We start from the raw sequence: 71169 nt of genomic DNA, 5'->3' as shown, positions 1-71169 counted from the left end.
TTTTTGAAATTTTTATTGTAGCATCTCCCAATATGTCGTTCCCACCGGTAGGTTCACAAGAGTTGTACCTCTATCCTTGCAAGTGGAATTCGAGCAAGGATAAATTGCTCCTCGCTTGTCTTATCGACAAAATTGAAGAATGTCGTCCATCTCCACCGCATCTATCGTCACACGCTCTAATTCATGCGATGTTGACGCTAAACTCTCAACTACAAGCGGATGTGTCGTTGAATGAAGTAGAGGGGCGAGTTGCATTTCTTCACGATCGATACGTGTCCTTCAAGTATTTGTGTAATGCCAAAGGTACTCAGTACGATGAACGAAACAACGTCGTTCACGCCATCGATGAAGTGTGAAAAAGTTTGTTTAAGGTAAATTAGTTGTGGATTTATTTATTTAACAACTCACCAAATTTAGTTTGTCATTAATTCGTTTCATGTATATTTTCGTAGGAAAATGCTTTCTTTCGAGCTTATTATCATCAAGGCGAGCCGGAATTTTTAATGATGTGCAATTTGTTTGGCATCCACGACGTGAAAAATGAGTTTTCCCACACCGTCATCGTAATAGAAGACTCGTCGATCATTAAGATAGAAGACGACTCAAGTGACGACGAGGTAACCTCGCCGATACCCAAACCCGTGTCTAGAAAGCTATTCGCCGACGATGCAAGTTCTACCGTTGCACCGTCCCTTCCAAACCCATTCAAGAGTAAAGTGGCTCCGGCATGGAAGTCTCTCAAAAATAAATTTAGACGACCACCGCATCTTCCCGTGAGGCCGAAAGATGATCGGGAGCCGACTACAGGCTATGGCGGAAGTTCGTGTGCGTCTTCTTCGCCATTCAAGTAGAACATGTCTGCGACATGCTGATTTTAAATGATTTGGCTACGAGGTTTTTTTTTATGTTTAAGTTTGTTGTTGTTTTGATTAAGAGCCCTCTATGTTTGTGGTTGTTTTGAAGTTATTTTCGAATTTATGTTTTCAACGAGTTCCATCAATCCATGCATCTTGGTTTTTTCATTCCTATTGCGAAAAGTCTACTGCTATAATCTGATGGAAATCGAATTTTTCTATGGAAATTTCAATTAACAGTACAAGGCTTAGGAAAAAAAAATCAATGCTTTGTTTCGGCCAAATTCTTGGACATACCATAATAATAAAAATGGAAACGAAATCATCAACCACGACCCAAGAAATAAAAAACTATCCACGAGAAAGAAGTTTCTTCGAAACTTGGGCAGCTAGCAACGACGAGCAGCAATAGCAACTAATTATTAAATTAAAAACCAGAAGATTAAAGCATAACCATGTGCCTACTCCATTACACCAAAATCAAAGTTTGGGCAAATACCAACGAAGAACAGCAGAATCATCAAAATTCAAAAAACAACAAACTGCAAACCATCCAAATAACCATAAAACAATGTCAAGCTATTAACGAGAACATCAACAGTACAGCAAAATAATACCCTCCAACAATGTCAAGAAAGCCATTGCCCAAAATACCAAAAGAAGTCTATTTGTTTCAAGCACGTCGGTAACAATTCAATCAATAAAGGACGTCGTTAACTTACTTATGCTTCGAAGCAAGCAAGTACAACACGTAGTCCTCCTTCGAGGCTTCCGGGAGACTTGAAAATACGTCCAAAAGCTCCGCCTCCTTAGCAAGCATGTTACAGACGTCGAACTTCTCGGTCTGCGATAGCCCGGGTATAGCACTCAACTGAGCATACACTTCCTTTCGTGCCTTTGACATATCAAAATCGTAACCCATCCGGATTGAGATAGTTTCAAGTCTAGTCTCCGTTCCCCGGCCAATTTCATGAAGCGCCTCGAAGAATCTGTCATCAAAGCATGCACTACGGTGCCGCTTCTTGCCTGACATTGCAGCCTCCTTTTCAGCCGGTATGCTCTCCTCTCTATTTCGTGTTTGGCTTACATTGTCACCCGATATGTCGTTCTCAAATATATCCTCGAGTGAGACGTGGTAGTCGCTTGTTTCGTTCAGTTGGCTGAATCCGACCTTGCGGTACATATCATGTGCCGCCTCCATGAGATCCTCCGCCTCATCGCCCGTAGCTCTATCTTTGCCGAATATAAGCTTCCAGGCCTCAAGGTAAGGCCAACTTTTGTAGCGAAAGTTAGCCACTTTGTCGTCGACCTAATTGACAATGGCAAAAAATTCAATAAACAGTTGTACAAAAAAATGAGCGAAGCAAGCAATGTTTTAGAAACATGATTACCCTCACGAAGTTCTCCCATTGCTCGTCATCGCAGTCGATCATGTGCTTCCCGTTAACATTGAAACCAACTCCACTAGTCTTTAGGATGTTCCAGAGTAAGTAGTACGTTTTTTTCCAAGTTGTCACCTTCGAGTTTATGTGAGGCATTCCTCTAATGTCAGTCAACGGAAATTCCTTTCTCATAGCCTCCTCTAGCTTGCTTAAATAGCCGGCTCGAAAATCGTTATCAGATTTCCATCCTTGTGCAACGAGCTCTTTCAATGAAGCAATCAAAACTTCCTCTTCACGAGCGGACCAAGCACGGCGCTTTTGATCCGTCTTGTTAGTTCGCCCAGAACGGACAGTACCGGTGCTACCTAAAACACCAATAAATAACATATTTGTTTACATAAATGACGCACCTTTGTTTTAAGTGGTACTGGTATAAAGAAAGAAATATGTAAACATCATATGAGATTGATAAATGGAACGGACATGTTCAGATGGTAAAGACAAAAAGATACGCTAACAAGACGATATAACAAGGCTGTAAAAAACAGATTAAACAAAACTTAATCGAACAGGATCGAAGAACACGATATTTTTACTACAATATCTAGTGAAATCATCGATGAAAATGGGAGCAAAACAAGAATATAAAAATCATCAATAAAAAAATCATGACAATTTTGGGTGACAACGTAATATCTATATCACCATCCATGAGACGAAAATGAACAAATTTTCGAAAGGACTGAGAAGATTGTAACGAAACCAACGTAGGATGATGAAAAGAGAATGGAGTAGTGTGGAGAATGGAATACCTTGGGTTGCTTGACTCATTGTTGCAATTTTCCTCCCTTGTTGATGCTTCAACGGACGATGGTGATTCACAGATCTTGCAACGACAGGGGAGAGCAACTGTTCTGCTTCTATTCTCCCTTGCTCTTGGCGGGCTGTTGGTATTTCCGAAAATAAGGTATTGGGTGGGATAATGGCGTGGGGCAAGTGGTGAGGATACGGTGGGAATTATAAAAAACTTAAGAGGACATTTTTGTAATTATTTTTGGTAATCCAACCTATTGATATGAATACCAAACACAAATCAAGATTAACTAGCCATAATATCAAACAACCACCAAGATTAGTAATACGTAGTTATCCACGCTAATAATCTAGTTAAATATTATACTGACTAATCCCTTACTGAAAACCAAACACGCCCTAAAAGCGTACCCTTATTTCTATTTTAAGATGTTCCACAATAATGTTCATTTGTCATTTTTGGACACTACCTCATCACTAACTACTTATTTTTTACTCTTATTTTGTAATAAAAGTGAATCATTTTTTCAACTTCCAATACACTAATATAACATTTTATTAAAACTCGTGCCATAAAAAATGATACACATTCTTGTGGGACGGAGGGAGTAGTATAAAGTAAAGGTGTCGAGATTTAATAAGAAAATAAGTAAAAGGAAAAAAAAAATACAAAATTATAAATATATGTAAGACTTTTGTCTTACAAGTACACATTATAATTTTAACATCAAAGGTAGTTTAGCTAGAATTTAAATATAAACACAATGTTTTCTATAAAAGTGTGCATTTTTATTGATGAAGACCACAATTAACTCTATTATGCAGATTTTTTTTTTTTTGCTTCAAAAGGGAAATATTAAGAATAGGATCACGATTAATAAAGTTTTGTGCAATCAAACGTGATTGAAAAGTGTTATTACATGTTGAGGTATTAATTCTAGTTGTCTGCATCATATTTTTGTATATCATTGCATTTAGAGTTTGAAATACTATAACTGACTTTTGAGGATCGAACTTTTGAGCATTATTTTGTTGTAGGTAAACCTAAACACTAAAAATGAGATGACTCAAGGTGGTGAGATGGAACTCAAGATGAGATGTGGAGGCAAATGTTGATGGTGAATCTCATGTTACCAAGACAGATGTTGCAACAACACATCATCTAGTTGTTTTGATCCACTTTTGTGCTTACTTTAGCATTTTTTGCTTGATGATTTTTATCTGGCCACTTATGTTTAATGACATGTAATATGTTTTCTATATTGATGAGGAGTAAATTATGCAGTCACCCTGATTGTGACACGTGTCACAGTATCAGGGTTGTATTTTTCCACGACTCGCATACAGGGCTGGAGATCAGGGGAATATCCTATGAGGAATATACTTCTCGGACGACATTCAGTTTACAACGCTGTCATGAAACATCCGTCTTTGTATCCACCGTTGGAGGGAAAAGACAAAACCCGACAATTGCTGACACTCTTCGCAACCTACATGTCTATAGTCATTAGCCGGTATATGGGGAGCGCGTTTATACACAGGAAAAGACCAAAATTCCTCCATTGTAATTCTATAAATAGCACTTTCCATCGTATTTGCCAGGGAGGCTCAATAATCAATACAACAGCTACCATTCTCTCGCTTTACATTCTCTACTCTAATTCTCGACAACGTGTGATTAAATCCATCATCCACCGTAGCATTTAGGCCCACATTTTCTGAGTTCATCATATATGTAGGATGTTTTTTTGTTGTTGTTGTATGTGATTAGATGGTTTCTGTGTATGGGAACAATCATGCTTATGTATGTTTAGTTTTCGGTTGTGGATTTGAATTCAGAAACTAAGGAGGAGATTTTATTTAGTTTTGTTAAAAAAAAAAGGCAAAAATGGGGAGTTTATTAGAGTATGTGTTACGCTCACATTTCCTGCAAGATTATCTTTATGTTTTGCGCTTTCTTCACAGTTGTTTTGCAGACATGACTATACAAGGAGTCCAAACTGAATTCCATGGAAATAAGGATGAACCTGGACCATAAAGAGCTGCTGATTGTTTGAAGGAACCAACACTAGGATTTGGTGAAAGTTGCAAATAGTTTGAAAGACCAGTTCCTATTTTCAAGGAACTCACTTATCTCGACTTCCATCTCAACTTCCACTAAATTAGATCTAGACATGGCTAAGAGTACTTGCAGCCCAAGACTTCATCTCCCTATAAATAGGGAGTCGAACCAGTTCAAAATACGTGCATCGAGATTGAGAGTTATTTGTTGAAGTGTCCTATGTTGTTGAACTTGTTTCTGTAACATTCCTCAGTCCTCACACTACTCTTCTGTGAGTTGTTGTTCATGAGTGGTGTGAGAAATGTTTTGTAGTTTGTTTCATAATTATTTGCTCTTAGCTTTTGTATTTATCTTGAAACATATTTTATGAGTCTCAATGATAGGTTGTCTTTTTGTAAAAATTCCATCAAGCATTACTTAGTGGAATATTTCACCATATTGGCACCATAAATTATACTCCCTCCGTCCACCAAAAATATGCCACAATTTCCTTTTTCGTCCGTCCACAAAAAATATGCCACATCCATTTTTAGTAGTAGGGTCCACACCATTCCACTCACATTTAAAGTGGGACCCTTACTCCACTACCAACTTCACTCACATTTTATTAAAACCCGTGCCGAAAGCAAAGTGGCATATATTTGGTGGACGGAGGGAGTAATTATAACTTGTAAAAAAATTCATCATTGTGTTATGTTTATTTCCACTGCATATTCTCTTTGTCACTGTGGCTTTTTGTACCAACATCATTCACAACATTATATTCTAGACGAAACAACATTTTCAATGTCTCAATAAAATTCGAATAATGTAACATTAATTATAAATAATTTGAACTCTAAAGATGGTTCAATACCACTGGAAGCAATCGAGATAAAAGAAACATTGAAAATAGCAACAACTCTTCACAACTTTTTATTGTAGCTGGAGAACTCGACATCGGAACTTTCAGATGTAATTATAAAAGTTAGGGATGAAATTCATCTAAATTTTAATTTCAAGAAAACTCCAGTAACAATAGGTTCATCTTTTAATTAACAAGTTACTATATTATTCAAAATTAATATATATATATATATATATATATATATATATAATAAATCCAGATTCACCATTTTCTAGATTCTTTTAAAAAATTATAATATTTAAAATTTTGATTTATAATATTAATGAGACCTATATATTGATAAAATGATTCTTTAAAAAATTATTATTTTAGTTTTTACTTTATTCGTCCCAATTCAATATGTTACATTTTTTTATTTGGACATTTTATTTCAATAGACCACTTCCTAAAATGAAAAATCAATACATAACAAACACCCCCATATAACTCATATGTACGCCAAATGTCACTCCATAAATAATCATCTCGATTTTTTTTTAAATATCTTTATTTATCTCTCCTATTTCTTTCGACAAATATTATACACTCAAAAGTAATCTCTCTCGTTTTATGATAAACTATTTTTCTCGTAACATCTTTGTCCATGCTTTGTAGCCTATTGAATTGGGACGGAAATAGTATTAAAATTGATGAGTTTTTTAACTAGCCTAAATTGAAATCGGAGAAATTTATTAGCTTATATGTTGGACCTGAGCAAGTACATACTGGTGTATGGATGGATACACTAGTTACTGTTGAGTCGAGTTTAAATCTCAACAACAAAATAAACAAAGGCAAAAAAGAACACTAAGAATTTTACGTGGTTCAACCATAAAGATCTAAATCCACAGAGAAAATTCAATATTATTGGCGAGAGATTACATTTACAATATTTAACATGGTGAAAAGATATAAATCCCTTTGAATTTACCAATGAAAGTCCTATTTACGAGCATCAAAGTAAATTTAGCACTTGGACCCATTAACTCAAGTGATTAGGCCCAAGCCTTGTTACATTAATATGAGTCTTGGAACTGAGTTGTCCAAGCTGATGTGAAGTTGAGATAAATTTCTTGTGTGAAGTGTCATCAGCAAGCTAAGCTGCATCACTTTCTTGCGAAAGAAGATTCGAATTCCTAGTGTCACGTGGAACTTATCTCCCGAATGATCCACAATTTTCTACGTTTTATTGATGAAGTCAGCTCTATCAAGCTAGCGATGTACCAAATAATAATAATAATAATAATAATAATAATAATAATAATAATAAGAAGAATTGATCCATGTCTCCGATATAAAGATAATTATGATGTCATGATTCAGCTCTGTTCTTTATAGCACTAAGCTTTCGATTTTACCCCTTATCAGTTGCAAAAATTTTATTGCTTATAAAATATAGCTTAAGACAACATCTTTAAAATCTGATTATGTGGTAGTTTAAATTTTCTATTTTGACCCATAGACTCCGCCTTTAAAAATATCTTTGACTTATGGTTGACATGGCATAAGTTAGTTGAGGTTTTGTAGTATATCGTCTTTCAGCTTTAGCAAGCTTCACTTTTTAGTTCAATTAGCTTTCTTCTTATCAGCGAGTCTTTCAGATTTTTGAAGACTTTGTTCTCATACATGTTCAACTGAATTCCTATGTTGATCATTCAATGTTGAACCCTGTGAATATTAAAGCATACTCCCTAACAAGTGAATTGCAATCTATAAGGTTACATCAATATGTATATCATCAGCGGAATTTTGGTATTAAATCAAAATATTTAATTTTTCCAATATTATTAAACTTATTTATTTATCGAGTATTATTTTTTAAAAAAATAATGTAAATATAAGATGCACTTTCAGATAAGATAATTTGATTCATATATTTAACTAGGCATTGATGGATTATTTAAGATATTTAAAATACTACAAGAGATTTTTGCCAAACATATGAGCAATTTTCGTAGATCAAGGTATATTGGAAACAATGAAAAGAACAATTTAATAATACATTTCATCAAAGATATGATAAATCTTTCAATTTAAAACTGAATATTTCTCATATGTCAATATTTACTACAGAAACTTATAAAGTACGACAGATTTCCACAAAATCCCTAAATCAAGACAAAAATCATAAAATCCCCAAAACAAAAGATTACAAGTATATTTCCTCTATAAATACATATAAAGCCACGATAATTCATGTAGCTGTTAATCTTTCACGATTCGAAGCCAGAAAAATGAAAGTAAAAAAATACATGATGATTTTTATTATTTCTTTTATCGTCGCTGCCTCTGCCACCACGGCTTCTGTCACGGGTAAATTGCTATTAATTCAAGTTTTAAATTCAATATATATATATATATATATATATATATTAATTAGTTATTTTTATACAAATTACACTTGTCATATAAAATGAGTTTATTATGAATTTGTTATGAAATCTTATGAATTGTTATGAGATATTATAGATTAAAAAAAGAGCAAAAATTTAAAATACTCACCTCTATAAAAATCTTACCAAATTGACTAAATTATCTCTAATATCTCAATCATTTTTGAACTTTTCCAATATATTTCTTACATTTCATATATATTTGAGCCAAAAAAGTGTAATTTGATCCTTTTCACGGTACAAATTATGAAGATTCACCTACTTATTTTTGAATCGCAGATTCACCTACTTATTGAAATGCTATTTAATCGTTGAATATTTCATATTTTATTCGTGTTAGAATGTATGAAATTGATTAATATTGTTTATAGTTTATTTACGTGTTAAAATTTAGGGGTATACTTATTTAGCTAGAGAATAACGAGAGGAGCCGAAATAAGTGATTAGCCGTGGAAAAAATGTTTTTTTTTTTTTTTTTGGACTTTGGGGAGGGGAAGCGATGAAGTTTGATCCCTATATCTCACTGTTCGTAGATAGGAGTTCGCACCGCTTGGTGCCCCTTGGGGACAAATGATTGTTTAAGTTAATTAACCGACATTGTTGAACACCATCAGCTAATGGAGTAAACGGCCATTTTATCTACAGCTAATTGAATTATTGTAATTGTTCTGGGGTAAAAGTAAAATGAACAAAATACCCACTAGTGGAGGATAATTTATTAGCCTTGATCACTAGCCATTCCTAGTTTAGGACGCTATTGGTGATGATGAAGTATTCACGACTAATTGTTTTTTGGGTAGAGAGCCAATTTTTGTAGCATATTATATAATTTTTAATTTTTTTTAACCTTGAGATAAATGTTTTAATTTAATAATAGATTTTAAAAAATTTAGAATTCAACGGGTTCAGTATATTAGGTATTTAAATTTATTCCATCATCTAAAAATTGTACATTTTTCTTACACATGAACCTTTATGTAAGAAAAGTGTAAGAACTTTTACAAAAATCTATACAAATCTATCGCAATCCAAGGGTGTAATCGGTATTACACTATAATTTGGGAAGATTCACCATGTTTTAATGAAAATGATTATTTTTCACATACATGTTATGAATGTGAGTAATTTATCCTATTAATACTTTTAAAAAAATATAATTTTTGCCACATACGAAGTTCGAACATTGGACCATGAATTCATTCAACAAATTCATGAATTCATCGTAGATATTCACGATCCAAGGACTAAAAATTATTCTTATTTTAGGCGATAAATACTTCGACTCATTTAAACAATTCTCTCAGATCATATACGATCGTTATATCTATGGTCCAAATCTAAGATCTACTAAAACATACATGTAACGAAATAAGCCAACAAAAATCTACTTAACAAGTCAATTATAACGCATGAACAGTCATATTAAATTAATGAGGTAAAATTTCCCTCCATGCAGGATTCGAACTCATGATCAAATGTTGTTCGTGAGTTTTATTAATTTGTTCATTAATCTTAATTCACGTGATTAATCTCAATAATAGAATTAGAACATCTATTCCAAATTTAATCTCATTAGTCAGTCTCTTTTGATCCATTTTCTAATATATGTTGGAAAATAGTTTCACTGATTTGTTTGTTTTTGTTTTTTTATGTGAAATTATTATTTGTGAGTGAAGAGGGAGAAGAGTTGAATCCATTTTGCTACGCAGTGTGTTCGAACACATTTGGAAGTGGTAAATGCTTGGGACTATGCATTAATAGAAAGTTCAATTATGGATATTGCAGTAAACAACCGGATGGCCCTGATATCCTTTGTTGCTGCAAATATTAATTAGTTAGTCGTTAATCTATGAAATTAAAGTAGCCATTTTATATAATGGTATACGTTTTTTTATCCAATTTTTCATAGAATTACGAGCTTTCTAGTCATTTGATAAAACTATCCTTTTGACTAAGACAAAGTTTGTAATGTTGACAACCTCATTGAAATAAAAGGACAAAGATTTTTCTGTCACTTTAATGGAGTATAAGTCAAACGTGTGTGTGTGTGTTTGTTTTTCCTCAAATTAAATTTTTTGTTAGAGAGGTTGGTAAATTCTACTTATCTTTATATATATAAAGAGCAAAATAAATGTAATTTCATTCAATTTGAAGGACATAATTGGAATTGGAGTGAAAATTCATAAACAACCGTTTTTTCTAGGAAATTATAAAGCAAACGTGTCTTGATTCCATTCTCCAAAAAATTTGCTGATTCCGTTTTCCATAAATTTCGCATCAATATTTTATTTTTTCTTTGCTGATTCCGTTTTCCATAAATTTCGCATCAATATTTTATTTTTTCTTTCTTAATGGTATAACTTCTTGTTTTTCTTTCTTATTGTTCTTAATGATATAACTTAATTAAAATATATAAGTTTCTTTAATTAAATTTTGTCTCAGGGCCGCCATTTTTTTATGTTTTAATTACAAAATTGATTATTATATCTCTAAACATACTCAACAAATTTAATGTTAACAATATTGATATAACTGACTCTTTTAAAAAATAATGTTAAATAATTGAACTTTTATTTATGTATAAAAATTTAATTGACTCTTTTATTTCTGCAAAAAAATAAATATTGATAGAATAAAATAATATTACTATCAAAATACATCAAATTATTATAATTTATTCTATGAAAGAAAAAATATTACATTCTAAAGGATGATGATGTAGCTATCTTTTTGAATTCATTGATCATTTATTTTAGTTAAATAATATTAACATAATTATAAATTAAAAATCTAGCTACAAATAAATCATGAGGAGTTAATTAACTAACTAAAATAGAGAAAAACAATGATTAGTTATTATGTCGTAAAATGTTCTAAATATGTTGAAGTTTAATGAAATTAATAGTCGAATAGAGAATATTAAGTATAAGTTACAAAATAACGTATAAAAAATTCAAATTAGAATCAATTTTTTTCGAAAAAGACATGGAGTGTGTAATTTTTACATTTTATTTTTATTTTTATTTTTATTTAGCGTGGTTTCATCTTGGATTACATATGCATCTTAAATGAAAAATTGTGGATAATCATTTAATTTAATATGTACTGACTCTGAAATAAATAAATAAATAAATAAATTATATTATGATATTTTGATTATTATATTATGCATTTAGATTTATTTAATGTATGAAATTTACTAATAGAACCAATTACAAAATATAGTTTAATTTTTTATAATTATGTATCTATATATGGTTCTTGTTTTATTTATTATTATTTTAAATATATAATCTGCGTGCATCGCACGAGTGGTATACTAATATATATAAAAATGAAAGATTGTGTAAATAAATTCAATTAGAAGAATATGATTGAAAGTTTATAATTAAATTATTCAAATATAAATTATGAACGATTTTATATCATCAAACACGTAATATAATACTCCAATTATCCAATGCTCAAACTAAATTCATGTTTATTTCAAAATTGAAAAAGAACAAATGAATTCACTTATCAAATCAAATGTTATATCATTAGCAACTTATAATATAAGTGATACTATATCTATATATAAACAAATGTTATATATTTGCATAAGTTACATTGGTTATATTAAAATATTAAATCAATTTGCAAATAATAAATTTGATATTAAACTTATTTTTTTTAGGTTATACTAATAATTACTCTCTACGCCCACAAAACAGTCTATTTTTGCCATTTAAGGACGTTCACAAATATTAGTCTTATTATAGTTTTGGAAAGTTTGCATCACATGATGGATCTTTTTTTTCACTCACAATATAATTAATTATCATTATTACACTATTTTCTAAGTGTGATCCTTTATTCATTCACAATACACTAACTATTTTCATTAAAATTTATATCATCTTATTTTAAGATCACAATCACCGCGCATAGCGCGGGAGATACACTAGTTAAAGAAAATGCCGAAATACAATTGAAATCACTCGAAGAAAATAAAATTATTTGAGAAGAGAGAAATTTAGAAGAAAAAAAAAATTGTAGAATTTGAAAGACCGAAATACTATCTTCTAATTTGAAGTATTGTACTTTGTTATGTGAAAATTACTATTAAAGTACGAAAATTATTTTAAAATTTAACGCACGTTCTTAAGTACGTGATAGAAGATACGATTGCAATTTTAAGCCCCATACATTTTTTGGGGGGATTTTTTATGTGATTAAAATGATTAATATAATATTTAAGACCACCTACTAAATAGATAACACATTAATTAGCGATTAAATTACGATACATAAAGTTATAAACTAGGCATGAAAATTGTAGACGGTTAAATTAGTTAGGATACAGTTTATTTTTAGTTTTTTAGTATTCTTAGTGCTCGTTTGGTTCAAGTAGATTAATGAAAATAAAATAAAATAAAATAAAGGAGTGAAATGGTAAGGGATCATTATATCACTCGTGTTCAAGTAGGTCAATCTTATCATGGAGAGCGAGCGGAGAGAGGTGAGGAAGAGAGGGGTAGGTCCGTCCCTTTCCGAGAGCAAATCGATGAGGCAGTTCAACATCCCAAACCCTAGGAACCAAAAACCCTTCAGATGGAGAGCTGATACTTGGCATGGAGCTGCAAGAAACTGGAATCGAAGTGGTACTACTGGTAAAAGAGTTCGACGGCCGGAAGACTGTGACAGAACGACAACTTTCTTCTTCAACAACATCCCCGATGACTGTGACATAAAGACCGCTGATGTTTTCTGCCAAAAAAAACGGGACCTAAAAGAAAGTCCTTTCGGTTTTGTTAGATTTGAGAACGTTGAACACCAAGAGAATCTATTGGCAGAACTGAATGATCTTTGGATTGGTAGCTACAAGATTAGAGTCTACAAACCCAAATTCGGAAGGGATACGGAGGCTGCAGATTGCAAGGGTATCGACAAAAGAGCAGCGGACCGAAGGGAGCAAACTAAGATTTGTTCTACATCGACAAGTAAAAGAAATGAAGGGGTCTCTTTCATGGAGGTTCTGACAGGGAAGAAAGTTGAGGAACCTTTGGCTGATGAAGTTCTTCAGTTTCAACCCACGGAATCGAAAAAGGAATGGCTTCGCGGGACATATATGGGTTTCATCAAATTAGAGTTTCTATGGGAAGACATTAGAGATGAAATAAACAGTGAATGCGCGGGGTGCCTTAAGGTGAGTTCCCTGGGGGGCAACTTGGTGTTAATCCAAAATACAAGTGAGAAGTCAGTTGAAAGTGCAATGGCGGAACTCAACGAATGGAGTTCTTTTTGGTTCCAATGCTATAGACCTTGGAGATACGTGAACTTCAACCATTTATGGATCGGGGTGCCTCTACACGCATAGAATCCAAGATTTTTCGACCTTGCATGTGCAAAAATTCGCCTGGTTCTGAAGATCGACGAAAGTACAAGACTCAGAGAGAGGCTGGATAAAGCCTTCATTCAAATCTCCACATGACTCAATTCAGTCGATAGACTCCTTTAGTGTAGAATTGAAGGAGCGCCTTTCCATATCCGGGTGGAAGAAGTACCCACACATAATGTTTTATCATCGAAAGACATGAGGATTGATGGGCTGAATGATTCGGACTCAGACTGGTCGTGGAAAGACAATTCTCTGTCGCCGACGGATGCCTTCATCAAAAACTCTTCGGCTTCCGATGATCAGGGGGAAGACGTTTCAGTTACCCAGGCTGGAGGGCCTTCGGATCCCGCACGCAATATTGTTGGAAGCACAGATGTCGAGATAACTAATGATGACAAGGCGGCTTCTCTAGTCTCCAAAAAATCTTTTTTAGAAATTCCTTCAAGCCACTTGGGCCAGGTTTTGTGTTTGTCGGATATTTCTTTACAAAGAACTAGTGGGCCAAGTAAATCCAGAGAGGAGAATTCCCAAATACCTTGGGCTATGGTCCACGATGCAACCCAAGAGCAGGAGGATTGGGTTTCGCGGGGGGAACGACCAAAACCCCTGAATTTATTATTTCGCAGAAAGGAGAAGATAATCCCCCATCATCAGGTGACGTTAGTTCGCCCGATGCGGCGCTAAGATTGCTGCATAAAGAGACAAGGGTTGTCGAGCTGGTACCTCACAACGCGATTGGGCCGAGTTGTGGGGATCGATCGAGATGTTACGAGCAAGCGAGCGATGAGAGATAGGAGAATCGTGAGCACCAAGGGGAGGAGGATGAAGTCGCTAAATCAAAAAAGAAAATAAGGAAGAATAGGGGCAATAGGAACACGACCAACCATAACCAGGAAATGAAAACAAAGAAGCTTCAGAGGACACAAGCAAAGGAGAAGAAAATGCATAGATGGGGTAAATTCATTGCCCAAATCAATTTCGACGGTGATTTGGAAAGGGACGAAGACACAATTAGTAATAGACTCACAGGAAAATCTAAGGTGGAGAGCGAGCCAAAAGGGGTGGATGAGGGATTAAAAGTCGGGAAGTTTGGTAAAGATCTGGGCCTCTCAAGCAACCTACAGGATTCAGAAATGACAGCCCAAATCTTGGCACAAAAAAAGAAAGAAGGCGCAAACAGGGTCCTGGGAGACGAATGAGGAGGTAATCCATGAATTTACTCTCATATAATATCAGGGGCTTGGGGAGTGTGTCGAAGCAGAGAGATTTCTGCGACTTGATTAGGAATCAGAAAACCGATCTTTGTTTTATTCAGGAAATAAAGATGGAATCTTTTTCAGAAAATGTTTGTAGGGCATGGTGGGGAGCAAACAAGTTTGATTTGGCCGTGAGAAATTTCGATGGAAGGGTTGGAGGTATTTTGAGTGTGTGGAATAAGGAGCTCTTTGTGGCATCTAGTAAAAGGGATATCCAGGGAGCAGTGATTGTGAACGGAAGATGGGTACCGGGTAATCTTTGCTGCTATTTTGTCAACGTTTATGCGCATATGGATAGCTCTGATAAGACCGTTCTCTGGGATTTGATCCGATCTATCTCCGAGCAAAATGTGGATAAGTGTCTGTGTATTACGGGGGATTTTAATGCTATAAGAGGCCTGGGCGAACGAGTTGAAAGAGGGCAGTTCACTGGAATTGCGGACTCGAGATATTTTGATTCTTTTATTCGGGAGAGTGAACTGGTTGAGATCAGAACCCAATGGAGGAAATTTACGTGGTATCAACCGAACGGGGGTTGCAAAAGCAAATTGGATAGATTTCTTATCAACGAGAGTTGGCTCAAAGCTTGGCCGGCTACCAACGGCTGCGGTCTCCAAAGATCGATGTCGGACCATTGTTCGATCTCTCTTACTACAAAGACGGTGGATTGGGGGCCGAAATCGTTTCGATTCATAAATGCTTGGAATTCACATCCTGAGTTCAATCTTGTGGTGCAGAAAGTCTGGGAAGAGACGAAGATTTCGGGCTGGAGCTGCTTTGTGTTCAAATAGAAGCTCAAGAAACTGAGACTTACCTTGAAATAATGGAACAAGAAATCGTTCGGAAATATTGAACATGGGATCAAATCTTTGAAGGAAGAACTCTATGAACTGGACATCCTTGATGATGTTTTTGACCTTGAAGAGAAGGAGATCATTAGGAGGAACGAAATCAGAACTAACCTCATCTTACAATCGAGAAAAAAGATAAGCCTACTGCAGCAGAAACCAAAAGTCCGTTGGCTAAAGGAAGGCGATCTGAATTCTAGCTTCTACCATAAATTTATTGTTGGTCGGAGAAAAAAGAATGAAATGTCAGGGCTGCTCCTTGAGAATCAATGGATAGATGACTCGAACATCATTAAAGAGAGAGTCAAGAACTTTTTTGAAAGTCTCTTCAGAAAATCAAAGAGAGTTCTACCAATTCTACCTCCGAATTTCGCTACTCGGAAACTGTCGACAGAGGATAAGATGCATCTGATTAAACCCTTTTCGATAGAAGAAATTAAAGATGCTATATGGAGTTGTGATGGAAACAAAAGCCCCGGGCCGGATAGTTTCAATCTCAACTTTTGGAAAACGTCATGGGAGGTTATCAAGGACGATTTTTTTAGGTTATGAAGGAATTTCACACAAACGGAAAAATTCCCTGCCGGTGCAATTCATCCTTCATTATGCCCATTCCTAAGAAAGAAGAGGCGTGTTCACTCGATGAATATATACCTATTTCTCTCATCAGTAGCCTTTATAAGGTCATTGCCAAGATTCTTGCGAACAGATTGAGGGCTGTCATGGACTCCATCATCTCAGATAATCAGAGTGCCTTCATCAGCGGTCGGTTCATTCTCGATGGAGTTGTGATTCTGAACGAGGTTATTGTAGAAGCAAAGAAAAGGGGTAAGGGGATAATCATTTTCAAAATTGATTTCGCAAAGGCGTATGATTCTGTGGAGTGGGATTGCATCGATATTATGTTTGATGATAGATTCAATTTTGATCCACTTTGGAAGAAATGGATTAAAGGCTGTCTCACTTCGGCTTCGGCAAACGTTCTGGTCAATGGATCTCCGTCGGGGGAATTCAACTTGGAGAGAGGTCTTCGTTAGGGGGATCCTTTGTCCCCGTTTCTTTTCCTTATTGCGGCTAAAGGCCTTCATTCTTTGATCGACAGAGCGGTGGAAAGACAACTCATGCAGCCTACCAAGATAGGAAATGATAAAGTCAAGATCTCTCATCTCCAATACGCGGATGATACTATTTTCATCTTGGTCGATAATGAAAGAAATGCAGAGGCGGTGAAAACATCTTGAAACTGTTTCAATTAATCTCGGGCCTTGCGGTGAATTTCAACAAGAGCAGTTTGATGGGCATTGGGGTCGATGACTGCAAAATGGAGAGGATGGCGTCCGAACTGAATTGTAAAGTTGGCTCCACTCCTTTCAAATATCTTGGAATCAAAGTTGGCGGCTGTAGCAAAAAGGTTGTGGACTGGAACTATCTCGTGGAGAAAGTCAAGAAGAAAATTGATGCGTTCTTCAGAAAATTTCTCTGGTAGGGCGTATCACTTTGGTGAAAGCGGTGCTGCAGTCTATCCCAATTTATCAGCTCTCATTCTCCTTTATTCCAAAAGCAACTGTGAGATCTTTGAATTCTTTATTTGGCAAATTTCTTTGGGGTGGGTGTGCGAACTCAGGGTCGATTGCGTGGGTAAAATGGAATGATCTTTGTTTAAATAAAAAAGAGGAGGGGGGGCTGAGATTTAAAAACATTGATTGGTTCAATTCTGTTTTGGTGGTGAAATGGATTTGGAGATATCTAAATGGGGCGGGAAGTTGTGGGCTAGAGTTGTTAGATCGTTATATGGGGATCTAAAGTGGGGGGAACAGAGTTTGCGTTGTTCGGGGCAATGTAGGTCTAGAGTCGGTTGATGGCCTAAAATTCTATCTTTAGGTGGGGGCTCGAATGAATCCTGGTTCTTGGACAATATTAGACGTAAGATTGGGAATGGTCGGGAAATAAAATTTTAGAGTTACAAATGCGCGGGGCCGAAACCTCTTAAGTTCGTCTTTCCTAGATTGTTTCAACTTAGTGCTAACAAAGAAGTTCTTATTAGTGAGTCGGGGAGGTGGACTAATGGGAGTTGGACTTGGGAGTTGAAATGGAGACGGGAGCTTTTCGAGAGGGAGATTGATGTGGTTAACGAACTGTTAAATGTCATTTCTGATTTTGTCCCAAGTGCAGGAAATGCCGATGGATGAACTTGGAGTGTTGCTCAGGATGGTTTCTATTCAATAAGAACAACGTATGCAGCCAGCAAGGCGATCAGAAATGAGACATCATCAGTGATCTTGAAAAAAGAGACACTCTCGAAGGTTTGGGGAATACCCACTCCTCAAAAAGCGAGAGTGACGGCATGGAGGATTTTGATAAATAGATTACCAACTTGCGACAACTTGAGGCGGAGAAATGTACCGCTGAATGAAGAAGAGCTCAGGTGCAGCGCATGCATACATCTTGGTGCGTCGTTTTACACCAAAAATATCCGACAGTCAGCCGGTATGCCCACACTGCGCAGACAGCAGTAAGCAAAATCGTCTCCCAAGGAATCGGTGAGAATTCTCCTAAAATCCAACTTGCATAGAAACTCCATAAACAAAGTTAATGGGGAAAAATGAGAAAATACTAAATCTAAAAATAAATAAATAAAACCCAAAAGAATTGCAATGGTTCTAATTCTAAATAAATAAATAGAAAATTTCAACAATTAATAAAGAATTCCAGCAATCAATTAAGTCCACCCTAACTTAATTATTCTGATCATTGATGCAAATATAAATTCATGCAAGCAAACCAGTTATAACCACCGAAGACGCTTCTGACGTGATCTTATTTCTCCTTAATTATTCGGTAATTAGGAAGACGCTTCACTAATTACTACCATAATCGACTGACAACCATAAGAGACGCTCTATAGGTTTAATGAGCCGACATCATTAATATCTAGAGAAGCCCGATTCAAAATCAATAAACTCTGACACAGGATTATTGAATTAAGACTGCTTTTTTCCTTGACCCTGATGTGTCAATTTACCACTAATCAAACCTAAACCACAATTACTTATGGCCGATTTAATTGGCTGTATAATTAATTCTAACCCACTAAATATTGCGCACTACCCAATGGATTAAAACAATTAATAACGATAAACACGTAGAATCACAGATACAAGCATAAAATAAAGTATAAGAACAAATTAGATCTCACAGAATAATCATGCTAGTGCTTTCCTAATCGTTGCTGGAATAAACGAAATTAGCTAGAACACATAAATAAAATAAAATAAATAAATAATTACGAGAAATAAAGAAGAAAAGAAAAACTTGAATAAATTGTTGAAGTTCACGCCTCCAGTTACTCTCCAAAAAGTGGCGTGAATGTGTGTGTTTTTTCACTATATATATAAAGATTAAAAACCTAATTCTACTTCTAATAGGTAAAGCGGCGTGCAAGCCAAAAAATAAATTAAAGCCCACTAAAGTTAAAATAAGGTAATAGTCACTAGAAGACAAAATAAGAGTCAGCCCACAATTATCTTCTCGTCAATCTTCAATTTCAGACATTCCAGACGGTATGGGCACACCGCTTAGCCTGTTCGCACAGCTTCACAACTTCAAAACTCTTCTAAAAAATCGAAGTTTTTCTCCCAAACCTATCAAAAATCATTAAAATAATTCATTAGTTCCATAATTAACTCCAAAAGATAATAATAAGCAGGAACTATGCATTAAAATCCATCAAAATGCGTATAAAATACGCCCAATCAACATCATGAAGAGACGACAAACTATATTTTCTTACATTGTCCAAAGACCGAAATGGTGTGGGATGAAATCCATAAGTGGTTAGGGATCTGCTCCGTTCGACCACAATGTATTGATTCACATTTCAACATGTTCATCTATCTGGGCAGGGGGAAAAAGAGTGAAAAGTTCTTAAAGGTACTCTATGGAGCTGCACCAATTGGATACTATGGAAGAGGATAAACGAAAGTAGATTTGAAGGCAAGGCTTGGGATATCAAAAACACGATTTTGGGGATAAAAGCAAGAATGTGGAGTTGGAACAAATTTTTTGGAATTTTAGACAAAGAGATGAGTTTTTCTTCTTGGTTCTCAAGTGATTTATCTCTCATGCTCATGTAATGTAAGTTTTGGTACCAGAGGTACCAACAGTTGGTTTTTCAATAAGTTTCCCTAAAAAAAACAATAACAATTATTTTTATTAAGTATTTGGTTTAACAATGGAAATTATGAATCATTAGTAACTAAGTAAGAGATTCCATTTCTTTCGTTTCCCCTCTATTTTGAGGGTTGACAATTTGAGTGATTAGATTACCCTCAAGTAAGGGTAATGGATAACTCACTATCCAAATCAAACAAGAAGTAATAAATTCAATTAATTGAATCATCTTCCAACCTTCAAAAACACTCAACCAATATGAGATTAATGCTTTGTGTATCTTATGTTACATAGATGACTTAATACATGTTTAGAACTTGATTTTGGAAAAAAAAAACTCTCATTTTTAAAAGCACACGGTTAGAGCATCCACAACGCTAGCTCAAAAGCGTCGGACTGAGTTGACGCCTAGGGAGAGTCGCGCGTCGGCGTGCCGGCGTGGTGCGTGCTGGGTTCCTCGCTTTGTGCCGGGCACGATCGAAGGGGAAGGAGCTCCAATTAAAAAAAAACATAGAAAGCGGCTGTTTGCAAAAATGGGGGAGTCGGTGGGTTGGGGAAGAAAGAGGGGAAGACCGAAGAAAGAAAAGAAAGGAAATTGGCTGCTGGGGGAGGGGGTGGATTAAAAGTAGGGTTTTTTATTTTAATTTTTTGATTTTGATTTTGATTTTAATTTTAATTTTTTTTACTTTTAAAATCCTAATTTTTTTTAATTCTTTTACTTTTCACCTAATTTTTAATTATCGTAATGTTTTAATTTTAAAATCTTATATTTTATTTTAATTAATGCAATATTGAATTTTTAATTTTAATGAAATATTTAATTTTAAAATAGAAGAATAAAAATAGAATTAAATAGAAATGAAGATTATAGCATCACTTATAGAGCCAATATATGGAGAGGCAAGATGTTAAAGTGGAGATCACCAATTAGCGCCTCCCATTATAGATGCGCTTATGCTCATCAGTATACAATTAGGATTTTTTGTACACAGATATAGTAGTACTTTTTTTTGGACCATATCGGTGTTGGTTGATTGCTACGTAGGTAAAAAACAATGTAGTTTGAGTTGTATACGAAGTTGTGTACTAAAATAACCAATCGTGTACAACTATTTACTTTAGATAATTGTGTACAACTGTATATCCTAAAAAATGATTAAATTTCGAGCGTTATTTCTGTCTCGTTTATTAAAATTGATATAATCATCAAATTCATATTTCGTTCATTATAAGTCGATGTAATCGTCAAATTTCTCAATACATACTACCGTATCATTGCTTTAGGGTTAACGATTCACAACTTATAAGCAATTTTACCAGTAACACACAATGCAAGGAATAGATCAATACAGCTTAGTTGCTAAAAAATGGGTGATCTCTTGATCAATAAAGTTCAAAATCTATAAGACTAAAACAATCAAAGAATTACCAACAACTCCTATGTTTTCCTCTATGCAGCTTTGTCTAAAATCGCAAGACTATACTACAACCAAATAATGCACAAAACATTACCAAATCTGTCTGAAAAATCCTCAAAAGAGAGAGAGCATAAGGAAGCTTGACCTCAAATAAATCATGGGTCAATCAAGGAAACTGAAAAGATCCACCAATTTGGTTGCTTCCCTCCGGAGGGTTGATTGCCACCCATAGGAGCGATATAATGATGGCGATAAGCCCCGACCACACGAACACAATAGTAGGCGTCCTCCCCCGTCTCCCCATCAGCCCCTTGGCGAAGGGATAGAGATGCGCCAACACCCAAAAGCTGAAGAAAACGCCACCCAAGAGACGACTCCACTGTGGTATCGTGCTGTAGATTGTCCGACTAATCCCAACCGCGATAGCTATCAAGTTCACCATCATGATCACAATCGGAGGGATCATAAGTGAAGTCCATTTCACTATGTAGAGATCAGCAAAGTCATCATCATCGTCGTCTCCTGCTGATTTGGACGTTAAAGTGAATGAGATCTCGACTCCAGCAACCACCTTCAGTAGACCTTGGAAGACAGCAGCCAAGTGCGCACTAGTCCCTCCGATCAACCAAAACTGCTCGTTCCTCCACCACTCTTCCAGCTCTATCCCCGCCCACTTCACCTCGAGCACAGCTAGAGCGCAGAGTGTTACGGTGATGGTCAGGAGGTAGACGAGGAACGTGACATCGAGGGATTGGACAATGAACTGCCCGGAGAAGAGGGAGAGCGCGGGGAGGAAGCAGTAGACAATCAAGAACACGGACGTGAAGGGATAGATTCCAACATTGAGGTATGCAATCCTCTGCAGGATCTTCATTCTCGAGCTGGCTAGGAGGGCATTGTTGCGCGAGAAGAAGATCTCGACTGAGCCAGTAGCCCAACGGAGGACCTGGTGGAGCCTATCCGTGAGGTTGATAGGCGCTGTGCCACGGAAGGCGTCTCGTTTGGTCACACAGTAGACCGATCTCCAACCCCGGTTATGCATTCTATATCCCGTTACAACATCCTCCGTGACTGATCCATAAATCCATCCAACGCGCTGCCCCCACTCGGATTTATCTTCATACCAACATGAGATGACACTGATCGCCTCTGCAACGGTGGATGCATCAAGAAGGTCACGTGGTATGGTGAGAGCGCCGGGCGGCCTTCCGTGCTTCACTGAGGGGTGGTCAGCTAGCGGCCGGCCTTGAAACTCCGCCACCGGAATGGAATCGATGAGTAGATTCGAGTTTCCAAACATTTTCGGAGCGAGTGAGAGGTTCATCTCTTCATCATCAGAGTCTCCCATTCTCAACGCCTTATTCTCCTCTGCATTGCTAGCGATGGCAGTGTGCTTCCTCCGACGGGGAAAGCAGCAACTGAGGAAGCCGGAGCTACGCTCCTTAGCTCGAGGAGGATCAAAGCCGTAAAGAGCAACCCTCCTGAAGAGACATCCAGTTCCAACATAAACCGGACCTTGTAGGCCATCGAGAGCTCGCATGTTCCCATCAAAGAAGACCGTGTTTCTATTGGCGTACCGGTCAGAGGGATCGATGCCTTCAAACCTCTGCGGGAACTGAACGTAGCAGATCCGGTCTCCGCCTCTATCCATCATGAAACACATTCCTTCCCTCATTGCTTGAGAGTTGTAGATGTAGTGATCACAGTCAAGGTTGAGAATGAAAGCGCCATTAGACATGATTGCTGAAGCTCGGACTAGAGCATTCATTGCACCGGCCTTCTTGTTATGATCATAGCCGGGGCGCTTCTCACGAGACACATAGACGAGCATAGGCAGGCGGATGTCAACATCCGTGAGGTCCATCACCCGGGGCTCCTCCGATGAGCCACAAAGCGGTTCGTCACTAGGAGGCTTCAACATCACCTACAATCACAACATCACAGTTAATTTTTGGTGAAGATTGCTTAGACAAGAAATAAAGAGGCATATCAAGACCTGTATAATTCCTGCATGATCACCCTTTGTGTGCTCAGCTGTAGGGCTCAACCAAGTTCCCGGCCAATGGGTTCCATCAGCCATCCATGTAGCTTTCTTGACCTTGATCGCCTCGAATGGCTCGTCGTCTTTCTTCTGTCTCTGCTCCTTCAAGGCCTTAAGCTCTTCCCTAGCATGATAGGCATCGGATCTACGACGAATAGATTCAGGCAGGCTGTTAATCCGAACCTTAAACTCATCATACTCACGCTTGACTCGTCTCCGGTCCTTGACAAAGTCACTAAGAACTTTATTCTTGTAAGGATCCTTCTTCAAGTTGAAGTAACTCTCCGGATTTCTAGGCTCAATGTTGTGTTTGCGGCAGAACGGGACCCACATGTTAGCAAAACTCGCGGCCTCAGCCATGGCCTCAAATGTCAGAAGTGCTCCTCCATCATCGGAGACATAGCAGGAGAGTTTCTCCACTGGATAGTCAGCTGCTAGTATAGACAGTATGGTGTTGGCAGTGACAAGAGGAGGCTCCTTCTCCGGATCTGCAGTCGAGACGAAGATATCCAGACCGGGCAGATCAGACTTCCCGGTGGGATTGTTTGGAGTAGGTGTCTCGAATTTCTCCTTCAGCACGTTGAGATCAGTCGCTCGATTGACAGGGCAGAGTTTCGGTAGCTGATCAAGAATCCAAGAAAAAGTGAACCATATTTCACAAACTACAGACATTCCCCAAAGCCAGACTGCATCAGTGTTTGGATGGCTGACTCTCCATGTCAAGAAAAAGCCAAGAATAACCATCCGAACTAAGACTAGAAGCCTGGACGAAACGAATGTCCGAAATCAAGACATAGACATAGCCAAGAAAAACTATAATGTAATAAAAAACACAGGTCGATTAGTGCTTATGTACCGGTAAGGACTGATAATGGCAGCCGGGATCTTGAGCTTGCGAGTGAGTGGTCTCCACGGTTTGCTCACCAAGTCAGAAGGCTCGACAGTGCGACTATCTTTCCCATCATCATATCCTCCCTCCTTTGGCCATATAGCATTTCCATATCCATAAGTCCCCTTTGTTTCAAACAGCCACCGGTTATGATCAAAATCCCCGGTTTGGCTCCTCATCAGCATTGACTTAGTCGACTTCATCAACGACAGCCTCCTCTCCACCTTCGACATCCCAGATGGTGGTGGTGGAAGCTGTGGCAGAGACGGCCAATTCTCCCTCTCCTCATCCAAATCAGCTGCATTGTACTGCTCCTTGCATCCGGGGCAGATCCCGTCTCCTGTTTTCAGCACATCAATGTAACAATCCCTACAAATCTTGAAATCACACTCACAAGGGAGGATATCATTTCCCCTTTCATCACTCATGACTTTCCCATCACAGCCAGCAACGGAGCAAGAGGATCCCTTTGCACCAGCCATCTGTGGATGGCTGGCATCCGAATCAATGACCTTGTCCATCAAATGAGCCCTTGTCATGCTGTTGAATCCGCCCGTGAAGAGTGAGCTCGACACATACTGCTCCTCGACCTTCTGTGTGACGGGGTTACTAGGCTGGTTGTCGGGGGTGAGGGGGATGTGGACCGTGTAGTCCAGAAAGTCGCCATTGCCTAGCTCGCTGTCGAGATCATCCCTAGAGTAGCTGACATAGCGGCCTGATGAGGTCCGACGAGCAAATGTGACGTGAGATGGCGGAGGCAGCGGCGGCCTCCCATTCTGAGACTCCATCATCTCAGAATCTGTGGATAAATTTGATCTACTCGCCTTAAACGATTTAGACGCCATTTAAATCACCTACTAATGTGAAGTTAGATCCTGAAATTAATACAAACAGATCACTAAATATCAAACTTTTGCTTCGTACTTGGTTCTAATATACAAAAACAAGAATATCAATATCCAAACAATGAAGCAAAATGACAGCAATTGGAAGTCATCGATAGAGACAAGGTGATATCATTCAGACCAATAATCGACTTCTATAAAAACAAACAAAAAATTGTCCAAATTAGATTGCTTCAAATCATCATTACATCTAACAAAATCTGTTTATCCAACTATATTTAAGGGGCATTTCACGATTGTACTAATTCACACAAATTCTCAGATTTTCCCATTCACAACGACGAGATCTTGCACGCATTTGAGGGATGTAAACGAAGCGACACTTGAAGATTGAACTTACTCAAAAATGATGATGATCGAAACAAGTCCCCAGTGAAGCATTTCAGAGGAGTTTCAGGGTCTTAAGCATTAGTGTGTTCGAATTGGAGATGAGTGATGAGATGCAAGTGCAACCATAAGATTCACTATGCAAAACGGATATATAATAAAAGTAAAAATGGTGGGCGGAAGTTATACCTACAAAGAGGTGAAGACAATTTGTGTATGTATTCAGTAATGCTCGCCGGCACTCTCCACTTGGCTTAAAATTCCTCTCTCTCTCTCTCTCTCTCTCTCTCTGATTACAGAAGCATGTTGCCCTTGAGAGAGAGCATTATTAATCTACAGTTTCAATCTTCGATCGCCTAATGTGCGTAAACTCTATCTCTCTCTCTCTCTCTCTCTCCTAGTGAGTTTATATAAGAGAGGCGGCACGCAGCTCTGAACATGAAATTTAACTGCTTAGTGATTTTTCTCCTACATGCTTTTACTCGCGTCTTTTTCCTCCACTTTTCCTTTCTCCGCTTATTTTTTTTAATTATTTATATTATTTTTATTTTCATTTGTCGCACAAAATTGATGGCAAAATGCAATAAGTAATCATTTTGCCTAAAGATCTCTAATATGTAAAAATAGGACGGCAGTCCCATGGTTTTCGCCAAGGACCCACCTTGGTCTGAATTTTTGAATTAATTACAAATATTGTTTTAAATATTATAGTAACGTTAACAATTATTTCATTAAATTTTTATTTCTTTACTTCCATCTACATTGATTTGACTTAACCTACCACATAATTACACTATAAATACAGCAATCCATAGTAAATGTCTAAATGACAACTATTATCTCATAAATGTTCTTACCTTCTACGCTTATTTGATTTGCGACTTTAATTATTGCTGGATTTTACCGCGAGATTATCCTAATGAATTAGCAAATTTTAATACGATAAAAAAAATTAAATGCCTTCAAATGTGCGATGCATCTATTCAATTAAAGTTTATTATTTTCCATTAAAATACACCAATTCTTAATTAAAGTTTATAACATACATCCAAATACATTCAAGACCACCTTAATAATAGCATTTCTTACTTTATCCACAAAACAAACAAGTAAAATGAAAATGAATAGGATTGGGCTATAACGCAATACTTGAGTTTTTTGTTCATTAATATTCCTAAAGATTTTGGGTGCAATTCAACCTTTTATTTTATTTTATTTTTGTTTATTATAGATGGTAGTGATTGAGCGTGTACGAATAAAAAGATTAAGGGGAAAAATAGAGAAGAAATGGGAAGTCGGTGATTTGGTATGATGATTCCACAGTAAAGAGACGACTTAATGCACATGGGAACGAAACAGCCAAGCAAATCAGGAAAATGTATCCCACGACCTATTGCTCCTCAAACGCGTTGTCCTTCACATGAATCATCAAACACTCCTTCTTCATTTTTTTTATTTATGCACTGGATCTTACACATATGATTCCTAAATCAATATAAATTGTGATTAATATTTGAAATTAAAGATTTTAATTTTAAATTCACGGTGATGTGATTTTTAAAAAAATAATCAAAAAAACATGATCAATATAAATTATTGATCTTTCATTCTACGAATATTATGAAAAAAATATGAAAGTAACATATAAAGGGTATTATTATTATTATTAAAGCAAAAAGTATTAAGTATTTATATATTACAAATTTATAATAACTTCTTTTTTCTTCAGCAGTATATCAATTATTTGGTTTTAAAATTTGTACACTATAGTAATATATTTAATATTCCTTTTGTCCCCAAAATAATTTCCTAACATTCTTTTTAGGCCTGTCTTTAATAAAATAAAAATAAAAAAATTAGACACTATCTCATCACAATTAATCCCTCATTTATTTATTTTTCATCTTTTTATCATTTTTAAATTTTATTTATTTTTACTTTTTATTTTTTCATCTTAAAACTTGCATCCCCTTCATAGGAAGTTATTTGGGAAAGGACGAAATATATAAAATCATGTGATCAAGAAACTCGTCAACATGAGAGAGAATTGAGCTTCCACTACCTCACCTCGCATCACATGCCAATCTAAACATCAATCCCCTCTGATATCAGTTTAGATTAATTATTGCGAAATACTTAATAATCTGTTGCATTAGTCTATCTAATCTACATCAATTATAAAAGAACTTTGTTTTATAAAATTTAATTTATCTATATAATGAATCTGAAAATATATTATGATTTATATTTTATTATTTAACAATTATTTAAATTGTAGTAGTAGTATCCATTAGAACTCTTCATCCACATAAATTGCTATCTTTTATTCTGTAAATTATTACATAAGTTACTAGTATTTTCTATTATGTAAATTTAATAATTTATAATTACAATATGAAGGATTTATTTATTAGTTTTACTTGAAGTTTAATTTAGCTAAAATCCCTATTATTAAAGTTAATAATAACTTATAAAATAAACATGAATTTCATAATAATCTTTTCTTTTTATCGTTCCTTTTTTCTAATGACAACAAAATTAAGTGATGCTTAAGTAATTTTTTATATTAAATTTGGATGATTTTTCAATTTTATGAGTTTCATAATATTATAATTTTCAAACATTATCTAATAATTGGTTAAAAAATATATTAAATAATAAATTTTACTATAAAATAAAATAAAATATAAATTTACACTCATAAAAATTATTTATTAAAATAATTTATTTTTAGGTGCAAATCCATGTCATCTCTGCCAAGTGCCAATGTACTAAAATATGGCACATAAAATCCAAACACATTTAGACACGCTCAGATAATATACAATCGACTATTAAAATAATAGCCCATGCCGTGGCTTCAAGCAATAATGCAGCACAGTAGAATATACAACAATTGTAAGTATATAAATAGTAAAAAGATGTATAGAAGGAGTGAAGCATCTTCTGTAGATCTAGGTACATTCTCTTTGATTTTGAATTTAGTAAACACGTATATCACTAGAAAAGAATAAGGATGAACAACACAGTAATTCGAAATATTTTGTCAAAACAATTACACAAGTTGGATAAATCTAAAAAGAAATGTAAAGAGAGGAAATGGAAATAGAGTAGAGTTTTCAGTGGTTCTTTGATAGACAATCAGGAGAAGGGAACTGGGCTAGTACTGTTCCGTCGCCTGCATTCGCAACTGCAGATGCTTCTAGATTCTTTCACGACGCGATGTGATCTCCGTGAATGAAGCTTGATGTTAACCAATTTACCTGCCATCTGTTCAAAGTGTGAATGAATGAGAATTGCTTTAAACTTGGATGGCTAATATAGTACTAATAGGCAGAGACTAGAAGGCTGCCTAATGTAAAACAGCATAATTCATAAGAAAACAGGCTCGTTGAAGTAGTTTTGGGAGTTTTGATCCAACATTTAGCAAATGCCAATGCCACCACTAATTTTGACGACTCTAACATGATTATTGGATGCAAACTATACTTCGATAAATTAGCTTATTCAGTAATAGAAAAATAATAAAATCATGATAAGTAATTTTTGTAAGCTTTCTGAATGCAGCTAAGAAACTGAAACTGGAGTTTTACTTATTTTACATTTTAAGGCGAGCAAAAGCCACTAACCCATAGTAGATCCACATAGCATGAAGAAGTCAGCATTTAGCACGGCAATTTCATTAAAAACTTCATAGCTAAAAATAAATGACTTGTAGAAAGGATGGGAATACGAACCATTCTCCAAACCAAGTCTTCTGGACCCAATGGCTGAGCAGGATGGGAATATAGAAAATGCCTTGAGTACTGAAATAAGTAAACAGTTGGTAACCATAAACAAGAACAGAAAAATGCATCGCCTAGTCCATTAATAATTAAGTGAAAATAATTAATAACTGTTCATAGGCTTAAAGTAAAAAATGACGATTTACTAAAGAAAATGAAGATGCAAATACCTTAGCAAGATTTATTTGCTTCTGTCTTATTTGAGAGGGAGAAACATTTCTTAAATAGGATAAGAGCCATCCTGGCTGCATGGCATCACTAGAAGAGACGAACACAGCAATCTGTCATAGAATAAGGGCCTCAGTCACCAAAGCAGTATATTAAGTTGTAGATATGGAAAATAAAACATGATCTCAAGCATGTGGTGCAGTGCTGCACATTGCTTATCCAGACAGAGTTAGCAATAAACCTTTAAAATTCATATTTGAGCAGCACTAACCACCTCATAAATGTAAAAAGTGGTTTTTCATTGCTTACTAACTAAAATTCGGATTTAGTCCTTGCACGCATTTTTAATCCCATAAGTTACCATTTCAAGGAGATAGAGTGAATAACTTGCGTGGTGAAACCTCAAACAAGAAGGCATATACCTTGCTGTAATCAAGAATTCCTTCAAAAGGAAGCTCCAACTCATCACTAACTATTACAGGGATGCAGCCACTGACAATTGCATCAAACAACCTAGCAGATGAAGGAGTATCACCAGCTGGATTAAGACAAAAGATAGACCTGATGAACAAGAAAAAACCAAATAGATCAGCGGAATTTCTTTTGTTGGTCATACAGAATTTAAATTATGCAGCTCAAGTTTACTTGCGCATGCCAATCTGAGCTGCATTCTTTCCCCCCTCTCCAGTAGTACCCTCCTCTATGATCACATCATTGGCTCCATTAAGTTCTGCCACAAGTTTAGCACGAATTTTACCGCCCTGAGAACAAAAACAGTATTTGTACTAGCAAACTTAAGTACGGAATTGATATGGGCTATTAGCCTAAGGATCCAATTAAGTTAAAAAAATCACATGTCAATATAGAATGAGATCTTACAGCATTTCTTTTCAGCCTTCCACGAAAAAATAGCAGTGTAGTCCTCTTTGATACAGACAAACATCTGGAATCACACAAACGGACATTGGGGACATATGGCAGTATCAGGTCTTTCTCAAGGTACACTTGTCCAGGCTTATACCTGAATTGTCAAGACAATCACATACCAGCTATTACATGTCTGCAGTTAATTACAATATTTGGTGCACTAACAAAATTTAAAGGGGAATCTGACCAATTCCCAGTTGAGTCCATATCTGGAAGGAGCCAGATTGCTTTCTTCAGAAACTTCCGAACAGATTTAAATGACCAAGGATGATGAACTGGTAAGATATGATCTCTACCCTCAGACCGGTTCCAAGCTGGTTGGTCTGTGACCCACTTTAGGGCTTCCTACATTTCCAAAATGTAGCGAATATGTTACAAATCGTACAAGAGATGCACGCTCATTGTCTCCTAGGGGAATCTCAGAAAGAGAGTAGGTAAAATAGGGATAATGAAAATTAAAGATTGGATTCAAAATAATGTCAATTTTTTGAAGATATTGGCCTCATATGATGTCAGACGGAATGTCATCAATAAAAGGTAGATAAAATACATAATATTCTGCCCTTGCTTTTGTTAATCTCATCCAATGATGAGCATCACCAGGAGATATTGACGCAGTTCAAGGACAAAACAGGAAGACAGGAAAATGCAGAAGATGATGGATTAGTAACAGTCTACAAGTTTTTACATTAAGTTTGAGGATTGTTTTACCTTTTCATCATACATCAGTTTTTTTCAAAATTGAGAAATGAAGAAAAGTGTTTTTCCCAAACAGAGTTGAACATAGTTAACATATTATTCCATCAAAATGTTAAAAAGTCTCCATAAGGTTTGCAGAATAGAATAGAGCAAATCATAAACCTTGTGATAGAATGCAGTCCAATTTCCCACAAGATAACGCTGACCGAAAACAAAATCCCATTCCATCTCATGATAATTATTAACACATGCATGCAGTGGTAGCTGCTAAAAAGTGCTACAAACATTTTTAAACAAACATTAAAAATAAAAAGGCAAAGAAAGAGACTATGGCAACGCACTCACACCCTATAAAGAGCCTTGCATTGCTGTTTCTCCAACAAGAAAAAGCTGATTGTGGTGAAGAATGGAATGTAGAACAAGTCTGCCTCTTCCTGCTTGTGAACTCTCACCACATTCTTCAGTAACCTCTCTGATTCCGGTGCTATCAAGTCCGCCCATAACCAATAATCAATCGAATGCTACAATCAATAAATCACAACATAAATAAAATATAAATTAAAAGGAAACTAGCATAGTAAAACACTAGGCTCACATTCAGATCCAATGACTCAAGCTCATGTAACACAAGTCGTAAACAATTTACGAATCCGGTAACAAGATTTAGAATCAACACTAAACTCTGTTTAATCAAAACTCACCTGCTCAATCAACCGATGGACAGGACTGCCATTGGAGGTGAGATTACTGGTCACTTTATACGTATCGTGAAACAGCCAGAGCAAATCGTAGGTGAACTTCGACGGCATATCATACACATAAACCCTAATCGGCGTGCAAAACGAACTCTCGCCTCCGTAAAGACGTTTCTCCTCTTCCTCCGAAATCAAATCGTCTAATCTCTTCACATCTCGTTCATCAACGTCGCCTCGAACGCTGTCGTCCGGGCTCCTGGACGAAAATTTGGATTTATGATTGATAAGAAACTTCTCAAGCGAGGAAACGAACGAATAATCGACGTTAGGGTTTGGAGCTGCAGGGAATGTGGTAGCGTGGAGAGTGGGGGAAAAAGAGGGAGAAGAAGAGGAGCGGAAGATGTAGAAGATGAGAGAGAGGAAGATGAGAGAGAGACCGAAGAGGAGGAAAGGAGATCTCTGAGATTTTGCGGCGGCGGAGAAGTGTCTGCCGGCCATTTTCCGACGGCTGAATCGCCTCAGTCGGGAACTGCCACTCTGTTTTAGTGTCCGAACTCGTTAAAACTAACAGATTTTCCAAATGAAATTCGCATTTTATCTCTTACTTTCAATCAAAACCAAGATTTGGTTGATTTATACTCCCGTACCTAAAATAACTTTATCTTTGGAGATGATAAGGGTTTAAAAAAAAAATTATAAAGTGTATTGATAGTGGATAAAAAGTGTTATACTAAAATTACAGAATCGATCACCTATCCATCGTGGGCAAGCATAACGTGCCCACCATTGATGTGGCAATTTTAATTAGGAAAGATAACTAATAAATCTTACTCTAATTAAAATTATCTTACTATAATTATAATTGTCACATCATGGTGGGCACGTTATGCATGCCCACGGTGGGTAGGTGATCGGTTCTGATACTAATTATTATTGAAAGTTGTGAAAAGATTTTATACTCCTTCCGTCCCATTATTCATGGGACAATGCTTTGGGCACGGAGATTAAGGAGTAAAGGTATGTGGTCCATTTGATTAGGTTTGTGTTTAGAAATTCTTTATTAAAGTTATTTAAATTGTGTAATTTAATTTAAATTACTGTAACTTAATTTAATTTTCAAAATCTTTATTTAATTAATTTAAATTTAATTTCCATAATTTATTTTGAAGTTGAAATTTAAATTATGTGCAATTTCATTACACTTATGGATTCGAATTTTTCTCAGATTCGAAGTTTATGTGTTGCAGCAGATCTGAAAAATTAAGGTTCAACACCTTGCGATTTGTTGGAGTTTTTCACGGCCACCGTTAGCGAATGACATCGAGTTAGTGTTTCTGTATATTCGTATTCAATATGAACGAGAATAGGGCAATGAAAATATATAATACACATTTGTGCTTGATAATCCTTATGTGTTGTCGAAATGATAAATGCATTTATGTGAAAACCTTCGTACGAACCCCAAATTTCATTCAAACCCCGAAAAATAGATTATTAAAAAAAGATATATTGCAGTTGATTAGGTTATTTTCGTAGCTCATTTTTGTGACTGAATTCGTTGCTGCTCTTGATTGGCAAGCTTTTTCAAATTATGCAATTCATATGTGGTCTCGTGGGTGTAGTTGATATTGGTTGGTATCTATGTGATAGATTTTTGTATTTTTTATTGCACTTAAGTCATGTTATGATATTACTTGTGATTCTTGTGCAGCCACTTGTTTTCAATTTGTTGGACTAGAATTGAAATGTCGACTAACAACGTTACCACAGTATGCATTTACTTATTGATGGAAAAAAATTTCCTTCGACACTTAATTTTCATGGTTGTTGCTTATCGTGTCATGCTTAAGATGTGATCCCGTAAACGAAAAAGATGCTCTAATGCAGCAGCTTTTGGGAATATAGAACGCATTCCCGATCAGATTACTCAGATGACTAGGCTTGTAGGTGTTAGTGATTTTGATTGCCTAGCAAACTTGCGAATGGATCGCAATACGTTTGGTAGATTATGCATTTTGTTGCGTGATATGGGGGGGGTTAACTGATGGGAGGTACATTCGGGTTGAGGAGCAAGTTGCAATGTTTCTGTCTGTCTTAGCACACCACAAAAAAATAGGGTCGTTAAGTTTGATTTCTAGAGGTTCGGTCAAACTGTTTCCAAGTTTGTGCACCTGGTTCTTAAGGCAATATTGAAATTGCACACCATTTTACTTGTGAAACCAGCTCCTGTCCCAGACGATAGTACCGACAACATGTGGTGTTGGTTCAAGGTAAGCTCCATCTTCTTTTTTCTAATTTCCCCTTAATCCATTTTTTGTAATTTTGTTACATTAACAAAAACAATTTAACGAATTTATTAAACTGAATTTGATGTATATTTCAATTATGAGTTTTGTGTAGGGTTGTTTGGGTGCTCTTGATGGTAGTTACATTAATTTAATGGTCAGTAACGTTGACAAGCCGATATACTGTACCCGTAAAGGGCAGATTGCAACAAATACCCTTGCCGTTTGTGACCGCAATATGCAGTTCGTCGACGTGTTACCCGGATGGGAAGGCTCAGCCGTGGATTCGAGGATTTTGCGCGATGCCCTACAACGTGCAAATGGATTGAGGGTGCCCAAAGGTAATGCACGAGAAATATTATTGCAGATTGTGTTTGAATGATGTAAGTAGATTGTATTCTCAAGTGTTAAGTGTCCATTACAGGCAACTACTATCTATGCGACAATGGGTATGCGAACAACGAGGGTTTCCTTGCACCATATAAAGGGATACACTACCATTTGAAGGAATGGGGACCGAATGCAAGTAGGCCTCAAAATGCAATGGAGCTGTTCAATTTGCGCCATTCGAAGGCACACAATGTTATTGAGCGAGCGCTTTGGATCCTGAAAATGCGCTGGGGCATTTTGAGGAGCAGCGTCTTTTACCCCGTTAAGACCCAAATTCGCTTAATTATGTCGTGCTTCATCTTGAATAATTTTATCCAATCCGAGATGCCCGATGATCCTATAGAGCGAGAGTTTGATAGCGTACCAGAAAAATGATCAGGCAGGCAGGAGTAGAGATCGATGGTGATTTCATTGATGGTATCGAATTTTCTCCCTAATGAAATGCGGAACGAGATGCCATTGCCCAGGCGATGTGGTTGTCCTATATGACCAATAATTGACGTGGCTCTTATCAAGATGAGACTGTTATTTTAGACTTAATTTCTCTTGTGTTGGAATTGGTATTCGTCCAATGTAGTGTAGTAGTTAATTAGCATTTGAATGTGTCTGAATCAGGAAGTTTATCCTTTTTCTGTTTTTGGCAATGCTTGATTATTGGAAATTGCAGACTTTGTGATTAATTGCTGCTGTCAGTGATAATTGGGTTAGTTATTATCATTTGGGCAGTTGATGCTCTCTCTATATTGGACCCTTTTGGGGTGTGCTTCCGGCTTGTGCTAGGAGTGAACAATGTTATAGATATTGATTAGTTCCTAGCACGTATATATTGATGTATAATGTCTTTGGTGGTGTACTGCTCTCTCTATATTGCTTTGGTGGTATACTGCTCTCTATACTTGTTGCTATGGATATTGATTAGTTCCTAGCATATATATTGAACCGATTTATGATCTTCTGATGTAACCACAGATCATGAAAATGCGACTTGCCCCTCAATGCAGTTGCAGACGTGGTCGGATGGTGCTTAAGTGTGCCGGGCCAAAAGCTTATCATACGGGCAGGTGGTACTACAAGTGTCCGTTAGGACAAGATCACGAAGGGGGATTCATATGGTATGACGAGTACCATCCACCATGGTTTGGAAACACCGAGAATTCATCGTATTGCTCTGCTTCAAATTATCAAGGATAGTTTTCAGATCATGTGTCTACTTCAACTGCTATAGATTCTCAACCTTCCACGTCCCAAACTCCGATACGAGTTTACCGGGATAACGACGTCCACATCCCACTATACTTTTTGTTGATTATCACGATAGTCTTTGGTGTGGTGCTTGGCAACCTCATTTAAGTAATACTCCGTTAAATTAGACAAATTAGATGAATTTGAGAGCCTATAAATTAGTGGTGATTGTATTTTCAAGCATTTTGTAATGTCTTTTGGCCTTCATGACTGTGCTTGTTCAATTTTTCGAATTGGTGATCATGTAATGATGTAACTTGGCCCTTAATGCAGTTTGGATAACTTAAATTAGTTACACGATAGTTTTTATTAAAACATTGATTGAATTTTGTGGATTGAAATTGTGTATATGCAACCACCAAGTTTTGTCACACGTAGCTTCTCATTTATATAAATTGCAGTTCCTACATGATTTAATGACATGTAATGATGCCAATTCAGTCCATTGCAGTTAAGTTTTACTACCCAAATGAAATTGAGAAAGTGGTTGTGGTGACTATTTTACAAAAATAGGCTCATCATGTCAAATCCCTATTAATCTAATTAATGCCCACAACTACCGCTGTTAATGCCACTTCTGATAAACTCCTTCAAGTGATTTTTTTGGCTTATATAAGTCAATCTTTATTCGTGGTTGGTGACCAGAAACATCTCAAAACACTCCACATATTTATCGAAAAAATACCATGAATCCATTCAACGACCCTAATCAAGACAAGTTTCTTTACGATGCCAAATGGAATGTGGCACTTGATGCATATCTCATGAACATACTTGTTGAGAGTGAAGAAGAAGTTAAACCAACATTACCAGTCGATTCGCCACATGCACTTATATGTGCAATGGAAGCATTGAACAAGAAACTCAAGGCCGGCGTCACTTACAGTGACATACTTGATCATGTGCAATTTCTGAGGAAGCGCTACACTCTATTCAAGAAGCTAGCGTGCCGTGTTGAGACGACGTGGGACGCCCTCAACAATCGAGTATACGCGGACGACAAGATCTGGAAGATCATCTTTGAGGTACGTAATGGCTACCTAATGAGCTTTAGTTTTTCTACTTCACATCTCATGGCTTTGACATCTCGAAGTATTGAATCTTTTATATTTTTTTCCCAAGGACGATCCATTTACCAGAGCCTATCACAAGAATGCCCAAGTATGCCTGGCCTTTGCTTGATATGGATAACCTTTTACCGAACGGAGATCACCCGTTAGGCCCCTACCGTCCATGGTTTGGCACAGATCCATCCAAAATTACTAGACTCAACCGAAAGCACAAATGTCTCACAATAGATTTACATATCGACAACAGCTATTTTCACTCCTTAACCTTACCAAAGGATCTACTCACACATATTGATAAAACATAAATACGAAATAGCATGAACACAACATGTAGTAAAGATAAAATGCTTGAATTGATAAAAGTACCAAGGCAAATTGTAGTGACCCGCTCTTTTATATATTTTTAAATCCAGTAATGAGTGTTTATTTTTGTTCATCAGTGAATGAAAACGGTTATTATCCTGATATGAATTCAGCTTATGATCCTGAATTTATATTGTTAAAGCAGTCAATGATATTATTTCAGAGTTATAACTGACTTAGCAAAGTCACGTTATTTATTTAAGCGAGATGGAATTAGATTTTATTCTTACTCAAGTTGTGGATTATTTCAGACTCGTGAGTTAATTAAATCTGCGGATTTAATTTAGATATCAGATCAATGAACGAATTAAATCTACGGATTTAATTTAGATTCATTTTATAACTTATCGATTTTAACGAGATATCACATGTCGAAATCGAGATTTATTTAAATAAATAGTACAAACAAATATGAGCACGCGATCCACTTTATAGTTACCGAATCACCGAGACAGAGAAAATACATCAATAATTTTCCTCTACATTTTTTTTTCCTTTCTTTTTCTTCTCTTTTTCTTTCCATTAATTTTGTTCCCCACTTCTTGCCCACCACTATACTTTGCCAATCCTCTATTAATCATCACCCCACCATCTTGTTGTTCCACCTGCAATTATCGAAGGAAGACTTCAATTATTGCTGCCAAATCCTTAAGCCATTCCAGTTCATATAACTCAAGCAACAACCAAGCAGTTGAAAACAAGTGAGGTAATTCACTATCTCAATCAACCATTCCAGAAAACATTCATATCAAAGCATGATCATGATCAGTTATACATTTGTAATGTGATTCCACAAACAAATAGAAAGGAACCACTTTAGCTCACCATTGTCACTAATAGATGAACGAATATATCCATAGCACGCTCACTATTAGATAATTGAATTCAGATTTTCTCCTGAAGGAGTCTTTATGCATATTGATTTCTAATACGCAACGAAAACAAACGAGACTAGAGAACTTAGCTTTAGGATGAGTGGTACTGGACTGTCGGAGCTCTGCGACTCACAGCGACGGTGGCTCCGGAAGAGTCGACTGCCGGATTCTTGCTGTTAACAGCAGCGGCTGACGGTGGCGCTCCCAAGCGGCGACGTCCGGCGATAGAACTCCAAGCCGCGACCCGGCGAAACAGCAGCTGTAGTTGGAGGCGTGGTTCGAGCCTTCGACTCCGGAAATAGCAGCAACGACAGACCCCCCTGCTCGCCGGACTCGTGCGAAGCGGCGGTATACCCATCGCCCGCATCCAGCAGCAACGGCTCGGTGCAAGACGGCGGTGGCGATTCCAGGCCGGAGCAACGCTGGCTTGAGGCGACAACGTCGCCGAAGATTCCAGTAGCAGCAGTGGCGTCGGGGCTCGGGGAAATCGACGGAGGCGGCGGAAATCTCGAAGGCAGCCGACGACGCAGCAATAGGCAACTGTGAGCAGGCCTTTGTTCGCCGGAAATCGCACAGCAGCAGCGGCTGACTCGCCGGATTTCGGAGCGGCGACGGCGGCGCCTCGGCTGGAACGAGAGGAAGAAATATAGAGAGAAAGAGCTCGGCAGATCTGAAAATCCAGAGAGAGAGAGGGAACCGAGAAGTGAGGGGAGGAGGCAACGGTGAGGCGGCGCGCCGGAGGCGGCGCCGCTCTCAGCCGATTGAAGAAGGCTGAGCGAGAAGAGGAAAGAGAGAGGGAGGCGTGAGTTTGAGGGTGAAGTCTCGACTGGTTGAGGAGAAAGAGAGAGAGATCGGTCCTTGAGAGAGAAAAGGGATGGACCGAGAGTTGTTGGGAGAGAAAGAGAGTTGGGCTCTCAAATTTTATTTGATTGGGCCTTGTTTTTTTTTCAGTTGGGCCGAAAATTTTTAGATTTGGGCCTCCTATTTATTCAATTGGGCCTTGTTGTATTTATTGATATGGGCCGATTTTTAATTATGAATTGGGCCTCTGATTTTATTTATATGGGCCTTGGTTAATTTATTTCGTTGGGCCTCGTTTGATTAATTTAAGGGTTTGGGCTTGGTTTAATTTATTTATGTGGGCCTCATAATTTTAATTATTTGGACTTTCTTTTATTTAAGTTGGGCCTTCCCTAATTTAATTGTTTTGGGCTCCCCTTATAATTCATAAATTGGGCCTTTATCTATATTATTTGGGCCGAATTATTTGAGCTTGGGTTTGTTTTATTCTAAAGGAAATGAGCTTCCAATTTAATTGATTGGGCTTTCACTTAAATTCGAATTGGGCCAGTCTTTTATTTAAATGGCCATTCCCATTATTTCTATTGGGTTTGAATTATTTTAAAGATTGGGCTGATGCTTATTTTACGATGGGCTATTATTCTAATCTCATTTATATTTCAGCTGGGCTGAGTTTTATTTAATTTTAAGCTCAGAATAATTCATTCTATTCTTGGGCTAATTTTAAATTATGGACTGAAATTTTATTTAGTTGGACCTTACATGATTTATTTATTTGAGCCCAACTATTTATTATTTAATCATTTGGGCCAAGAATGATTTAATTACTAAGCCCAATGAATTATTTTTAATTGGACCTTTCATTTTAGCTATCCAGGCCCATTTCTGCTTAATTAATTATTGAGCTACCTTATGTTGAGCCTTTTAATTATTCGAACTCATAATAATATTTCAAATTCTCATTATTAAGCCCGGATAATTATGAGTTTATAAAGCGAATAAGCTGAAGTATTTAATTATTTTCTATCGACTACGAGGAGCGAGATTTATTTAATCGACGGATTAGAACACCCTGAAGAGAACGGATTAATTTTAGCTAATTATCCGGAACCATGAGACGAGACTTAGCTTTTGTTTAAATCCGATAACCTGGATTAACAATAGAAATTCCCTGATTATTATTTCAGAATAATAATTCATGCATAAGGATCATGCATAGTTAAATACACATTCTCATTTGAGGATTTTTATTCGAGCAAATATCTTATATATGTACATATATTCTCGTAATAAAGGTCAAGGGCGAGATTGACAATCTATTGAGGAGCTTCTGTACCACAAAAAGTTTCTAACAGGTGGGCATTACTTTCATATATATCAAATGAGTTTAAATGTTACGTTCAAGCAAGTTATCTCATGATTAAATTAATTGAAGTTATTTCAAATATTGTCTTGCCATAAAATATTTAAATTTCAGTATGATATCTATCTGATGTGACTTTTATTATGCAATCGAATTCGGGTCCTGAGCAGTTGATAGCTATCCTGCCAGGACTAGTGTACACCAGTGACCGTGAGTCATCTAGCGGGTTGGCCGGTCAAGTGACCGTGAGAGGTGGCCACCTCTCCGGCACAAAGTTCCAGATATGATAGATTACAAGAGAACTTAGACTGCAGTCGAACTTTAAGAATCACAAATGAATTTAGTAAGCTTGGGCCTTTTAGTGAAAAACTCCCTTGCTGTACTGTTTAATTATGGCATGACAATTTACAGTTTTGAAGCATGTATTTTATACTTAGGCATACGTGCCCACTGAGTACTTTTGTACTCAAGCCCTGCATATATTTCTAAATGTGCAGGTTGAGCAGCTGCCGATGGTGATGAAGTGACGAGCGGGATTCTTTTGTCTTATTATGTATTAATGAACTCTAGGGTTACATGTCTTCATACATGTAATCAGAATCATATTCCGCTGCGTACTCAGAAGTTTTATGTTTATTTGGCTAAGTCAGAGATATCTGAACTTACTAGTTATTTGAGTCTATACGACTAAACTTCTGTTATATTATAAATATTCCTTTTGTTAAATTATGAAATGTGATTCTTCTTTGTTTAATTATTCCCTTTCTACCCCGTTTCTAATCTCCCTCCATTAGTCACGGTTTCCCCGGCTTAATTATCCTTAATTAGGACCGGTCGTGACAGAGTGGTATCAGAGCAGTTCATTTGCTCTGAACCCTAGAGTTAGCCATTTTTCTAGTATGATCACTAATATATATGAGTCAGTCAACCAAAGCTCATCACTTCATCACATCGTCATGCTCAGCAAGAAAGAAGGTGGTAATGATTTTAAAACATTGAGAAGTTCACGTTTTATATGAAAGTACTGATGCTTACATTCAAGTTGTATGCTTTATTGATTGATTAGATATCTCAATGAACTTAGATGCGTTAAGAATGCATGATCACTGTTACGAGAAAAACAATAGAAGCTAGAAACTCAGTTATATTTCACTATAGCCATGGTGAATAGCTAAGAAAGAGGAAGAGAATCCAATGAAGGCAGTGCAAGCGGAGTGCCACGCACGAATCACTGATGCAGGCATAGTTCTTCATTCAGGTTGTTCACGCGAGACGAAGCACCTAATCGACTATTGCCTTATTCGATGATAGTTTAAGTATGATATTGCTTATAGCGATGAGTGCGACTTATGTAATCAGTTAGCTAATCCCTAATAAGCTGAGACTCGCTTCTAGCCTCGATTATCACTAGCTATGGCTTAAGGATAACCTTCATGATTCATGTATGAACTTCAGAGTTAGACTTATGAGGGGTCAAAATGCTTTGTATATAATGTTATAATATTACGATTAAAGCTATCAGCTTATAGTTTCAGATATTCGGAACCATTCTACTTACAGTACCAGGGCTAGAACAAAACATGGCCTCACCACCCATACAACCAGAACATAGAATAGAAGAACTATTCTTATGACATAGTTCTCATTGATACTAATTTCTCATGAATATATAGTGACCTTATTGGTCTTTCGCGGCAAGTCGTTCCGCTATGTTCTATTTATATGTTCGCTTAAGTTTTAGCAGGAACAGAACTCGATGAGTTAAGGAGTAACTATAAAAATGATAGTATGTCCTTATTGCGTTTTAATGCGCTGACAACTTGTGTTTTGACTCATTAGAATGCCACCGAAACGAGGGCGTCCGAGAGGAGGGGGAAGGATTCCCCGGAATGAAGGAAGAGGCCCAGAAACAGGGCCAGAACCAGAAATAGTTCAACCACCTGTTCAGCCAGAACGGCGGATTGAAGAATTATTCTTACGACAGAACCCACCTACCTTCAACGGGACAGGAGACCCGGCAGAAGCTGAAACTTGGGTTCGCGCTATTGAACGCATTTTCAACTTCCTGCGTTGCACCGACCAAGAACGTCTGACTTGTATGTCCTTTCAGTTGACTGGGTCAGCTGATTTCTGGTGGGAAGCAAGGATGAAAACGATGACAGCAGAGCAGTTAGAAAATCTGACCTGGGAACAATTCAAAGCCGGTATATATGACAAGTATATACCCAAGAGCTACCGCAAGAAAAAGGAAGCTGAATTTTACAATCTGAAACAAGGGAAGATGTCGGTAACTCAATACGACAGGATGTTCTGCGATATGTCTAGATATGCACCGGAACAAGTTGACACAGATGAGAAGATGGCTGAAAAGTTTTGTGCCGGTCTGAGGCACGAAATTAGGATGGCTTTGGCAAGCCACGGAGGATTGTCTTACACTGAGTCGCTCAGCCGAGCATTAGACATTGAAGCAGCCATGCCAGGAGAAAGACCTGCAACTGTACCTACGCCAGCACCTTCACATGATCAGAATCATAATCAAAATTTTAGAGGAAAGAGGAGATGGGACAACAGTAACCCGAACCAAGGTGAGAAGAGGCCATGGCAGGGACGGGTTTTCCAGTCACAGGGCTATGGAGGCCAGAGTGCACCGAAACAGATGGGAAATGACCAACAGAGGGTCCCACATTGTCCCAAATGTAACAAAAATCATGTGGGAATCTGTAAGGCCGGCAGTGATAGTTGCTATATCTGTAACCAGAAGGGGCACTATGCAAACCGGTGCCCGAATAAGCAACATGGAACGGGTTCAAGGCCAAACCCACCTATCCAGGCTCCACCTCTGCGAGCAATTCAAGCTTTGCCCCAATCATACCCAAGGCAGCAACCACAGTATCAGCAGCCACAACAGCACCAACAGCTACAGTACCAACCCCAACCTCAACAACCATATCAGCAACAGGCCCGCCAACAACAGCAGCGACAACAGAAACAACATGAAAAACCTCGTCATGCTAGAGCCTATGCTATGAGGCAGAAGCAGCCCGAGAACAACCAGGGAAACCTGGCAGGTATGGGCATGCTACTCAATACTCCTGTTGTACTTCTATTTGATACGGGCGCATCGCATACTTTCATTTCAAGTACATGTGTCGACACCTTAAAACTTAAAATGGAAAAAGCTGATCAGGAGTTGAGTATATCATCACCTATAGGAGGGATGACGACAGTAGATCATGTGTGCTTGAACCTAGAACTGAACATAGGGTCACTCAAGATTGTAGTGAACAGCTCGTATGTTATACCGATGGGAGATGTGGACATAATCCTAGGAATGGACTGGCTAGCCGAGAACTATGCCACCATCCTTTGTAACGAAAGACGGATATCATTCCGATCCCCAGGAAGGGAGCCGTCACATTTCCACGGAATTAGTATGGGAAGAAGAAAGATGATCATCTCCGCCCTCCAAGCAACGAAAATGATGAATAAGGGATACCCAGCTTACCTCGTATACTTGCACGGAGAACTGGGAACTGAAAGGAGCATAGAAGATGTAGCAATTGTACGGGACTTTTCAGATGTATTTCCAGAGATTCTGCCAGGGCCACCACCGGACAGACCAATTGAGTTTACCATTGATTTGGAGCCCGGGGCAGCTCCCATTTCGAAGGCACCATACCGAATGGCTCCTAAAGAGTTGGAAGAACTCAAGATACAACTGCAAGAACTTTTGGATCTTGGATTCATTAGGCCAAGTGTATCACCTTGGGGTGCACCCGTACTTTTCGTGAAGAAAAAGGATGGCACATTGCGAATGTGCATAGACTATAGGGAACTGAACAAAGTGACACTGAAGAACAAATATCCTTTACCAAGGATAGATGACCTCTTCGACCAGCTCAAGGGAGCAAGCGTGTTCTCGAAGATTGATTTGCGGTCTGGTTATCACCAGCTGAAAATTCGACCAGAAGACGTACCTAAGACGGCATTTCGAACTAGGTATGGCCACTACGAATTTGTAGTTGTGCCATTCGGGCTAACTAATGCGCCAGCCGTGTTCATGGACCTCATGAATCGAGTGTTCCATCCGTACTTAGACAAATTTGTCTTAGTATTCATAGATGACATCCTGATCTACTCGAAGAACGAGAAAGACCATGAGGAACATCTGAGAATTGTCCTAGAAACGTTGAGGACGGAGCGCCTTTACGCCAAATTCAGCAAATGCGAGTTTTGGCTCAGCGAAGTCACATTTTTAGGACATATTGTGTCATCAGAAGGGATTAAGGTGGACCCTGAAAAAGTGCAAGCGGTGCGCGAATGGAAATCGCCTACTAACCCTAATGAGATAAGAAGTTTCTTAGGATTGGTAGGTTACTATCGGAGGTTTATGGAAGGATTTTCCAAAATTGCAAGGCCAATGACGCAACTACTCAGGAAGGGAATAAAATTTTCTTGGACAGAGGAGTGCGAGAAGAGCTTCCAAGAACTTAAGGAGAAGTTAACTACGGCACCAGTGTTAGCCGTCCCAACAGCTGATAAGGAATATATGATCTACACGGACGCGTCCAAAAATGGACTTGGTTGCGTGCTGATGCAAGAAGGAAGAGTGATAGCATATGCGTCACGACAGCTTAGGCCACATGAACTGAATTACCCGACTCATGATCTGGAGTTAGCTGCAGTGGTGCATGCGCTGAAGATTTGGAGGCACCACCTATATGGAGTTAGGTGTGAAATATTCACAGATCATAAAAGCCTGAAATACTTTTTCGAGCAAAAGGACCTCAACATGAGACAGAGGAGATGGCTTGAACTAGTGAAAGACTATGACTGCGGTATTAACTACCACCCAGGCAAGGCCAACGTAGTGGCTGATGCATTGAGTCGTAAGACCCAATCTAAATTGGGAGCTCTCATCACTCGAGAGACGGTGCTCATAAGGGAATTTAGCAAAATGAGCATAGAAGTGGTTAAACCACCAGGGACGATAGCAAGCGTTGTGGCAACAGTACCTAACTTGAGAAAGATGATCGTAGAAGCACAAAGAAAAGACGGGAAGATGGAAAAACTACGGGAAGCAGTAAGAAAAGGAGGCGTCAAGAATTATCAAGAAGCATCAGATAATGCTATCCTCTTTGAGAGAAGGATATGCATCCCCCAAGATGATGAACTTAAGGATAAAATCATGAGCGAAGCTCACGATACCCCTTATACTGCCCACCCGGGGAGCACTAAGATGTATCAAGATCTAAAGAAGCATTTTTGGTGGGAAGGCATGAAAAGAGACATAGCATCATTTGTAGAGAGATGCCTAGCATGCCAGCAAGTGAAGGCTTTACATCAAAGGCCATATGGAAAATTACAACCGTTGGAAATTCCAGAATGGAAGTGGGAGCACCTAGCAATGGATTTTGTGACCAGTTTGCCCAAAACAAAGAAAGGAAACACTGCCATTTGGGTAATAGTGGATCGACTCACAAAATGTGCTCATTTTATACCAATACCGATCACACATGGATCAGACAAGCTAGCTCAGTTGTATGTTCGAGAGATTGTACGCTTACACGGTGTACCAGTGTCGATCACTTCAGACCGAGACTCAAAATTTACTTCTAGATTTTGGATGAGCTTACAAAAGGAGTTAGGCACGAGGTTAAATTTCAGCACCGCCTTCCACCCGCAGACAGATGGGCAGTCTGAAAGGACAATTCAGACCCTCGAAGATATGTTGAGAACAGTGTTGTTAGATAGAGGTGGAAGTTGGGAAGCAGTGCTGCCGTTGATTGAATTTGCCTATAATAACAGTTACCAGGCGACTATCGATATGGCACCATATGAGGCATTATATGGAAGAAAATGTAGATCACCGCTTTATTGGGATGAAGTGGGTGAGAGAAAAGTTTTAGGACCAGACATGGTAAATGAGATGGTTGAGATAGTACGCCAAATCAGAGGGCGAATAAAGGAGGCGCAAGATAGACAGAAATCTTACGCTGATGCACGCCGAACCGAATTACAGTTTGAAATAGGAGACAAGGTCTTCCTAAAGGTATCTCCTACCAAGGGGATAACTAGGTTTGGTGTCAAGGGAAAACTTAGGCCCCGATTCGTAGGACCTTATGAGATTTTGGAGAGAATAGGCCCAGTAGCCTATAGGTTGGCGTTACCGCCAAGTTTTGGAAACGTTCACAATGTTTTCCACGTATCACAACTCAGAAAATACGTTTTCGATCCAAAGCACATAATCCACCAAGAAGAGATGATCCTTTGCCCAGACTTGAGTTATGAAGAGAGACCAGAGGCCATTCTAGATCAAAAAGTACAACAACTCAGGAATAAGGCAATCACATCAGTGAAAGTCTTATGGAGACACCACGGACAAGAGGAAGCCACGTGGGAGCTTGAAGACAAAATGAAGGAGAAATACCCCGAACTGTTTTAGAAGAAATATGCAAATTTCGGGACGAAATTTTTGTTAAGAGGGGTAGTATGTAGTGACCCGCTCTTTTATATATTTTTAAATCCAGTAATGAGTGTTTATTTTTGTTCATCAGTGAATGAAAACGGTTATTATCCTGATATGAATTCAGCTTATGATCCTGAATTTATATTGTTAAAGCAGTCAATGATATTATTTCAGAGTTATAACTGACTTAGCAAAGTCACGTTATTTATTTAAGCGAGATGGAATTAGATTTTATTCTTACTCAAGTTGTGGATTATTTCAGACTCGTGAGTTAATTAAATCTGCGGATTTAATTTAGATATCAGATCAATGAACGAATTAAATCTACGGATTTAATTTAGATTCATTTTATAACTTATCGATTTTAACGAGATATCACATGTCGAAATCGAGATTTATTTAAATAAATAGTACAAACAAATATGAGCACGCGATCCACTTTATAGTTACCGAATCACCGAGACAGAGAAAATACATCAATAATTTTCCTCTACATTTTTTTTCCTTTCTTTTTCTTCTCTTTTTCTTTCCATTAATTTTGTTCCCCACTTCTTGCCCACCACTATACTTTGCCAATCCTCTATTAATCATCACCCCACCATCTTGTTGTTCCACCTGCAATTATCGAAGGAAGACTTCAATTATTGCTGCCAAATCCTTAAGCCATTCCAGTTCATATAACTCAAGCAACAACCAAGCAGTTGAAAACAAGTGAGGTAATTCACTATCTCAATCAACCATTCCAGAAAACATTCATATCAAAGCATGATCATGATCAGTTATACATTTGTAATGTGATTCCACAAACAAATAGAAAGGAACCACTTTAGCTCACCATTGTCACTAATAGATGAACGAATATATCCATAGCACGCTCACTATTAGATAATTGAATTCAGATTTTCTCCTGAAGGAGTCTTTATGCATATTGATTTCTAATACGCAACGAAAACAAACGAGACTAGAGAACTTAGCTTTAGGATGAGTGGTACTGGACTGTCGGAGCTCTGCGACTCACAGCGACGGTGGCTCCGGAAGAGTCGACTGCCGGATTCTTGCTGTTAACAGCAGCGGCTGACGGTGGCGCTCCCAAGCGGCGACGTCCGGCGATAGAACTCCAAGCCGCGACCCGGCGAAACAGCAGCTGTAGTTGGAGGCGTGGTTCGAGCCTTCGACTCCGGAAATAGCAGCAACGACAGACCCCCCTGCTCGCCGGACTCGTGCGAAGCGGCGGTATACCCATCGCCCGCATCCAGCAGCAACGGCTCGGTGCAAGACGGCGGTGGCGATTCCAGGCCGGAGCAACGCTGGCTTGAGGCGACAACGTCGCCGAAGATTCCAGTAGCAGCAGTGGCGTCGGGGCTCGGGGAAATCGACGGAGGCGGCGGAAATCTCGAAGGCAGCCGACGACGCAGCAATAGGCAACTGTGAGCAGGCCTTTGTTCGCCGGAAATCGCACAGCAGCAGCGGCTGACTCGCCGGATTTCGGAGCGGCGACGGCGGCGCCTCGGCTGGAACGAGAGGAAGAAATATAGAGAGAAAGAGCTCGGCAGATCTGAAAATCCAGAGAGAGAGAGGGAACCGAGAAGTGAGGGGAGGAGGCAACGGTGAGGCGGCGCGCCGGAGGCGGCGCCGCTCTCAGCCGATTGAAGAAGGCTGAGCGAGAAGAGGAAAGAGAGAGGGAGGCGTGAGTTTGAGGGTGAAGTCTCGACTGGTTGAGGAGAAAGAGAGAGAGATCGGTCCTTGAGAGAGAAAAGGGATGGACCGAGAGTTGTTGGGAGAGAAAGAGAGTTGGGCTCTCAAATTTTATTTGATTGGGCCTTGTTTTTTTTTCAGTTGGGCCGAAAATTTTTAGATTTGGGCCTCCTATTTATTCAATTGGGCCTTGTTGTATTTATTGATATGGGCCGATTTTTAATTATGAATTGGGCCTCTGATTTTATTTATATGGGCCTTGGTTAATTTATTTCGTTGGGCCTCGTTTGATTAATTTAAGGGTTTGGGCTTGGTTTAATTTATTTATGTGGGCCTCATAATTTTAATTATTTGGACTTTCTTTTATTTAAGTTGGGCCTTCCCTAATTTAATTGTTTTGGGCTCCCCTTATAATTCATAAATTGGGCCTTTATCTATATTATTTGGGCCGAATTATTTGAGCTTGGGTTTGTTTTATTCTAAAGGAAATGAGCTTCCAATTTAATTGATTGGGCTTTCACTTAAATTCGAATTGGGCCAGTCTTTTATTTAAATGGCCATTCCCATTATTTCTATTGGGTTTGAATTATTTTAAAGATTGGGCTGATGCTTATTTTACGATGGGCTATTATTCTAATCTCATTTATATTTCAGCTGGGCTGAGTTTTATTTAATTTTAAGCTCAGAATAATTCATTCTATTCTTGGGCTAATTTTAAATTATGGACTGAAATTTTATTTAGTTGGACCTTACATGATTTATTTATTTGAGCCCAACTATTTATTATTTAATCATTTGGGCCAAGAATGATTTAATTACTAAGCCCAATGAATTATTTTTAATTGGACCTTTCATTTTAGCTATCCAGGCCCATTTCTGCTTAATTAATTATTGAGCTACCTTATGTTGAGCCTTTTAATTATTCGAACTCATAATAATATTTCAAATTCTCATTATTAAGCCCGGATAATTATGAGTTTATAAAGCGAATAAGCTGAAGTATTTAATTATTTTCTATCGACTACGAGGAGCGGGATTTATTTAATCGACGGATTAGAACACCCTGAAGAGAACGGATTAATTTTAGCTAATTATCCGGAACCATGAGACGAGACTTAGCTTTTGTTTAAATCCGATAACCTGGATTAACAATAGAAATTCCCTGATTATTATTTCAGAATAATAATTCATGCATAAGGATCATGCATAGTTAAATACACATTCTCATTTGAGGATTTTTATTCGAGCAAATATCTTATATATGTACATATATTCTCGTAATAAAGGTCAAGGGCGAGATTGACAATCTATTGAGGAGCTTCTGTACCACAAAAAGTTTCTAACAGGTGGGCATTACTTTCATATATATCAAATGAGTTTAAATGTTACGTTCAAGCAAGTTATCTCATGATTAAATTAATTGAAGTTATTTCAAATATTGTCTTGCCATAAAATATTTAAATTTCAGTATGATATCTATATGATGTGACTTTTATTATGCAATCGAATTCGGGTCCTGAGCAGTTGATAGCTATCCTGCCAGGACTAGTGTACACCAGTGACCGTGAGTCATCTAGCGGGTTGGCCGGTCAAGTGACCGTGAGAGGTGGCCACCTCTCCGGCACAAAGTTCCAGATATGATAGATTACAAGAGAACTTAGACTGCAGTCGAACTTTAAGAATCACAAATGAATTTAGTAAGCTTGGGCCTTTTAGTGAAAAACTCCCTTGCTGTACTGTTTAATTATGGCATGACAATTTACAGTTTTGAAGCATGTATTTTATACTTAGGCATACGTGCCCACTGAGTACTTTTGTACTCAAGCCCTGCATATATTTCTAAATGTGCAGGTTGAGCAGCTGCCGATGGTGATGAAGTGACGAGCGGGATTCTTTTGTCTTATTATGTATTAATGAACTCTAGGGTTACATGTCTTCATACATGTAATCAGAATCATATTCCGCTGCGTACTCAGAAGTTTTATGTTTATTTGGCTAAGTCAGAGATATCTGAACTTACTAGTTATTTGAGTCTATACGACTAAACTTCTGTTATATTATAAATATTCCTTTTGTTAAATTATGAAATGTGATTCTTCTTTGTTTAATTATTCCCTTTCTACCCCGTTTCTAATCTCCCTCCATTAGTCACGGTTTCCCCGGCTTAATTATCCTTAATTAGGACCGGTCGTGACACAAATAGCCTCAATTTTGTTCTTTGTAACGTTTTAAAATACTAGAAAGCGGTAAAGTGTTTGAACTGAATTAAAACAACTGAAAATGTAAATTGTTTCTAGAACTAGAGAGTAAAATGCCACACGTCGGCCAAAAGATCAAAAGATCTAACTACAAGCAAAAAAGTCCTTGATAGTTGGGGCTCCTCTTTCTTTTATACTTGCTTCTAGTGGCGGGCTAACCCTAGCTGCGTCGGTCTTCAAATCTCCATCAGGATCTTTTTTCCTTTTCTGGCTCCATCCTTGATTGATATGATTGAAGATCCGATTGATCCTTTCCTCCTGCTGCAGATTAGGTCAACTGTCCACCCTTCTGGATTCTTCTACCTCATTCTCTTGTCTTTCACGATCATCCTTCACATCTCCTTGCATAAGGTTCTGAATTCTGGCAATGGTTGGCTTCTGCTTTGGGTAGTGGTCAGACGGATTACTTCTTCGGGTTTGACTCATACCAGGTGGGTTGCTTCGGGTTCCCATGCCCCAAGTAACACTTGAGAGGTGCTGCGCCTCGGCTCCTTCCTAGTAAACATGACTTCTTGCAATCGGGATTGTTAAAGCCCATTCCGACTATATTTCTTCCGTTTGCTCTCTACCTGACTGTTTTCCCTTTGCAACCTGGTTTTCTCCTAGAACGACCTGAACTGACACAAACAAAGGAGAAAAATAGGGCCAAATGGCCCAAAAGTCGAAGACGCATCAGAACTGCAATCTTAATGGCTTCTCCAAGTTTCCCAAGATAACCCGCTCTAAAGCTATCATCTGATCTCCAGCCATTAACCACTAGTTCCTTCAATGCGGCAATCAGCACTTCCTCCTCCCTTAGTGACCAAGTACGTCGTGTTTTATCGAATTTATTGGACTTTACGCGGCCGACGTCATTGCTCTCCGAGTCTAAACATACAAACAAAATCCAAACATCAGCACCACTATAGTTAAGACTAGCTATGTAATGCCACAGCTACAACCGAGCCATTGTTGCAAAACAATGGTAATATGAATAAAATGGGAACTCGATAAAACAATGAAAAATTGGTAATATGAATGCAACATGTCAACCGAACAAATGGAAATCATAGTCCCAAAAAAATGAATCACCATAAGTTTTAAGATTGATAAATAACAGTTTATATTTCCACCAAATTAGTCACATGGTGAAAAGTTATTGAAACATACAAAATAAGCTGCACCAAAGTGAAAGATCATATCAATAAAACCAGAAGACCAAAACACAAATAATTTCCCTTCATCTAAAAACACACGAGTGTTGGTTGGGTGATGGGCAGAGGAAAATATGTAATACACGCCCAAACAAGACTGATTCCGATTATCACGGAACACTCGCCCAAATCGATTGAACCACAACAACCAAGGATCATAAAAAATAGATTTCAAAAATAAAATAAAATAAATGATAAGAAACCACAGAAGAGATCATTACCTTGTTGGAAGGAGTTCATCAAGAGTAAGCCGAAATGAATTACACGAATTCAACAAACACCCCCAAAATATATTCTTCAATTGTTGGGTTGAAATTTTTCGAGAGCCCTAAATTTTAAATGGTAAAAAGGAATCTACAATGGGTGCAAATGAGTCTACTGTCTTTTTTATTTGACTGAGAACTCGCGCCATAATCACCAAATTCACGCTTTTTTTTTTCTTCCCAATTTTTGTCTTATGTTTTCAAAGGATATAGACGTAATTTCCAGGTTTAAGTGGAGGGTAAGGTGGTCATTTCATAATATAAGCTACACCATAATGTATTTTAATGGCTGATATCAAACAATAAATTCCTATTAACTAGAGGTTATTTAGGAGCTATCAAACAATGATAAATTTAATTACTCAATAAATGTGTATTAGATATCTATAAGTAATTAATCTCTATATTACCATCAAACACGCCCTAAATAAATTTGTTGATGATTGTTATATTTTAAAATAGGGTTAATTTGTTTTAAATCTATCCACAAACTTTACACAATTTTTGGATTTTCTCAAAACAAATAAAAATAGTTTTAGATACACAAACCTTCATACTTTTCACAATTTTCTAAAAAAATCAACTCCGACGAAATTGAATTTGATGTGATGATGTTAAATATTCTAAAATTTAGATAGTTCAATTATTTTAAAATAAATTATAATACCAAATTAAATCCTTTAAAAATATTCCACGTCAGCAGAATTTGACAGTACGTTCATATTCAAGTTCATCTAAGTTGACTTTTGTGAGAAGTTTGGAAAAATAGGAAATTTTGTATATTTCAAACATATTTTTATTCGTTTTGGAAAAAATAAAAATTGTGCAAAATTTGTGGATGTAAACAAATTAACCCTTAAAAATATTATTTAGATATTCTTGAAAACAATCAATTCACTTTATATGGATTTTAAATATAGGCGATTATAATAAAATTATAAATAAATTTGTCAAATATTGTTCCCTTCGTCCATCAATTCGTGATTCATTTCATAATGATACAAATTTTAAGAAAAAAAGTTGAATGTATTGTGAGTGGAGTCTCAACTTATTGTAATTTAAATTGATTAGGGTAAGTGGCATTGTTTGTTTTAAAAAAACAACTCCTTCAGTGACACATAAACGTCACATCAAAATTTTAAATCTATCAACATTTATAAACTTATCTATGTAACAATAAACCTACAAAAACAATTTAATTGTGGGTCCTACCATATCTCTTACTCCCTCCGTCCCACTATAAGTGAGACTCTTTCTATTTTGGGTGTCCCACCATAAGTGAGACTCTATTCTTTTTGGGTAAAAGTTTTACCCTCTAAACACATTTTCACTTTTTCACCTACACACAAAATACACATTTATTAATTCTCGTGCCCAAAAAAGAATCTCACTTATAGTAAGACGGAGGGAGTAATATTTTTGTATATACCCCGATTTGAGAGAGCCGCAATATGAAGAATAAGCTCTCGAGAAATGAGGACCGCTTAAGAGCTTTGTTAAAGGGCTTTTGGGTGTGAATGCTCCGAGTAGTAGATTCTCATCTCTTTTCCCCCTTCTTTCTCTAACTTTCAAAATGATTTTCCTCGATTAATGCTATAATTACAAATTTGTCATTAAATTGACAGGAAAATTTTGTTAAAAAAAATTATATTTTCATATGCTATAAATAACTTTAACTCTAATCCCCTACAAAAACATTAACTTCGTGATTGCATTCGGATATTTTATAAATAAAATTCAAAATTTCCCAATTCCCAACGATTTTTTAGTAGCAATTCCATGGATTAATTACATATAAATTACTCAAATTTCCACAAATTCTCATTTTATTTTTATTATACTATTTTAACATAGTTTTGCTAACATTTTAGACTTTAACTTTATATTTATAACAATTTCAACATCTCCAATTTTTCAGTACTTGTCACAATTTCAGCATCTCCAATTTTCGTTTTCGGCCAAATTCTGCTTTTTCTTTTTTAAAAATGTCAAAATCGTTATAAATTAAATTGTTAAATTATTGTTAGCACGTTTCAAAAATGACATCCAAATGATAAAATGGATCCAAAATAATGATTTTCTAACAATCAACCCTTAGGATACTCTTAATGGTGTATTCAGAAAAGTAACTTTTACTTTGCCACATCATCTCCACATTAATTCCATATCAAAAGTTAAAGTCATGAATTTGTCTCTACAACAATATACCTAGTAAAGCAACTTCTACATTGCCACATCAAAAGTTAAAAGCTCTTATATTTCTATTTATATATTTTCGTATTTAATTAATCAAACTTTAGAAATATTATTTAATTTAATTAATAAAAAATTATAATTTAATAAAAAAAACATACACCTTTTTAACTAAAATTACATAATTATAATTAATATTAAAATATAATAATATATAATTGAACTAAAGTTACATAATTAAAATTGAAACTACATAATTAAAACTCAAACTATATATTACAAATCAAATTAAACATATTTCTACATTATTCATATCCATCATGTGCCCAAATATGTTCAACCAAATCAGCTCGAAGTTAGTGATGTGTTGAACTATCCCGTAGCTTGTTGTAATTCATAAGATATGCTTGAAATTCGTTGGTAGAGCCCATGACTATTGTTGATTAAGGAGGCTTCTACATTGCCACATCAAACCAAATGATTGCTTCATTTACCCTCATTCTCTATAATCATATTATGCAAAATAATACATGTATGCATAATATTTCTCAAGTCATCCACTTGATAATGACACGCATGATTTCTTATTATTGCCCAACGAGCTTGTAGAACTCCAAATGCTCGTTCCACGTCTTTTCTCGCGGCCTCTTGTCTCTCCTTGAATTTCTTTCTCTTGGGATCCATAGGGCATGGAAAACTCTTAACAAACGAACTCCATTCCGGATAAATGCCATCTGTCAAATAATATCCTTTAGTACACGATGTACCATTCACCGTACGATTAACTTGTGGGGCATTTACTTGTAGGACGGCATTAAATAAGGGTGATCCATGTAGAACATTTATATCATTACTAGATCCTGCTTGCCCAAAAAATGCATGCCATATTCACAAGTCCGTGGACGCGATAGCTTCAAGAATTACAATCGAGACACCATAATCTCCTCGAGTGTATTGGCCTTTCCAAGCGACGGAACAATTCCTCCATTCCCAATGCATACAATCGAGGCTCCCTGGCATTCCAGGGAATCCATGCCTTTGCTCGTGCATTTGAAGCAAGCGTTGAGTGTCGGCTCCAGTAGGGCTTCTCAAGTATTGTGTTCCAAATACCTCAATGATACATTGACAAAAATTGGCTAGGCAACTCAAAATAGTTGAGTCTCCCATTCGTATATATTCATCAAGAGAATCACCTGAAGACCCATATGCCAGTTGACAAATAGCTGTTGTGAACTTTTGATGTGGTGATAAGCCATACCTTCCAGTTGCATCTCGCCTCAATTTGAACTCATCCGAGTGATTTTCCAAAGCATGAACAATGCGAATGAATAACTCTCTTTGCATTCGAAATCGATGACAGAACGTACCAGCATCATATGTGGGATCGTCAGAGAAATAATCCTTGATAAGACGGTCATGTTCGCTTTCACGCTCTCGCTCCACGAATTTTCTTCTTCTTCTTCTTCTTGAAGAACTTTGAATTGTTTCTGCATCTTCTTCATCAGCCATAGCAACCAACTCTCGTTCAATATCATCTTCTGCCGACTCGCATATAAATTTCTTCATCATTTCTTTGCATTGATCATCATTCGACGAGTTAGACATTTCTTCTGCGCTTTAATTGTTTCCCATTTTCGATGGGGCGACCCCTTCGGTCTTGCTTCGTTGTAATACGCGACAGTCTTTTCCCAAAAATCTTTACTCTTCTTCTCATTGCCTATTTTGGAGCGACTGCTGATGGTTCCCCAAGCTTGTGCAAGACAAATCTCCTCCTCTTGTGACCATTGTGTCTTTTTTGGCCGTGTTGGAATTTCCACGACATTCTCTTCACCAATAAGGCTAATGTTTTCTAGCCCAACTTGTGTAGAGTGTGGTGGAAATTGAGAGCCGAACGGTTGAAATGTTGATGGTTGCTCGTTCAACATATGTTGTGGTGGTGCATGAGAAGAATATTGAGAAGACGGTGGAACCCCAAGTTGAGGTAAGAAATATGGAGGCGTAATATTTGAACCAATAGAAAAATTGGGAGAAAATTGTTGCATGTATGGATGTGGATAATATTGTGGATTTGGACTATGAGAAGAAAAAAAAATTTGGGAGCTTGAATTTTGGGAACTAGAATTTTCAGCCATTGAAATTTTTTTAAGTTTGGAAGATTGTGTAAAATTATGTAACATATTTATAGACAAAAAATTCTTATTATTTTTAAATAAAAATACAACAGCTAGCTTTCAAATCACTATTTATTAAACAAAAGAAATGGTCATTTACTAGTTAACGGCTATATAGAAAATCAAATTGTGAAATGGTCATTCACTAGTTAACGGGTATATAGAAAATCAAATTGTGAAATGAAAGAAGAAATGCTTCAATATTTGTTAAATTTGAAATAATACTCCCTCCGTCTAGGGATGACAATCTACCCGCGGGTAGTGGATATCCGCGAAAACCCGAACCCATTAGGGTGGGTTTGAATACCATTTGATATTCACGGATAGTTTCGTGGGTACAATTCACTATCCATTTAGTTCGTGGGTATGGATTTGGATACTTACTATCCATACCCGCGAAACCCGTTTACCCGCGAAAAATACCCGCCAATTACCCGTCAATTACCCGTCAAATATCCACAAAAAATTCTATAAAATATGGGCTTTAAATACATATTTTGAGATTATGGGATAGTATTTTATATTTTAAAATAGGCCCAAACAATAAGGCCCAAAGTCTAATACTGAGCTAAATGAAAGAATGGAAGCTTTTGGACTTGTCTTGAAGATGAAGAAGAAGAGTTCAATGAAGAGGGTTCTATTTCTACTGTCGAGCAATTATAGACATTGTTCTTTGTTGGATTTTATATTTTAGTTGATGAATTTGAACATTGTTCTTTGTGAATTTGAATTTAAACATTGTTCTTTGTGGATTTGAACTATGCTATTTGTGTTGATTTTTTTTTCTATTAAATTTGTTGTAAATTTATATTTAAATTCTATTTCGTGGGTATCCAGCGGATAGCGGGTATCCGTCGGATAGTGGGTGACGGATAACCGTCGGGTATCCGCGGGTAGCGGGTTTGAATACCATTTGATATCCATGGATAGTTTCGTGGGTAGCAACCACTATCCATTTAGTTCGTGGGTATGGGTATGGATAGTCACTATCCGTACCCGATTGCCATCCCTACCTCCGTCCCCAAAATAAGTTCCTCTTTGGGGACGGCACGAGTTTTAAGGAAAAGTGGTAAAGTGTATTGATAGTGAAGAAAAATATATTATAATTAGTATTGAGAGTGGTGAAAAGGTGAAAAAGTGTTATAATTAGTATTGAGAGTGGTGAAAAGTGAAAAGTGAAAAGTGAGAATAAATAAAGTATTATTAGTGGTGGGGTAGTTGTTCAAAAAATGAAAAGAAAGAAAGAAGAACTTATTTAGGGAACGTCCCAAAAAGAAAAAAGATGAACTTATTTCAGTGACGGAGGGAGTATAAATGTTCATGCAGAACACTCTCTTCAAAATGTAACTGAACAAAAATAAAACAATTGACACTGGTGGGACCATAGCCACGCGCATATGAGGTGCACAGACCAATAACATGTCGCGTGCCTTTAATTGCTCAATACTCATGCCATGTTTGATAGGCCTTTTAAGCCCATATTAGGAGGCAAGCTAACGAAATTTCGCTGTTTGATAAACTTCATTCATAACAAAGAAGGCCCGCTGCTGTGCCAACGCCCGCTCCACAAATCACTGTTCCTCCACGAAATTGGAACCAGCGCCCACCCTCAGTTCCATTTCAATGGTTTCTACAGTAACATCTCCTATTTTCGATGGTTTCTATTTTGCCCTCCAAATTCATTTAAAAAATATTCTAATTTCCCTCACATATCATTTGCGTTCTATAATCTCTTCGGAGGGTGAGTTTGTCGTCTTCGACACGAGGAGTTTCGCCCGTCGTCGTCAACACCCAGGTAAACTCGAAGAGCCTTTTGTTCAGTTTGAGATGGGAATTGGGTTTGGCTCGTGGAAATTGAGATGCTTCCATAGTCAATTTTCCGCCTAGGGTTCAATTCGCATATCATTTTCGTAGACAAATTTTAATGGGTTCTATGCTTTCATATGTTTTAGTTAATGGAGAGTTTGTTGAGGTGCATTGGTGGCCACCGGTGGCGCCGTGGATCAAAGTAAATACTGATGGCTCAGCGACGGGAGCTCCGGGAACTATTGCTGCAGGTGGGGTGTTTAGAGATAACTGGAATGTAGTGCGTGGTTGTTTTCACTTCAAAGGTGGCTCGGGTTTTGCCTTTGAAGCGGAACTCCTGGCTGTTATCTCGGCGATTCAAATTGCTCACAATCGTGGTTGGCACAAGCTTTGGATTGAAGCCGATTCCACCTACGTGATATCAATTCTTAATACCCGTTCTTTGAATGTGCCTTGGCGTTTTAAGGCGGCGTGGAATAGGATTTTAAAGATGTTAGATGCTTTCTCGCTGCAGGTTTCTCACATCTTTAGAGAAGGAAACAAGGCGGCAGATATTATGGCTAACCAACAACGTTCAGAAGGGTGGTGGCCGCACGAGATTGAGGAGATTAGGGCTGCGGTTCGCCTTGACATGGCTTCGCATAGCCATCTGCGTAAGAAACGGTAGTTGGGACTGATGGGTGGTTGTTTTTTCGTTGTTATTCTAAATCTCGGAGTTGTATCTCCTTTAGCTATTCCCTACTTTCGTCTTGTGTCTAGACGAGTACTCTTTTTCCTATTCACGGTTTTTACCACTGGGTTTTCCGTGAAAAGGTTTTAATGAGACTCGGCCCTTAGTCTGCTCTTTCTGTGCTTTCAAGGGTTTTTTTTAGGTTTTTTCTTTTCTTTTTTATATAAAATTGTCATTTAATAAAAAAAATGTTTTAGTTAATGGGGGGTTTTTGCACGATTGGCTGAAAAATCCTTTTTTGGGTGAATTTGGTGATGGCTTTCGGCAGGGAATCGTCGCACACATAGAGCGAGAGAGAACGTGAACCCAATTCCATATAGGCAGGTTATTGAGTTGAAAAAACTCAATAGGTAAGTTCTTACTCCAATGAGCTTTGATAGGAGCCCCTGTGCAGGCTCGTCTCTTCCGTTCGGCGCCAAACCCTTCAAATTTTCACTGAGTAGTGAATGGAGGGAAGAGAGTTCTCCCGCCTCTTATAACCCCGCCAATACGAAGGGTAGTTAGGTATTTTACTAATGTCTTTTAAGGGCAAAATAGGGCACTCCAATTATAATGTTGGGTTTAATGGGGGCTACCAATCAACCAGAGATGTTATATTAGGAATTTCCTTTGCATATCAAACAAATAATCCATATATGTATCAATGCCTCCATCCCTGATATTAATCAAGCTTTTAGCAACATTGCCAATACCTAACAAAGGTAGCCAAACACGCACTCAATACTATCACACGCACACTTTTCAAGAAATTGGCTTCTCTCTGCAGGCGTTAGCTTTGTACCTAATGCCTAGTCAGCATTTATGCAATGGTGTGGAGTTCAGGCTTCCAGCTTTTTATAAAGAAAATAGTTACCATTGGGACCACCATTACAAATAACCTCTTCACATATCATAAGGATGAATGATAGGCAATTTATATCCAATGTAGTTCCACTACGAATATCATGCACAACTAGCGTGGATATCAATAAACACCGAAATTTCCAAATAAAATAGATGGAAAAAAGAGAGAGAGAGAGAGAAGGAAGAAAAAAAAAAAGAGATAGAAAAGGAAAAAAAAGAAGAGAGTGCACAATGGCATATCGTTCAAGGTGACTCCAGTATATCAGATGTCAAAAGTATCAACAAGCTCAATATCAATAATGTTTCAAGTGAATCTACTTAGAAGGAGATGAGATCGTCTTTGGGTAGTTGCTGTTTCTTAGCATCTTGCCCTCCGGCTTCCGACGTGCCACCTCCGGACTTCTTACCGAAGATCATCTCATCGAGATCATCCATCATTTCGTTGTTATTCCCACCGTTGCTGCCCGACCGAGGCTTTCTGACCAGGGATTCTTCTTTCCCAGCAGCAGGTGAATCGTCGGGCTCAACAGCGACCGGGATCATGGCAGGCTCTGGCCCCTTTGGAGACCCCGAGGGCGTCTTCATCTCTTCGTATTTGGACAGAACTTTTTGGATCTCGTCATTTACATTCAATGCTTCAAAAAGAACTGCCTCGTTATCCCCGCCTGTTTCGATGATTCTCTGAACAGTGTAACGCGACTGGCGGCATTGGTGTAAAAGGGTAGTGGTTAATTCATCCTGCAGAAATTTCAGACAATTGAAAATAGAAACGTAAGCATTCATCAAACATTAGAAGAAAATTCATGAATAAGAAAGATAAACCATTACAGATGATAGAAAGAAAATGACTCAGGAAATGGAGCAAATCATCCTCTAGAGAACGAAGAACGCATGTATCAGCTCATGCACCTCATTCATCCCTGTGAATCTGTGATCGACCCCTTTCTTCTTTCATCAAGTAAGAGGGTGTTCAGCTAAGCTTATTTTAAAGAGCTTATAAGCTCTTGGAACTTATCTTTCAAGAGCTTATAAGATGTAGTTTCTTAAAATCTTATAAGTTGTCACGGTGTTTGGATAATTTAACTTATAAGCTAAAAAGAGAATTTTTAGTTAAAGAGAGAATATCGAAAAAATATGAAATTAGAATGATATATAATTAAAAAAAAAAATCTATAGTAATTGTGTTATTTTTGTAAAATGAGTGTTGCTTATAAAAAAATGAGAAAATAAGTTGGGGTAGAGGAACTTATTTTTTGGAGAGCTTATAAGCTCTTAGAGCTTAATTTTACAGGTATAAGCTGTTTTAAAGAGCTTATAAGCTCAGCCAAACACCCTCTAAGTCGAATCAAAATAATCCAAAATTATGGTCTAATAACAATTTCAGTCTAAGGTGAAGCAGCTATGACAAGTATACTACTGATAAAAAGCTTGCAGTTACCCTTGAATAGAGCTAATCATTGAACGAAATTGTAAGGAGAGAACTCCCTAATGCCATCACTAATGAAGTTTCTGAAAATCAAAATGATGTGTTTTAATCCCCAAAACATTTCCTTTATGATGCAATGTGAGCGCAGAACATGAGGAAGACTGATCCCCAAATTCTGTACTGAAATCTGAAAATTGCTGGAGAATCTAAGCATGTGATTGTCACACCAACAAATATTAAGATGTTAAATTTTGTTGTACAAAGGCCAAAAAATACATCATATAATGATTACTGGAAAGAAATGAAGCTAACACAGGCAAACATGCTCCTAGACACACCATCAAGAGTGAGGCAGAAGCACAACAGAAATAACAATATGTTATGCAAATATAAAACAAGTATGCTACCTCAAGAGCATCCTGCTGCGGGGAAGAGGATAAAACAGTGCTTAGAAGCTCGATACTGTTTCTTGCCACATCAAATGCTTCTTTTATCTGTTCTGCAGAAAAGCTCTGTACAGGGATATCATAATGGAGTTGCTGTCCAAGTGTCGCATTAGGCTGTGAAGCTTCGACAGATCTTGCAGGAGTAAATATTGGAGCTAGACTCTCTTCATCGCGGGCAGGGAACCGAACTCCTCTTGATTTTAAACTCTAAACGAGAGTAGGAACACACAGAACATAACAAATGAGGAAATTGGTTGATGGTTTCTGAAGACAAGGAACAATCCAAAGAAAATAATACTAGCAAAATAAAATACTGATTTGATCCCATACTCAGTTCTGAATGACGAGGAGCAATGAAAAACAGCCAAGGAACAAAAACGACGGTGGACCTATTCGAAACAGCAGTTGTACCTTATATGTTTCTTCATAAACCGGCAAGTAACGAAGTTCATTACTGGACTCTCCCCACGATTCAATCAATATCAGAGCCTTATTCCGATTGTTGACCACAGTCTGTGGATCATCAATCAGCTTCACCATCTCATCCAGCACCCTCTCGGCTGCAATCTCCGAGAACGCCTTCTCACAATTCTTTGCAACAGTTTCTAGCAACACAAGGGCTAGATACTGAATCCTAGGGCTTTTCAGCACAATCCTTTTCTTTATTCCCCTGATCAACTCAACACTGCTGACCCTCTCATGATTGATCATATCACAAAGTTCAAGATTCGTGGCCCAATCAGGCTCGTCAAGAGTTTCGGCAGTGGCTTCCTCAACAAGCTTATCAGCCTGATTCGGACCTTGGAAGAATTCCTTCATCTTGAAACTAACAGAGCTCACGCCCGCAGTAATCTTTTGCCCCACCTCAGATCCCCCGATCTTTAAGCGCTCACCAAAAGCGCTGACTTTCTCCATCAAATTGTCACTCATCTTTTCACAGGAATGATCTAGAAAATCCTGAAACAGTTTAGATATTCATATTCTTAAACTCTTGCAATTTGGATCTAAAATGAAGTCCAATTTGCCAAATCTCCTCAGCGAAATGCTTCAAAATGACAGATAAACCAACCCTAATTCATTATAACATAATATGACCCAAAACCCTAGTCAAACAAACTATTTGATCGAATAATTCAGTTAAAATTCAAAATCGAAGACCCTCCAGCCACAGAGCATATAACAAAACCCAAATCCTATACTACTCAAGGCTCGAATTCCAAAATTCACAAAAAAAAAATAACACAGGCACCCCAAATTCTACATGACAAAAAAAAGATATGCCAAAAAGGCACAAACAACCACTTAATATAAATTTCAACAGATCATGAATCAAAGAATAAATTGCAGATCGAGAAAAATGGATTAAACAGGATACCTTAGAATTGAAGGCAAAAAAAATTTTGGAGAAGAAAGAAGACTTGCTTAAAGTGAGGTTTTTGCGTGTTATGTGTGACGACTCTTCAGTTTTAACATAAGACTTTTTTGGAGGCTTTTTTCCACAGCGGAATCTTCCAAGAGCTGCAGGCCTCCCTCCAACTTATATATACAATTTTAAATTAATTTGTAGATAAATATTTGTTGTATCTCTCCCAAGTTCCTAAGTCAACTACAAGAAAATGAAAGAAAATAATTGCTGTATGTCTGTATCAAATAGTTCAATGCTTAAGGTAATATAAATCTCAAAATAATCCGACTGTTAAACTATTGATAACAAAATATACTTTGCACGTGTAATCCGTAATATATTTCCAATGAAGAGACCGACCACTCCATTAAATTAGTTCATTATTACATATGTTGGATAATATTGTTTTTTTTTTAATATTTATTTTCAATTGAGAGATTGAGATTCATATCTTAGTCCCTTATTTTTATTACAAAGACTCAAAATACCGAGTTCACCCATGGGAAAGAAAAAGAGAAAATAGGGGCACAACCCCTATTCTAACCAAAATCATATAGGAAAAGAAAAATTTATCCATATAGATAAAATTGTGGAAATAGTATCCATTGTGACCGAAATATCCTTATATCGTGTAACAATGTGAAATACTCCATGATTGCACAATTTTTTCAATTTGCACAATTTTTGCAAAATCGTGTAATCGTCGTGAAAAGTGTGTAATAATATTTTTATACTATTGCACACTTTTTTCGCAATTATACACATTTTACATTGTTATCCATTATTTTTACAAAAATATATAACGGTCGTGAAATTTTGGATACAATGTTCGACAACAGCGACACTAAAGAATCAAGAGAAAGATGATGAGGAATTGAGAGAGAAGAAAGAGGACATGAGGCAACAGCAAGACAATAGAGATTGACATGGCAGTGGAATCGAAATCGAGACGACAACGGTGGCGTTGGAAAATCAAGGCAATGAGGCAGTGGCACAACATATGGGATGAGGTGAGACAACGGGGTGGTAGTGGCTAACGCATAAAGAGAAAGGGGTGAAAGAGAGAGATAGAGATAAGACGAGAGAGAGGCAGGCAAAGCTTACAGGTGGCAGTGACAACATGAAATGAAGGGAGATGGGCGGTAGAGCTGTTAAAATTGTTATATGAAATGAGTGCGTTGCCTAAGTGACAGAGTGGTTAATGCATAGGTCAATAATTTTGGGTTTGAATCTATAGCAGTGCGATCTTAATTTTTTTTATTTAATAATATTAATCTATTACAAAAAATTAAAATTATTTTTATCATAATAATAATTGCTTTGAAATAAATAAAATAAAATAAATATTGTAAAAAAAAGAAGAATAGAAAAAAAAAGAAATAGAAAAAAATGAAAAAGAAACGAGCAAAAAATGAAAACAAAAACGGAAAAAAAAAGGAAAACTTTTGAAAGACGAAACAGGATACATGTAAGGTATAACTTTGAATTGCCTTAATTTAAAAGTTGTAAATTAAATTGCCTTAATTTTATTTTAGCATTCAAATGTTGTAATTTGTAAATTTTATTTACAAGAGTTGTAAGGTATAACTTTGAATTATAAGTTCAATTTAGAAAATAATGTATATGAACTTTATATTTTCTTGTGTCATTTATTTTATTAAAACAAATTTAATTAAATTTTACACAACAATACATAAAATAATAAAAATTACATTAAAAAAAAAACGGATGGTTCTAACGGTTCGAACCGGAACCGGCGGTTCGGAACCGGAACCGAAACCGCCAGTTCACGGTTCAGAACCGAAACCGTGAGGGTTATTTTTCGATTCGGTTCCTGTTCCAATTTTTGGAACCGGGAACCGAACCGTGGCCACCCCTATTCAATAGCCTATTGTTTCAAAGAAAATGAGGGGTCTAAGTAAAGGATCGTTTGACTCTATTCCAAAACTTTAGCAAATTTTAGTAAGGGAAACCGCTCAAAATTGCGCAAAGCCAAACAGCGTCCTATTCCCAGCCTGAAATCTGTGAATTTCCATTTCCCCATTACTTCTCTGTCCTCTCTCATAGGCTAAAATCTTCTTCTCCGCACCGAGACGCCGTCGTATCTTTCCCCCTCTAGCTCAGGAGTCTGGACACACTCTTCATCATGACAGTAACAGGTCTCTCCCTTTATCTCTCTCTCAATATATTGTAAATAGTAGAATACTGTATAGTGTATACTAGTAGTAATTTCCAATTATGTTTGTAGTTTCCTTTTTGTAATAACTGTTTTCCTATGTTGTGTCTGTGATTTATATATTGTAGAAATTTGTTTTACGAAATGGTGATTTGAATGCAGTGCAGAGTGCTGCGATGGGGTTTGATATGATAGGGATGACTTGGCTTAGCGTATTCTTAATTGGGGCGGGCTGTTTTGCTCTAGGATGCCTAATCGGTGCCCGGCGTTCCTACCACGCCGCTTTGCGTTTGTCAAAATGTGCTGAGGTTAACGATGAAGGGAGGAAGAAGGTTAATCGGGGTAAACCACAGCTCGAGGTTGAAAAACTAGCTGAAATTATCGACGATTTTAAGATGGTATAGTTGTAGTTTCTGTTGTGTGTGTGTGTGTGTGTTGGGAGAATTATGACGCTTAATATTATGGTGTTGTGTGGTTTGATGATTGAGTGTAGGTATTGGTTGTGAGGAATGACCTGAAAATGGGGAAGGGGAAGATTGCTGCCCAATGCAGGTGAGAGTTTCCATGATGATTGATGAAAACGCCATGCATTTTTTCATTCTCTGCTATTGATTGCGTGAATGGTTTTTTGTGAATGTGTTGTTGTTTGTAGCCATTGATCATTATCTGGTCTTTGACTAATAATGTCTTTGAAATATGTTCTAATTTTTTTGAATCTTTTTATATAAAATAGAAACACAGGCACTACCTCTATAGAACAGATTGCTTAAGTTGGATGGGGAAAATAGAATTAGAGAATGTTTATTGTGTTGGTACTCATCTAATGTAGAAGTTGTTAGTAGGAGTTGAGTTTCGGGATGAAAATGACGGTATATATGTCTAGATATTCATTTGAGTCCTGAATATGTGTCCTGATCTATCTTTGTCTTAACAAAATTTGACATGCGGTTGCCTTCTAGTGACATTCCTATATTTCATTCTGACCCAAATTAAAATAACTTTCCGGTTGTAGCCATGCAACTTTGGGGCTGTACAAGAAAATCCTGAACCGAGCACCAAAATCTTTAAGCAGGTACATGTAGGCCTATTGGAAATGATTCTCAAGTTCCAATATGATTAGTTGTACATATATATTTACAGCTTTGAATTCACCTTTATACAGATGGGAAATGTGTGGGCAGGTTAAGGTGGTGGTGAAAATTGAAAGTGAAGATGATATGCTTGTTCTACAGGTCACACTGGCATCTCAAATTGTTGTATTGCCTTATCATGGAATGCATATGTTTTAGCTTCTATAGCATCAACCCTGAATATAAATTAAGCTGCACTGCTTTGTTAGCAGGCTAGCAGCAAGAATGATGCAGGCAACTATACATGAAATACTATTATTATTGTTATGAAGAACACAGCAGTAGATTATTCCTTATAATTAAATAGCAACATAATAATAATGTACAGATGGTCATTTACACGTTGTAGAAAGGAATAAGAATGACAGAAAAATGTTCAAACCTACATTTGAGGAATCAATATATCCTCTAAAATATAAGCTTCCTGTAGTTGAAGAATCCACCTCTTATGTATAGCATGGGATATTTCATCCTATCTGCTACTGCACTTGCTCTTTGAAATTAGAAACATTGTAATTGATCGTAGAATCATCTGTTGGATCATGGATGTCATCTCAACTAGAAAGAGATGTAAATCAAGATAGATAAAATTATTTCAATTACATTTTGGAGATCATCACCAGCTATTAAGTGTTTGAATCCCCATGGAGCAACTTTGGTCAAATTAGCATCATTTTGATTTTAGACTACATGGATATCTGAAGTTAATTTACTTTGATCTTTTCTGGCTTTATGTCTAACCATTTTTTACTACTCATGCAGGAAAGGGCAAAATCACTAAACTTACCAACACACGTTACAATTGATGCTGGAAGAACACAGATTGCTCCAAGTGAGTGACATACTATTTGTTTTCTGATGCAGTACTTGTGTGGTTGTGCCAGAAATGTTGAACTAATGCCTGTATTGTTTTTTATGTTCAATTTGTTGTGAGAAATAAAAAGTTTATTCCACGCCTTAAAGTCATAGAGAGAAAATGTTTTATATCCGTCCTTTTTTGTTACAAGAACTATCTCCCTTGTCTAGATTATCTTCATTGGCTAACAACATTCAACTCATTCCTATTTTTCAGATTCAAGAACAGTGATGGCAGTCCTGGGTTAGTTTTTCGCGTCTCTTCTTTCTAATACATAATATTAGACGTCTAGACACAATTAAATTCTGATTCAGAAGCAATGTAATGAAAGCTTGCACCGTATCATACCTTTCTGGAGATTGCATCTTCTGCCTGACAAAAAAACAAAGCAAATTTACGCACTAGCAACAAGTAATATAATCCCCCTTCACAATAGTCTGTCTGCCGTACATTTGTTCTCTTTCATTTGTGTGCAGGACCAGCTGACCTAGTTGATGATGTGACTGGTGGACTGAAACTTTTATAGTTGCATAATCAGAAGGTTGAGATTCCTTGGCTACGCCTACATTATTACTCAGCTTCAAACAGGAAAATGCGGAAAAACTTCTTGATGGTGATGATGATGACAAATTTAACATGCAAACGGCGATTTTATCAGACATTTTTATTGTTGCTTCAAAATTTTCAGGCAAATGAACTGTAGATTGTGACCTTACATGCAGCTTGTTACCTTATTGTTTTTGAAGGCTTTGGACGCTTTGCATTAATAGAGTGTGAAGCAGTATGTAGTTTTCAGAATGAACTTTATAATCAGTACTGCTGATCTTTCTTCAATGTTACGTGAAATGGAACATTACTTTTTGGCGTTGGGCTTTTGTTGTTATTTCAATAGTCTTGAGCAATTTTTCGAGATTACTTTGCAAATACAAATGAACCTCAATTATGTACATGGATTTCCAATTATGTATATTATACTATTATAAAAGAAATTTTCAATTTAAATTAATATCAATGGTAAATTTATAAGTTAAGGAGAAATAAATGTCAAGCAAAATTAAAAATCAATAAAGTAAAATTATATCAGTAGTTCATTAGGCCCTCAATTAACCATCAATCTTTAAATTTTAAATTTCTCCATTTTTTTTTTCATTTCGTAGACGAAGCACTTTTTTCCCGTTGTCATATAGTAATATATTTTGAATAAAATATGTAATATGGATAAAAAAAATTATATCTGCCGGATTCGAACCAGATATTCCGACCTGCCGGATTCGAACCAGCGACCTAAGGATCATCTGCAAACAAACTACAGTCCTCCGCTCTACCAACTGAGCTAAGGTCGGGTGATGTCCATCTTTTATATCACGTTTTACTTGGTTGCTATTACTAAATTAATAATCACATACAAATATGTAGGATGTAAAAAATCATCATTTAGCATATAATAAGAAAAGGGGAAAAGACACATTTAGCCAAACTCACATAGTTAGAGACTTATATAGCCACAAGTTTAAAGTAGGACTTTAGTAACCAAAAGCCAATCAAATGACCAAACAGCCCTTCGTCTACAATCATGCTTAATTAATACATGCAAACAGTAATACCAGACCCAACATGCTTCCGTAACACTTCAAAATAATTCTAAACATAAATCAACAGTATACCTTTCGCCGAATGGTCACCTTCAGGAGTCAGTTCACGTCGCGTTTTACGGACCTTCTGCCTCCCCGGCCTTCGTCCAACCACGCACTCGCAAGAGATGGTTGCAACCTTCCTCCTTCACTGTGTTTCGACGTCCAATACTTTTGTTGATAAATGTAAAGAAAATATTTTTACTAAACCGAAAGTTGGGCAAAAACAAAGCGTTTAACGAGGAATTATAAAATATTTAATTTATTTCATAATAATCTCCCTAAGGGAGGAGACTAACTTGTTTAGCTACTCATTGGTAGCTAATACTTGTATACATAAAATAAAAGAAACTAAAAACTTAAAACTAAAAACCTTTGAAAACTAAAATTTAAAATACAAGGATAATTTTTCTAGAGAGAGAATGTGTTTGTGAAAATGTGTTGTGATTTTCGGATGCCTTCTTCTCTCCAGAGCTTGAGTTTATATAGAGGTTTGATCCCCTCTATAATTGCTTGGTAGTTGGCCTTGAATTCTTTCTTTGTGGCCAGCTATCTTGAATGTGACGTCCACCATCTTTTGTCGGCCATGATTGACGACACTAGTTAGTGCCTTCACATGGAGTTGAACCTTCCTTTATCCTTTTGTGATAATGGTTGGTGAGGTCCAGCTTCTTTATCTTCCACCCAACTTTGTCTTCTGCTTTTGGTGAGTGGAGTTCCTGTAGAATTACCCACTTTTGCTAGTGGATAGTTGATCCGTCATGTCTTCCACCCACTTTTGTCGTTTCTTTGTGGGTGCCTTCCTTGCTGTGAATCACATGATTCACTTTGCTTTGTCGGCCACCTTACTTTTTTGGTGCCCGAGGGTTTCTTCCCTTTGGAGTCTGATGCTCATCATGTTCATCAGACCGGAACCTCCTTCTGTCAGGCTTTGGGAAGAATCCTTTGTCGAATTCTGGCTCCTTCTGCGTTGAACATTGATCGCAGATTTTCTCAATCCAATGGCCCAGATGAGCCATGTTGCAAAATTTGCGACGAGTCTCTTTGCTCCCCGCTATCTTGTTTTCCCATAACATTTGCCGTTTTTTCTCGAAAGATTTTTCGGCAAAAGGGGTCGTAATTCCTGTCATTGTGTTAACCAGGAATGTTCCCAGATCTGAACTTTGGTAGAACTTGAATCTGGACTTCATTTTATCCATCTCTGTGAGACAGACCTATAGACCCCATGCTCGTCTCGTGGAAATTTGGTCCTCCTTGAATGTTGAGACGATTGCGGCCTGGAAATCGGGAACTTTGATCCGGTTCAGGGCTCCCGTGTCAGGTCTCCGAAGCTTGATGAAGTGGAAGGCTTCATGGATTCCTTTTCCAACTGGTTCTGGGGCCGCACTGAAACAGTACAATTCCAGAACATCTCCCCGTTTGAGGGACTCGTTGTTCTCCCATGCATCAAACACCATTTTTTGGATCCATTTGGGTAGACCCTTGATCTCGGTGAAGGCTGGAGCGGTGGTATAAACTGAGGCTAACGCCCCAAACTCATACCATTCTTTAACATCGTTTGGATTGGCTCCTGGAGTCGTCCAAACCCGTGGATATTTTCCTCCAACATCAACCCGACAATTTCCCGGATTAATGCCCTTTCTTGTGAGAAGTTTCTCCCACCTGTCCTGATACATCTGCCAAGAAGGAGAAATTTCAATAAAATTAGTATCAACCTTAACTTGGCCTGTCATTGGCCTAAGATTGATCTCTTCCTCTTTTACCCCAGAGGTGGAGGGTTGACATGTTGATTCAGGGTGTGACCCCTTAACAACATCTTCTCCTTGAGGGTCCGGCTGTGAAGCCATTGCCTTAGGACTTGTGCTAGGGGTACTTGAATCCCCTGCTACAGGTAATCCGCCCTGTACGGAAAGCATTGCTTTAATCCGATTATCTCGGATAACGCGCAAGAGCGGCTTGTTGAGTACTTCTTGAAGATTGAACATCTTCATGAAGCATGCATCAATTTGGTTAGATACTTGAGCTTCATCAGCCGCTTGTATCTTCCCTGCTTATTTGGTGTGTAAAACACACTTCTGTCATTCCTGTTGTAGCAACTCTAAACTTTCAAAGAGCTGCGCCTGTTTTGCTTCGATGGCCTCCACCTCAGGGTGCTCCATCCCTTGTTAGGAAATTTGCAAGAACATTTTGA

General features: G+C 37.4%; 5 protein-coding genes, 2 long non-coding RNA genes and 1 other non-coding gene across 13 annotated transcripts; 4 read left to right on the top strand and 4 right to left on the bottom strand.

The window, feature by feature from the left end:
* Window positions 1–21383: 21383 nt before the first annotated feature.
* On the bottom strand, window positions 21384–26066 carry LOC131016063 (cellulose synthase-like protein D3). Of its 4 annotated transcripts, none has more exons than XM_057944617.1 (4): window positions 25814–26066; window positions 24360–25267; window positions 23459–24266; window positions 21384–23386 (listed from the first exon to the last, which is right to left on the bottom strand). In XM_057944617.1, the coding sequence occupies exons 2-4, from the start codon at window positions 25235–25237 to the stop codon at window positions 21629–21631; spliced, it is 3444 nt and encodes a 1147-aa protein (XP_057800600.1). In that variant the 5' UTR covers window positions 25238–25267; window positions 25814–26066; the 3' UTR covers window positions 21384–21628. The 4 variants fall into 4 exon arrangements, with proteins under 4 accessions (XP_057800600.1, XP_057800601.1, XP_057800603.1 ...); XM_057944618.1 differs by having other exon boundaries at window positions 25638–25993; XM_057944620.1 differs by having other exon boundaries at window positions 24360–25246; window positions 25814–25993.
* Window positions 26067–28512: 2446 nt separating this feature from the next.
* On the bottom strand, window positions 28513–32515 carry LOC131016087 (probable arabinosyltransferase ARAD1). Its single transcript, XM_057944662.1, has 9 exons — window positions 31905–32515; window positions 31551–31724; window positions 30692–30849; window positions 30457–30598; window positions 30223–30338; window positions 30000–30138; window positions 29580–29690; window positions 29362–29430; window positions 28513–28894 (listed from the first exon to the last, which is right to left on the bottom strand). The coding sequence occupies exons 1-9, from the start codon at window positions 32394–32396 to the stop codon at window positions 28766–28768; spliced, it is 1530 nt and encodes a 509-aa protein (XP_057800645.1). The 5' UTR covers window positions 32397–32515; the 3' UTR covers window positions 28513–28765.
* A 1635-nt stretch (window positions 32516–34150) lies between these two features.
* On the top strand, window positions 34151–34948 carry LOC131018878 (protein ALP1-like). The gene is made up of 3 exons (XM_057947573.1): window positions 34151–34168; window positions 34299–34524; window positions 34608–34948. Exons 1-3 carry the CDS (start codon window positions 34151–34153, stop codon window positions 34946–34948), a joined length of 585 nt encoding a protein of 194 aa, XP_057803556.1.
* A 5120-nt stretch (window positions 34949–40068) lies between these two features.
* Window positions 40069–41021, top strand: LOC131016149 (uncharacterized). The gene is made up of 2 exons (XR_009098872.1): window positions 40069–40279; window positions 40785–41021. It is a non-coding gene; the product is annotated as an uncharacterized LOC131016149 (long non-coding RNA).
* Window positions 41022–49576: 8555 nt separating this feature from the next.
* Window positions 49577–50539, top strand: LOC131016148 (uncharacterized). The gene is made up of 2 exons (XR_009098871.1): window positions 49577–49797; window positions 50303–50539. It is a non-coding gene; the product is annotated as an uncharacterized LOC131016148 (long non-coding RNA).
* Window positions 50540–60119: 9580 nt separating this feature from the next.
* On the bottom strand, window positions 60120–63428 carry LOC131016100 (TOM1-like protein 1). 2 transcript variants are annotated; one of them, XM_057944680.1, is made up of 4 exons: window positions 63156–63428; window positions 62192–62737; window positions 61742–61987; window positions 60120–60646 (listed from the first exon to the last, which is right to left on the bottom strand). In XM_057944680.1, exons 2-4 carry the CDS (start codon window positions 62708–62710, stop codon window positions 60227–60229), a joined length of 1185 nt encoding a protein of 394 aa, XP_057800663.1. In that variant the 5' UTR covers window positions 62711–62737; window positions 63156–63428; the 3' UTR covers window positions 60120–60226. The 2 variants fall into 2 exon arrangements, with proteins under 2 accessions (XP_057800663.1, XP_057800664.1); XM_057944681.1 differs by having other exon boundaries at window positions 62192–62727; window positions 63156–63424.
* Window positions 63429–65083: 1655 nt separating this feature from the next.
* LOC131016125 (uncharacterized) lies at window positions 65084–68208 on the top strand. Of its 2 annotated transcripts, none has more exons than XM_057944742.1 (8): window positions 65084–65344; window positions 65524–65759; window positions 65855–65913; window positions 66374–66433; window positions 66524–66593; window positions 67254–67323; window positions 67564–67590; window positions 67824–68208. In XM_057944742.1, exons 1-8 carry the CDS (start codon window positions 65332–65334, stop codon window positions 67871–67873), a joined length of 585 nt encoding a protein of 194 aa, XP_057800725.1. In that variant the 5' UTR covers window positions 65084–65331; the 3' UTR covers window positions 67874–68208. The 2 variants fall into 2 exon arrangements, with proteins under 2 accessions (XP_057800725.1, XP_057800726.1); XM_057944743.1 differs by having other exon boundaries at window positions 65153–65344; window positions 65529–65759.
* A 395-nt stretch (window positions 68209–68603) lies between these two features.
* Window positions 68604–68690, bottom strand: TRNAY-GUA (transfer RNA tyrosine (anticodon GUA)). The gene is given in 2 exon segments: window positions 68604–68639; window positions 68654–68690. It is a non-coding gene; the product is annotated as a tRNA-Tyr (tRNA).
* Window positions 68691–71169: the final 2479 nt, after the last annotated feature.

This window comes from Salvia miltiorrhiza, chromosome 3 (assembly GCF_028751815.1).
Source record: "Salvia miltiorrhiza cultivar Shanhuang (shh) chromosome 3, IMPLAD_Smil_shh, whole genome shotgun sequence".
NCBI lineage: Eukaryota > Viridiplantae > Streptophyta > Magnoliopsida > Lamiales > Lamiaceae > Salvia > Salvia miltiorrhiza.
The sequence above is the reverse complement of the archived record's forward strand: the minus strand, read 5'-3'. Positions and strand labels throughout refer to the sequence as shown.

What these genes read in the sequence shown, in the direction of transcription:
- LOC131016125 (XM_057944742.1), top strand. An exon ending in GCACCAAAATCTTTAAGCAG is followed by an intron (nt 66,434 to 66,523) that starts GTACATGTAGGC and finishes ACCTTTATACAG; the next exon opens with ATGGGAAATGTGTGGGCAGG. An exon ending in AACAGTGATGGCAGTCCTGG is followed by an intron (nt 67,591 to 67,823) that starts GTTAGTTTTTCG and finishes ATTTGTGTGCAG; the next exon opens with GACCAGCTGACCTAGTTGAT.
- LOC131016100 (XM_057944680.1), bottom strand. Translation starts at nt 62,710, where the DNA reads ATGAGTGACAATTTGATGGAGAAAGTCAGCGCTTTTGGTGAGCGCTTA. An exon ending in TTTATGAAGAAACATATAAG is followed by an intron (nt 61,988 to 62,191) that starts GTACAACTGCTG and finishes ACTCTCGTTTAG; the next exon opens with AGTTTAAAATCAAGAGGAGT. An exon ending in CGCAGCAGGATGCTCTTGAG is followed by an intron (nt 60,647 to 61,741) that starts GTAGCATACTTG and finishes AAATTTCTGCAG; the next exon opens with GATGAATTAACCACTACCCT.
- LOC131016087 (XM_057944662.1), bottom strand. Translation starts at nt 32,396, where the DNA reads ATGGCCGGCAGACACTTCTCCGCCGCCGCAAAATCTCAGAGATCTCCT. An exon ending in GCTCAGATTGGCATGCGCAA is followed by an intron (nt 30,139 to 30,222) that starts GTAAACTTGAGC and finishes CTTGTTCATCAG; the next exon opens with GTCTATCTTTTGTCTTAATC. An exon ending in AAGACTTGGTTTGGAGAATG is followed by an intron (nt 28,895 to 29,361) that starts GTTCGTATTCCC and finishes CACTTTGAACAG; the next exon opens with ATGGCAGGTAAATTGGTTAA.
- LOC131018878 (XM_057947573.1), top strand. An exon ending in TGGATTGAGGGTGCCCAAAG is followed by an intron (nt 34,525 to 34,607) that starts GTAATGCACGAG and finishes TGTCCATTACAG; the next exon opens with GCAACTACTATCTATGCGAC.
- LOC131016063 (XM_057944617.1), bottom strand. Translation starts at nt 25,237, where the DNA reads ATGGCGTCTAAATCGTTTAAGGCGAGTAGATCAAATTTATCCACAGAT. An exon ending in GCCATTATCAGTCCTTACCG is followed by an intron (nt 24,267 to 24,359) that starts GTACATAAGCAC and finishes CGTTTCGTCCAG; the next exon opens with GCTTCTAGTCTTAGTTCGGA. An exon ending in ATCATGCAGGAATTATACAG is followed by an intron (nt 23,387 to 23,458) that starts GTCTTGATATGC and finishes TTGTGATTGTAG; the next exon opens with GTGATGTTGAAGCCTCCTAG.